The sequence below is a fragment of the Melampsora larici-populina genome (genome assembly GCF_000204055.1).
Source record: "Melampsora larici-populina 98AG31 unplaced genomic scaffold MELLAscaffold_42, whole genome shotgun sequence".
Classification (NCBI taxonomy): Eukaryota; Fungi; Basidiomycota; class Pucciniomycetes; order Pucciniales; family Melampsoraceae; genus Melampsora; species Melampsora laricis-populina.
In genome coordinates, this window is record NW_006768806.1 from 564,338 (window position 1) to 617,947 (window position 53,610).

At 39.0% G+C, this 53,610-nt stretch overlaps 11 protein-coding genes across 11 annotated transcripts; 3 read left to right on the forward strand and 8 right to left on the reverse strand.

Annotated features, from left to right (window-relative positions):
• Positions 1–3,250: 3,250 nt before the first annotated feature.
• MELLADRAFT_66407 (uncharacterized protein) lies at positions 3,251–4,044 on the reverse strand (the record flags this gene model as incomplete). Its single annotated transcript, XM_007414318.1, has 3 exons — positions 3,251–3,631; positions 3,691–3,770; positions 3,972–4,044. 3 exons carry the CDS (start codon positions 4,042–4,044, stop codon positions 3,251–3,253), a joined length of 534 nt encoding a protein of 177 aa, XP_007414380.1.
• Positions 4,045–8,036: 3,992 nt separating this feature from the next.
• Positions 8,037–11,195, reverse strand: MELLADRAFT_110225 (uncharacterized protein; the record flags this gene model as incomplete). Its single annotated transcript, XM_007414317.1, has 7 exons — positions 8,037–8,261; positions 8,337–8,588; positions 8,683–8,765; positions 8,831–9,327; positions 9,401–9,639; positions 9,709–10,320; positions 11,052–11,195. The coding sequence occupies 7 exons, from the start codon at positions 11,193–11,195 to the stop codon at positions 8,037–8,039; spliced, it is 2,052 nt and encodes a 683-aa protein (XP_007414379.1).
• A 1,310-nt stretch (positions 11,196–12,505) lies between these two features.
• MELLADRAFT_91445 (uncharacterized protein) lies at positions 12,506–12,800 on the forward strand (the record flags this gene model as incomplete). Its single annotated transcript, XM_007414269.1, has 2 exons — positions 12,506–12,564; positions 12,656–12,800. 2 exons carry the CDS (start codon positions 12,506–12,508, stop codon positions 12,798–12,800), a joined length of 204 nt encoding a protein of 67 aa, XP_007414331.1.
• Positions 12,801–13,493: 693 nt separating this feature from the next.
• MELLADRAFT_38648 (uncharacterized protein) lies at positions 13,494–15,260 on the reverse strand (the record flags this gene model as incomplete). The annotated part of the gene is made up of 5 exons (XM_007414316.1): positions 13,494–13,742; positions 13,838–14,257; positions 14,337–14,640; positions 14,741–14,933; positions 15,005–15,260. Coding segments are annotated over 5 exons (1,422 nt in total), but the record flags the coding sequence as incomplete, so codon positions are not given.
• Positions 15,261–15,616: 356 nt separating this feature from the next.
• Positions 15,617–18,665, reverse strand: MELLADRAFT_75483 (uncharacterized protein; the record flags this gene model as incomplete). Its single annotated transcript, XM_007414315.1, has 5 exons — positions 15,617–15,673; positions 16,600–16,604; positions 17,044–17,824; positions 17,923–18,009; positions 18,110–18,665. 5 exons carry the CDS (start codon positions 18,638–18,640, stop codon positions 15,617–15,619), a joined length of 1,461 nt encoding a protein of 486 aa, XP_007414377.1.
• A 279-nt stretch (positions 18,666–18,944) lies between these two features.
• Positions 18,945–19,720, forward strand: MELLADRAFT_110228 (uncharacterized protein; the record flags this gene model as incomplete). Its single annotated transcript, XM_007414270.1, has 6 exons — positions 18,945–18,974; positions 19,075–19,134; positions 19,245–19,330; positions 19,359–19,374; positions 19,433–19,516; positions 19,673–19,720. 6 exons carry the CDS (start codon positions 18,945–18,947, stop codon positions 19,718–19,720), a joined length of 324 nt encoding a protein of 107 aa, XP_007414332.1.
• A 3,249-nt stretch (positions 19,721–22,969) lies between these two features.
• Positions 22,970–23,712, reverse strand: MELLADRAFT_27538 (uncharacterized protein; the record flags this gene model as incomplete). The annotated part of the gene is made up of 3 exons (XM_007414314.1): positions 22,970–23,354; positions 23,430–23,559; positions 23,646–23,712. Coding segments are annotated over 3 exons (582 nt in total), but the record flags the coding sequence as incomplete, so codon positions are not given.
• An 847-nt stretch (positions 23,713–24,559) lies between these two features.
• On the reverse strand, positions 24,560–24,877 carry MELLADRAFT_38607 (uncharacterized protein; the record flags this gene model as incomplete). Its single annotated transcript, XM_007414313.1, has 1 exon — positions 24,560–24,877. One exon carries the CDS (start codon positions 24,875–24,877, stop codon positions 24,560–24,562), a length of 318 nt encoding a protein of 105 aa, XP_007414375.1.
• Positions 24,878–37,878: 13,001 nt separating this feature from the next.
• MELLADRAFT_44896 (uncharacterized protein) lies at positions 37,879–40,109 on the reverse strand (the record flags this gene model as incomplete). Its single annotated transcript, XM_007414312.1, has 9 exons — positions 37,879–38,326; positions 38,404–38,582; positions 38,676–38,876; positions 38,936–39,067; positions 39,238–39,409; positions 39,503–39,571; positions 39,674–39,774; positions 39,836–39,853; positions 39,935–40,109. 9 exons carry the CDS (start codon positions 39,969–39,971, stop codon positions 38,144–38,146), a joined length of 1,092 nt encoding a protein of 363 aa, XP_007414374.1.
• Positions 40,110–40,716: 607 nt separating this feature from the next.
• MELLADRAFT_117589 (uncharacterized protein) lies at positions 40,717–42,542 on the reverse strand (the record flags this gene model as incomplete). The annotated part of the gene is made up of 2 exons (XM_007414311.1): positions 40,717–41,821; positions 41,902–42,542. The coding sequence occupies 2 exons, from the start codon at positions 42,540–42,542 to the stop codon at positions 40,969–40,971; spliced, it is 1,494 nt and encodes a 497-aa protein (XP_007414373.1).
• Positions 42,543–43,549: 1,007 nt separating this feature from the next.
• Positions 43,550–44,345, forward strand: MELLADRAFT_110232 (uncharacterized protein; the record flags this gene model as incomplete). Its single annotated transcript, XM_007414271.1, has 5 exons — positions 43,550–43,703; positions 43,785–43,838; positions 43,961–44,080; positions 44,164–44,220; positions 44,302–44,345. The coding sequence occupies 5 exons, from the start codon at positions 43,550–43,552 to the stop codon at positions 44,343–44,345; spliced, it is 429 nt and encodes a 142-aa protein (XP_007414333.1).
• Between the last annotated feature and the right edge of the window lie 9,265 nt (positions 44,346–53,610).

Genomic DNA, 53,610 nt, shown 5'->3' on the forward strand with positions numbered 1-53,610 from the left:
TTACATTCCCAATTGAGTGGATATCGAGAGTAGCACCTCCTCCGGCGAGATTCAATTTAGCACCGGGGTCATGATTTTCCATTAATGTAGCGGATTCGAATAAGCTCGCATCATGAAACATGTGATGCGAAGCTCCGGTATCGATCAGAGCGACTGAACCACATTTATCTCCAGCACAGGTTACTTGAGGATCGGCCGAGCATGAAAACTTTCCATCAATCTCTACTCGGTAACTAACTTCTCTTTCTTCAAGTTTGAGATTTTCAAAAGCCATATCGAGTTCTTCTGAATTTGGGAAATCAGAAAGATTAGAATGATGATTTAATCCTCTGGCTAGATGAGCACCTCGGCCACCGCGACCTCTACCACGAAAACCACCACGACCTCCACCACGGCCACCACGTGGATACTCGATCCATTCTCCAGATTCTTGTTTGGATCGTTTCCATGACTCCATTTTGCTGGCATTGTTAGGGTGATGGTAACATTCCAACTGATCGTGAGGTTTTGTTGGATGGTCCTGACCTAGGCATTTAGTCTTACTGCAAGTTTGCCATCTTCCAGTCCGGCGGCTTTGACTGGCTTCGGAAGATTCTGCGATACGACTAGACTGTTGCCGATTGGAGGAAAACATTTTTCGAGTTTGGTAGGTTTTCTTCAATTCGGTTTCGAGGTTTCGGAATTTGACATGACCTGCGTCTAATAAATCACAGCCTTTTTCAGCCCAGCTTTGGTTGAGTGATCGGACAAATTGGCGAGCCTGTTCTTCTTCGGACATTTCACCGTTTGAACCTAGGTAAGCGTCAACTTTGGCTCTGAAGATATCAATATATTCTAATAAGTCTTTTGAGGAGGTTTGAGACAAATCAGTGATTTCGCTTCGTAACATGAGTTTGACCGACTCTGAATTACTGATATGATATTCGCGGATCGTCTTCCACAGTAAAGAAGGCGACGGTATCGTAATTTTAATACCGTTCTCAAATTTTGATATCATTGATATAAATCGAGTGGACTGAGTAAGATCAATACTAGATAGTAGCCAGTAAAACAAGGCTTTCTTGGTGGCTGATAAGACTTCGGGGTCCATACCCGTACCTCCAGCATCTTCTGAGTCAAGATAATGGTCATAGGACGTGGCCATTAATCCAAAACGAATCGCGTCGGACCAGGCAACATAGTTGGATGTTGATAACTTGATGTTGATGGTAATCTTATGTAAGATTGAATTCATTTTGATTGACTGACGTTGAGCGGGCGTATCGGTGTCAATTGGTGCAGTGGTAGCCATATTAGCGGATGGGACAGTAGTATGCGCTGAATGAGCTGATTCGGATGAATTTGAATTCTCTGATTGATCTTCTGTCTGAGATCCGGCGTAAGTCTCGTCGGTATCCTCTGAGTATGGAGCTGGGGTGGATGCAGGTGTTGGTAACTGGGAATCGTCAAGTGCTTCTTCTCTTCCTGACATGGATTTGCGTTTCGAATGAAATAACTAAGAGCTGAACCAAGCTCCCGCTACCGTGAAAAGCGACAAATCTCCTTTGTCGAGATACCTGAATTCCCGTGACAGTTTCTAGAAGTGAGTCTCAATCACTTCTCGTCACAATACCTGAAACACTAACCTGAATTCCCGTGACAGTTTCTAGAAGTGAGTCTCAATCACTTCTCGTCACAATACCTGAAACACTAACCTATAAGGTTTGTTCAGGTCACAATATAAAATAAGGAAAAGGGTCGACGCGATGAGTTCAGTAAGATTCTTTTCCTTTCCGTAAGAAGACGGATCAATTTCACCTGAATTCCCGTGACAGTTTCTAGAAGTGAGTCTCAATCACTTCTCGTCACAATACCTGAAACACTAACCTATATAGAACAAAAGATAGAAATAGACAAGTACAAAAAGGACACTACTTGTTAGATGAAGAGAATAGAAAGAATAGACCAGTTGACTATGTATCTGACCTATAAGGTTTGTTCAGGTCACAATATAAAATAAGGAAAAGGGTCGACACGATGAGTTCAGTAAGATCTAGCGTTGACAATGATTCAGATGAAAAAGAAAAAGATAACATCACAGTATGATAATTAGTAACAGTCATATTGAAGATCAAACTAATGGAGAGTAGAGACTATTGATGATAATGTAGTGAAGGGGTTGAACTTACTCTTTTCCTTTCCGTAAGAAGACGGATAAAGGAAAAGAGTATTAGCGCGAAAAGGGGGAGGCGCAATTTAAATAGGGATCATTTAAGTTTGAGTCTGACATCTTAAGTTTGAATAAAACTACTGTATTTTAGTATGTAAAGTGATTTGATACTTAGAGTCTTATTCACCTTTCACCACGGCTGAAACCTAGGTACGAGAGACTGAGGTGTCTCTCAACAACAAGATCTCTTATCTGGCTCTCATGGTCTATTACTATGATCCAGGAGCAGTTGTATTGACGTCGTATCAACATGGAGTTTCACATCGTCTCACCTTTTCCCTCTGTGAATGTGCTAATGTGCACTACGTATTTCCAAAAACTTCGGCTCATGATCTCAAAGACCTGGAAGGTGAGAATGGTGCAATCTTTTTACCTCTCAATGTGCGACCAATGCTCACCATTATGGGCAAATCTGAATACACTGCTCATGTTGAAGCTGATTTGGCTACACAAAAAACTAAAAAATGATTTGAACTGTGTGAAATATTATTTTGTCTCTTTTTTTCCTTCAAGAAGAACTCAATCAAGTTGAAATACACATTGTATGGTTTGGATTGAGCAATTAAAGATGTCATTTTTTCCAAATTTTTCAAAAGAAAACAAATCCCCCAAAACGCTCAAAACCAAGTTTTTGAATGTTAGGGTCCTGAAGGAATAAATCTCATGGAAACTTGAGAACTTTTTTTTAAGGTTAGGGACCAAAAAGGAATTAGTGGGTCCAAAAACCCGAAAAAACAGGAATGAATTAGGTGATTTTGGCCGATTTCTCGTCCCTATCATCTATAGGAGCTAGCCGGGGTCCTATTGGGCCCTTGTAAGATTTGGCTTACACCATGGTCCAAAAGATTGAAACATGCATGGACAGAGTAACCCAGGTCAGCGCAAAGGCTGACACCAAGTGAGCCAAAAAAAAACCTGCCACCAGTATAATTTTGACTGTAAAAGAAAACAGAATCAAGTAGGTCTGAATTCTTCCCATCTCTATGGGTTGAAACTTGCATATTGTAATTTATCTGTTGTCCTATCAAATCCATGTGGGTGTCAGCTTTCCAGCTTTTGTAAAGCACAAAACATATGAATGAATACACAAATATTCTGACCTTGTACTACCTTGTTGTGCAAAGCCTTGATCCGCTCAGCAAGCAACAGGCCGGCGGTTTTTTGAATGAAGCTTGTGACTCTTTCCGCTGCCGCATATGTCTTGGGGTTTACAGCTGCATTGAGAGCTCTCAATATTTCATAGGGCCAAAGGATTTCTGACCGGATGCAAGCATTCTTGATTCTTTGGAATACATGATTCTCCCCAAGACCTGAAATTTGTGGCAGGTACTGATCGTCCATAGGACCCTCTCCAATATCATCCATAGTATATCCTTGGTGTTCCATGCCCAATTGCATCTCAGTGTTGGCCCTAGAAAGGTTCTAAAGGGGAAAACTAATCAGCCACACTTTTGATTGAATAACTCTCTGAAATGACATACCCATTGTGTTGGGTAACCAAATGACTCGCAAGGAAGCAATCCATACACAGCACCCCAACATTGTACAGGCTTGTTCTTTGCTCAACAAAGATTTGGCTGATTCAAATGGCTAGAGGGCACATCTTCACTTGTAGGACCATTGAAGAAGGGAAGAGCATAAACTTGTGCAGCGCCTTCAAAGGCTTTCAGTGCTCTATCCTAAGTGATGGAAGAAAACTTTGTGAAATCTTGTACACATCATAAGCTAGAAAACCAAGATGGATGTACGTAACCAGACATACTGTGACTACTGCTCTTTTTAGGTTTGCTTATGTTTTGATCCAAGTTTTTCACAGGTTGAGGAGGTAAAGCCATGACAAGCATTCAACCAGCCAAATCAACAAGAACCGCAGCCTTATTGAAAGGTAGTGCACGCAGGGACAGGGACCGTTCAGAGATGAGGAGATTCAAAGCTTTGAGGGTTGGATACCAAAGAGCCAAAGGTCTATCTTGGGTAGTGTTTGGGGTGTAGGAACCAATTGTGGATTTGATGTGTAAAGCACATATCTTGAGATCATTTTGTCTACCTGTGAGGGATTGGAGATTATCAAAATCAAAGAGTATCTTGTCAACAGATTGAGGAATGCACCCAATTGGCAGATGATCAGTCTCTTCTAGAAAATATACAACTGAAATGTCATAACCAATCACTTCAGGTGTGATATTGTGTGGTGTTTGGCGAAGGTATTGGTTGCAGACTGAACTTCACATGTAGTTGTTAGGATAATGGTGAGTGAGGACATTGGTTTTAAATTTTGGGTCAACATGTGGCGTCCACAGTTTTTTTCCTGTACAAGACCAAAGAGCAAAAGTCAATTATACAGATAAAAAATAAAAATCAATATACTGATGATCTTGAGGTTGGTCATATGGTCCTTTGGAATGTTTGGCATTGATTTTGTCACGCGTCCGAGATGGGCCCATTCCTAAACAATAACATGAATCAGTTCTATATAGCATGCTGAGATGAGCTTGAACCCTGTCAATCCTCGTCATCAGCCTACAATTTAATAGCAATTGAGCAGTTTAAGACCTGTCAGTGCTGCTCAGATTACAAAAATGGTGTTTTAAGAAAAATAGTGGTACATAAACTTGAACACCCAACCTGGAAACCCATGGACAAAACCCATGACAACCCAATTGTTTTGGGGGTTTTAGGTTGGGTGTTCATGTTTGTGTGCCACTAATAACTTGTATGATGGATTTTATAAGCATCAAGGGTTGATACCCTTTCATGATCATCATCACAGCACAGCACTGAGCATCTATCTATTTTCAATTTTCTCCTCAAATTCAAAATTAGAAATGACAAAAATGAAGGGAGGGAGAAAACTAAAGAGAATATTGAAAAATCAGAGATGAAAGCACATAATGGGCTGAGATGAGCTTGAAATCTGTCAATCCTCATCATCAGCCCTGCAACAAGAGGTAGCAATGGAGCAACCTGAGACCTGTCAGTGCTGTCCAAATTGCTCTAGTAAACAAAAAACATATAAAGAGAAGAAGAGCAACAAAAGTAATAAGACAATTGGGTAAATATCACAAACCAGCAAGATTGAAGTTTGGGGAGGGGATGGTCAAAGGCAAGGTGTTCAAAGGTAAAGTTTTTATTCAAAAAGAAGAAAGGGCTTTTATTGGTCTCCCAAAAATTGGTAGTCCGAGGTAGCTTCTTTACGCACTTCTACGCATATTGCCAACTTCTATGTGTTGTCCAAACATACCGGGCTGAACTCTGACACCCTTGCCTGAGCAGACTGAGAAAATGTTACCTACCTTCAAACCTTGCAAACCTGTTATGAGATAGGAGTCTGTGGTTTCCGTCGCCATTGATCATGAAGCGAGAAAGTATCAACCAAAGAATGTACAGCTGTTTGCATAAAAAATGCCGTCACCCTTTTTTATTTTTTTATTTTTTTTAAGTTGCACTAAAAATTACCCAGGTAGAGTCTACATAAGAGCTGTAGTAGGCTCTCAACTTTTTCAAGGGTGCAAAGTTTGCAAAAGATCCTCATCCACTATTGTTGCTGTAAATGGTCTTGGTATTGTATATTTGACTGAAATTTACAGTGCCAAGCCTCAAAATCACCAATTGTGTGCAAAGTACACATTGGCACGTACCTTTTCAGTAAAGAATCAGTAGAGATCCAGTAAATCTACAGGACCTATACCAAATTGGTATTTGAAAAATCTACCAAACATACCAAGCCAAATCCATCTCCACCTTTCCCAAAACCGTACTATGCCACATGCATATGTATTTATTTCCTGTTTTCATCACCTGCAATTTTGATTCATCCGTTCATCAATTCAAACTTCAAATGTTTCCTTCTTCATCTCTTAAATCATATCAAAATGAATGCAACTACAATGAAACCATCAGATTCAAACCAACAACAAATCACTCTGCAAAAAATTGATGATCCTTTTGAAAATATGTTTCTCCACATTTTTGTCCCCTAAAGCCTCCCTGTATGGGTAGGATTTCTACATATAATTCCTGAATGGGTCTGCAAGTTTGATTTCCTGAAGTTCTTTGCCCCAAGACAAATTTTGAGGGAACATATTGCCAAAATCACTCTGAATTTGATTGATATACATGTAAATGGTATTTTACAAAAATTTCTGCCATAAACTGTGCCATATTCTGCCTAGAATCAAAGAATCAATCAAAATGTTGACTGCTCATGTACACACCACAATTACATATAGAGATACTGCCCATACAGGAAGGCTTTAGGGGACAAAAATGTGGAGAAACATATTTTCAAAAGGAATATCAATTTTTTTGTGTATGTATATTGATGAAGCTGGAAGATATTCCAGAATCAATTCTCAGGTATAGTACAAAAATAGTATCTTTTGTCGGTGATTTTTTTTCAAACTTCAATGACTCAGTCAATTTATGTCACAAAGGTTAATAAGCTATATATTCTTGGGGGGAAATGCAGGAGCAGGTTTGTACAGATTTATGATGCTGTATGACATCATCTCACTTTTGGTGGTATCCCAACCACTTCTCAACAAATTCTCAATTGATGGATGTTATCCACTTGATATCCATTTCACAACTTTCTCATGACTTTCTCATAACTTGCTAGGCTCAGTGGGATGCACTGCCCTGCCAGTGACTTGTGAGTGGGGGCTGTGTATGCAACCTTTAAAATTCAGCACATCATGATCAACGCAGCTGCTCTTTATGTAGAATTTACATCGGTAATTTTTAGTGCAACTAAAAAAAATCAAAAATGAAAAAGGGCGACAGCATTTTTTATGCAAACAGCTGTATTTCAAATTGTTCCAGAAACAATTTGAATGAACGCTGCAATGCCAATGGCTGAGCAAGTTAAGCGCAGCATAAAACTCACTTCACTGGCCAGCTGCGTTGGCGACAATTCAACTGTGGGTGCTACCATGAAAATCGTGTGCTAAGGTGATTTTCATGGTAGCACTTCAGTGAAATCATCTTCCACCCACCTCTCCACAATGGAGCCTACAACAGCTAAAACAAATAAAAAAACAATCACCAAAAATGTTTGCTTTAGTGTATTGTTTAGGTGAATCTGGGTGATTTTCATAGAACAAAAAGCGTCCTCGGCCAATATGTAAGAATACAATGTTTTTGGAAAAACCAGAGATATATTGCACAACAAGGGGTAAGAAGCTTCCTTGGGTGCGGTCAAATCATGGAGTACCCAAACCAGATTCAACAACTGTCTTTTGATGATATCCATCTTGTACCAATTTCTTCTCCTTTTAATCTCCCAATTCCATTTGATGATCAAGAGGACCATTCCAACCTTTTTCCGAGTTCACACCAAAAGAGTCACGAAAAATCTTGTTGTCTACGTTATACACTTGGAATTGTGGTTAATGGCTTTTTATGATTTTTTCAGTTTTCTACATATACTACAAATATCTACAACATCAGCTAACAACATCTACAACATCTCATGATTTCATAACCAGAAAGGTGATCACTATTCCAAGATTTTTCCTTTGATCAGTAACCATGAAGTTCTACAAAACTCAAGTTCTGTCGATTTTTTGATCTCAATCAACTGCCACAAATAAATAACCGTATCCCTTGACCCAAAAACAATCTACTACAAAATTTACAAAATAGATTTCCATACATCAATGATTCTAATGATCACCACATCTGATTTACCGGCATAAGAGTTTTACTTGAGTTTGAATCCAATTTCTTGACTTTGAACGCTACCACCGTTCAATGGAAATGAGAATAAATAAATAAAGCTCCAATATGTTCAGTAAGACCTTGAAGAATCTCAACAGATCTGCAAAAATCATTTTGATGGATTCCAGCAGTATCTTTGAAAGCATTGATTACAGAGACCTTCACGTGGAATTTTTTGTCGCTCTCGAGACCTATCAACTACAGCGCAGGCGAGACAAGCAGACCAATGTGGATCACGAAACACTCGGTTTTTGATATTTTCTTCTGAAGGGAATCCTCGATAACCAATCTCGGAAGCTGCGCCAAGGAAAGATTCGACTTGTTTACGTGGATACTAAGAATAGAAAATCATCATAAGTTTCGATTTCTATGATTCTCTCTGATGATGACAAAATAGAGTTTGATTTACCTGAAGTTGATCAACTGATGTGTTCGTGATACCAGCTGATCCATCCAAAGGAGCTGAATTAGGTAGCCATACGATCAATGGAACCTCAGGCTCGTTGCACCCGAAGAAATTCGGATGTGATCTTATTTTCTCGTACTCGGCTTCCGAACTTGGAACTCGGGGAAAACTATAGGCGCCTTCTGAAAGCTGAGCTCTATGAGATGCAGCTCGTAAAGAATCTCCAGTGGCATACTCATTTCCCACTGCTCCATCCTACGTCATAGGTAAAGAAAGTTACATTAGAAGCTAACCAAGAAGGACTAGGTGGGAACAAATGTAAGGTAATCATTGATAAAGAGATACTGACCTTGGCTAAGCTCACTGCATCAATACCAATGATGATATCCACCTTTCGGGCTGGTTGTAGCATTGGTAGATAGGGCGTCATACCTGTAATAAATAGGACATTGAAATTAGAATGATGGTATGATCGTTGGCTAAGATGGTAGACGTACTGCCGTCGTAACCTCCGTCTAGGAGGCGAAGATCAGCTGATGTCTTATCCAAATAAGTGTTAGTCCCCTCCTGAAAAAAAGGATTAGGGACTGAGGCTGTATCGAGAGGAATACCGGGCTGGAAGCTTCCAAAAGTAGTGTTGATGAGAGTCATGACCTTGAAAACTGGACTCTGTTTAGAGAGGTAAGCCGGGCTCGTGACAACCTTTGGAAAGATATTACTAGAGACAGCAGCAAGATAACTAGCTTGATCAAAACCTTGAGCACATTTTTGAGTTTCTGATTTTCCACCTTTCAAGCGTGTACCTAAATATTCTGTTGGTATAAAGCTAGCCAAGTTGGTGTCCCAACTTCCGGACTCTATTGGTGTGAATTCGTAAGCGGTGTTCGTCAATGGGACAAAGGCTGAAGGTTGTTTCTTTGTTTCATCTTGACGCGGTGAGAGCGAGGTAGCTGTGATGATAGGAAAAGGTTGTTCAAAACGCTGGAACGTAGGGCTGAAGCCGTAGAATTACAAATAAGCCATCAAACTGGACTTGAACCTTTTGTTTTTGCAAAAAAACGACTTACGCATTTCGAATGCCCGAGAAAGTGACATCTATCCCGTGTGGTAGAGATTGATCAAAGAAGTTACTTTCCGTGGTTCCAGTGATGATATGATAACGCAGCATTAAAGACCAAAAGTCTACTATGGTGACATGAAATCCCGCCTTGACCTTTTCACCCATTCTTGCCGCAATGTCGGCCAAATATTTTGCATTCTTCTCTTCAATTCCCTTACCATCAGGAACTGTTTGATTATCAGCAGGCTAATGGTTGATAAAAAGTTTACATCAATTTTCAATCAGAGTAATTCATAATAATTCAACTTGACTCACACTGAACAAATCATATTGTAATAAAAGACTTCCAAACTGGCTAGCCGTGTTTTTGCCCTTGGGAGAACGTCCTGAAAGAGCTAAATCATAAAGTGTTGGGAAATTCGCCTGAGCGAGAGCAGTGACCACCCAAGCACCTCCACTAAGACCAACAACATAATCACTAGCTTGTAAAAGTCCACCCGTACCAACCTGAGCTGAGGTTTTGTTTCTTCCATCAAACGCATTCAAAACACCACTCGCATACAATGAAGCACGGAATCCTCCGCCAGAGGTGGCTAAAGCTGTACGAGGTAGAATGTTGAGATCTTTTGAGGCGAGGATGGTTTCGAGGTATTTAGGTAATACACTGTTACTAGACGTAGTACTGTTAGAATCGCGTCGAGACTGAGTAGAGGTATTGGCTTCGGGGCGATTCTTCTTTCCAGCCGCTGCAGCTTTCAAGCTTTGCTGGACGTTACGCAGGAAAGTCACATATGCTGGACCAGCTATTTGTTGACGACGACGCTGTAAGTAATGAAGTTCAGATGGATTCAATTGTTGAGAGCTCTTGGTACCTGCCTTTCGAAGTGAAAAGTTGGCAGGACACTGAATGTAACCGATAGAAGATACCTGATCAAGCAGGGTTGAAGTATATACAATGAAGAGGAAAAGGTTGAATGCGAAAAAGGTGGAATGGTTGAAGAGTTGATACATTTCGAAAAAGGATAGCTAAGATAAGAAGCAGACAAGACAGATAAGGAAGGCTTACGACTACGATGCAAATCAAACTAAAGGACTGAAAAACAACACAAGATGAACTATTTATAATGAGATATGACTATACTATAGACAAGAAACTGAGACTGATGTAAACAAAGACAAAAAAAACATCAGAGAAGAAAGTTGAAGCGGGTGAAGCGAGGTGAAGACTGAGATTTCATAAGATAAATCCTGATTTCAATCAACACCGTAAAATCAAGGGACCTCATTCGAGGCTCTATTCACTCCAATCAGAAGCATTGTTATCTAACCAATCAATTTTAAGCCTATATACCCTGACTACAGTCTATATTTCAATCCTTCAGGTGTTTTTTCATTCAGGTTGAATCTATCTCAGGATCTTGATTGGTAGGAAAAACAAAACTACACCCTCAAATAACCTTACTTGAGCCTACCCTACCCACTCATTCACCGAGGCAGGCTGATGAGAAATATTTATGACTGACACATATATGGCTTCAGGGAATGTGCACTCAGAGTATCGCATGGCACCCTTGCTGATAGACAAATCCACAGTGATCAGAAATCTGTGTGATCATGTACAGTCAAGGGACTAAATCTCTTGCTCTCAATTGTCTTACCCTCCAATTGTCAGCCCATACCATTGCAGAGGAAAATCCAACATAGGCCTTCCAAAAATCGTCGGCAGGTTTCGTGTCTACTCTCACGTATCGCCGCCGGAACCAAGCCAGAACAGAAACCTTAAGCATAAGAGGTGGTTCCATTAGATTTTGTGATGAAGACCGATTAGTAGATCTAATGTCAGTGCAATGAGAGGTTGGATTTTCCCCACTCCAGAAGAAATCAAGAGACACAAAAGACATTGAGAGCAAAGCAATCCTGGCACTGCAAAAGACTTTTACTCGTTGGGTTCTGTGTCTATAGCTTTTCTTAGTCTTCTTCCATAACATTAATATAGACCTGAAATATACAGCACTCTTCACTGAGATAATTCGGATACTTTGTGCAGAAGATCCAAACGTGCCTCCAATGCAATCATTGAAGTCTCAAAGATGATCTCCAGACTCTAGACGAGTCAGTATTGAGTTCAGTACCTCTTTATAGCCATGATGACATATGACCATGTTCTATAGTCTTGACCATAGCTTTAACTACTTAATGACCAAAACGCGAAAAGATTTAACCAACCAGTTTCTTTCGAAAAAGAAAAAAAGCAAATTCACGTCTCCAAAAGCAAACACTCGAATTCGTACCTCAATCAAAACCAACTTACTCATTTAAACCAAACTTCAAGGTATTTTTCAGGAACGAATCAAGAAAACTTAACGAAAATGGATGAAGATAGAGAAGTTTCAAGATTACATCGAGTGAATCGTACAATCAAAGAATTAGTTAGAGATCGAGTCAGTCTTGATTACATTTCTTCCGAAGAAAAAAAACAAAAATCATTCAGAACTCAACTTGAACTGATCATATTCTCAAATTAATCAAAATCTAAAGGGATACGAAGTTACTGAAGATGAAATTAAAATCTCATTAAACGATTTCAGAATGCAAAAACTTTCAAGTGGAATAGTAGAGTAATCTCCCCTTCCCCAAGAAAAACTACAAATCAAAACAAAACAAACACAAATTTCTATAATCTTAAACTGATCTCTGATTAACTTTTCTTTTTCAAATTAATCATTCAAACAGTCGATCAGTCCTAAATTTCGTTGCACAAAAACCTGATACAGATGAAAGGATTTATATATTTTATACCGATGAAAAATCAGTAGGAATCAAAACCATGAGAAAGTAAGTTCTTGTTCATTCACAATACCCCTTTGAAACAAAAATCACCCCCCCTGCAAAAACCACCTTTCAACCACCACCAATTGATCAAACTCAACTTTTTCTATTTTTATTTAGGTTTATCGGTGTCTTAGACGAACGTAAAATTGAAACCGGTATCCTAATCTACGCATCAGCCATGACTCCATCAGCCAACAAAGTCATCGTTTCAATGGCCCAACAATTCACCTTAGAAGCTTTTCAAGAAGCCGAATTATTAGTCAACATCACTCATCATATCATGGTACCTAAGCATGAAGTGATGAAACCAGCTGAAAAAGCCGCTTTATTAGCTAGATAGTCAGTTCTCCTTTTTTCCATCTTCTTTCATCATCATCATCCTCTTAATTTTTTACTCACTTTTGGGTTTGGTTTGGGTTTCTTTTTGAAGTCGTCTTCATGATACTCAACTTCCTAGAATTCAACTTAATGATCCAATAGCAAGATACTATGGTTTAAAAAGAGGTCAAGTCGTAAGAATCATTAGACCATCAGAAACAGCTGGTCGTTATGTCAGTTATCGTTTAGCAATGTAACCCAATCAACAAAAACAAAACGTGACCTTTTCTTTTTCTCATCCAATGATCTCTTTGTCTTTCCAGTCTAAATTTCTCCAAATATATATATCTCTTTCTAAAAACTTTTATTATCATCACGGATTCTGTTGGCAGAAATACCTTTACTTACTTACTCTCTTGATCCCAAAAAGAAAATTGTGACTTGGAACAAAACCAAAAAAAAAAAAACTTTTCAAATCTGTAACTAGCATGTTGTATGAATGACATCTTCCAATTGATTTTCTTCATAAACCAACCTATCATCATAATTCTTACTTTGTTCCCCTCAGTGCTGTGCAGTAATCTAATCTTGGTTTTAAACTTCGAATTGAGAAAGTCTTCAACTTTTCCCAAACTTTAAAGAAGACAATCAAATCTCATTTGAACGACTTTTTGTTTTCCTTCTCCAAAATTTCATATTCCGACTACAAAATTCAATTTAAAGAATTTTACAATTTTCCTTTTGAGGTTTGTTTCATCACTTGAGTCACTTGTATCTTATAATCTTTTTAAAATCAAAATAAATACAAAAACTTAAAAAGAATCATCACCAAGATCCAAAACAAATGAGCTTGACAAAACAACCAGTTTTCTTCCAAATACACTTTCAATGTATGATGAGACTATATATATATATAGATATATATAATTCTTTTTTCTTCTACAACACAATCAAAACCTAAACTTTTCTTTTTCTTTACCATTCGAATGTTTCCCAACTCCAGCGTCTCTTTTATTCCTCTTAGCCGATTCTTCTGCCACCAAATCAGATAAATCTTCTCTACCACCTTGTTGATTTCCAATCGATCCATTCAAATTCACTCTCTGTTTAGATTCTTCATACCTTTGTCTTAATTCTTCTTCTGAAAGTCCTTCTAATTCAGATGGATCTAATGTGACTTCTACTCCAGTTTGTTTACGCTATATATCAAAGAAAAATCCAAAATCATCAAAGTTTCATTCAGTTCAATACTTCTCAAATTTAAATCCAAAGGAAAAACTCTTTCATTCCTTACCTTATTCCCTCGATCTTCTTGTCCCAACATCGCAACATTATGACCTTGTTGAGAAATCCCCCTAACATCATAAACTCTCTCACTCCCCATAAAACCTGTGACTTTACTTTCTTTTTCTGGTATCACTTGATACAAACTCTTAGGAGCTCCATTCTCCATTCCATCTGATTCATTCATTCCAGTACCTTCTCTTCTCTTACGTAATTCCAAGAAATCAGGTGTTTCCAATCCACCCGGTACCGTCGAAGTAATCGAGGCTAATCCAGATGGGGTTTCTAATCCAGTAGGGGTTTGAAGTCCTTCTGGTTGATGACTTGCTCCTCCTGTTTCTTCATCTGATTCTTCTTCGGATTCTTCTTCTGATTCCTCTTCATCTGATAACAATTCTCCCCAGAATTCTTTCGAAACCGGTTCTCCGTACTAGATAGATTCGCATCAATAAATCCAATTCATGAGCTTCGAATCAATACACTTCGAATCAGTTCAGTTCATCACCTACCGCGTTATCATACTTTGGTACCTGCCCAAACACATCACCATACAATGGACGTCCATATTCATCTGTAGGAGGTTTACCCCATCCACCCGGATGATAACCCCACTGAGCACCTTCAGGTATAGGAGCATTCAAACCTGGAATCTTCAAATTAGGATAACTCGGAGGTGGACCATATCTTTGCATGGCAATCAACCAAGGAGGTGGAGCCAATGGAGGGATCGATAAAGCTTCTTTTAAATCTTCTGATAAATCTCCTGGTCGTTTTTCTTTTAATTTCGTTTCAAACTCTTTACCTTCGTAATACCTTTTCTTAAACAAATTCATCATAAGTTCAATACATGAAAACCTCTTAATTCAAATCAAGAGTTGGGTAAGAAAGAAGACGAAAAAAAACCTAATCTTACATTTCACCAAAAGTTGTCATCGGGGGTGGGATTTGATATTTAAAGAATGCGTCATGAAGCTTTTGATAATCGATATCAATCTTTCCCATCTTAGGTTGAACTCTTTCTCTTGTCTTTTGTCTTAAAGATTGTTCTGATTCTTTTTCCTTAATAGCATCTCTCTGAGTAGCAATTCCAGTATCGGCAATATAACCTTGTCAAAAAACCAACAAGATTCGTCAAAAAAAAAAGAATTCACCAACAACCATGAATGTTTAGACTAACTTGGTAATTGAAACGCAGGTTTTTCAATCCCACGTTTACCCTGTAAATAATCCCTCTTTTGACTCCAATGTGCCGGAATAGGTACCGTGTTTCGATAACTCTTAAGTTGGACTAATAACTTTGGATCTTGTGCTGCTACATCTACCCATTCTACTACTTCTGGTTTTTTAACTAATCGTTTTAATTCGGCTACTGATAATCTTGCCATCTTTCTTTGTTTTCGTTTGGAGATATCTGGTTTAGGTGTATCTGAATCTCCACTAAATTCGATTCGATTCGATTCGTTGTAATTAGATTATGTCTTGGTAATTTTGAGAAAATGATCAGTTACTTACTCTGATGGCATTTCATCATCCGAATAAATCACTTGTCCTTTTCCAAGATCTTCAGCTTTACCACCATTCACATCGGTCTAAACCAAAAAAACCAAAACAAAATCCATCAATCTCTGCCAACCCTTGCTTCAGATCTTCGTTTCTTCGATCAATCAATCGATTCTAAACTCAACTCTTTGATCCTCTTCACTTAACTCAGGCTGAAATTTTGCAAACACGTCGGCAAAGAGTTCAAATGTGGTAGGATCTTGTTGATCGATCTTTATGATCTCATCCACTAACTCTGATGAAGAATCCATCTCACTTCGATCACCATTTTGATCTTGCTCGGTTTCTGACTATCAAACGAAATCAAAGAAAGAGAAAGAAAGTTAGTAAGAAGAATGTAGTCATGAGGTTTTTTGATGATGAATGGATATGAACCTTTGAAATCGAATGAACCTGATGAGTTTCTTCTTGAATCGATAGTTTCTTTGGTTTTTGTTTTTGTTTTAATCTTTTTAATTGACCTCTAGTTAAACCTTTGGTGAGATTAGATGAAAGACTTGATGTTGTTGTTGTTTCGATAGTTCCATTTGATTGGTTAGTCATTTTTGATAAACTTGATTGATAAACTGAACAAGTTACTCTTGAACTGTTTTGGTGCTCAAGCTTCCTTGTCAAATCTAATTTCAAATTAATCTCTAAAATTAAACTCATCCTAGGTACATAAATCAAAATTAAAACCCTAGTACTTGAGTTTATCGGTGGTACCTTAAGTCCCTCTTCTTAACCACTTTCATTTCTCTCTTCAGAGATCTTGCATTTCATCAACTCTGAGCCACTTCTCATTCTTATCAATTTTGTTTATATATACATACATTTTTCTTGATGTTCTAACTTGGGTTGAGATGTGCTCACTATAGCTTTACTTTCTTGCTCAAAACAAGACATTCAAGATCATTATTCATGTTATGTTTTCCTATGAGATATTTGACAAGATGTTGATAAAGCTATATGTATTGTACACTCAAAAGTAAGTGTGCCCTTTGTTATTGATCAAGGGAATACTGAAATCTCATCATAAGTTGAGCAACAAGGAAGTTTGTCTGTATCCTCAATCTCACTGCCCTACATCACCTTGACCTCCTCCACTACATCCTTGAAGTAATATTCTCATACCCTACATATCCGAAAGATTTCCACACTACCATCCAAACAGCTAGTCAACACGCCACCTCTTGACATCAAAGTCATCATACTATCCTCAAGAAAACTTACCATCTCTCAACCAATTCATTTACAAAAACATCAAATTTCAAATCCAATCTGACTCTCTCAGTCAACACAAAACTCCTTAAATTAAAGATCCTGAATTCCAAACGACACGATTCCATCGACCATTAACCATTATTCTATGCTTTATATTTCAAACCATCTTTAATCAAACTATGTAAATGATCCTAAAACTTCACCATAAATTCATCAAATTCAATAAAAACTTCATTCATCTATACTATAAAAAACGTAATGAATTCCAAGTGAAAGATAAAATAAATCTGTAACGATCTTTAATCACTCAAACATAATCAAAAACCAAAACCATAAAATAATCCATTTTGTTATCTCATTTCCTTCCACGTTTTTGTTTTGTTTTTTTAAAATTACTACCACCATGAATTTCATCTTGATCTTGATGATCATGATCTGTACCGATCCCATCACCACCACTCTTCCTTTTCCTATTAAACTTATTTCCATTCCTTTCAATCTCTCTCATTTCCCTTGCCACTTCTCTCGCCGCTTCTCCCACTCTTTCTCCCAAAACCATCACCTGTTCCTTTTGATGTTCAAACTCGTTCATCTTCTTTCCAATCACTCCTTCAATCCTCTGTAACAATTCAACATCATACTGAGTGACCAAAGTGATCGATTTACCTGATCTACCAGCCCTTGCAGTTCGTCCAACTCGATGAATATAATCTTTTGAATTCGTTGGTAAATCGAAATTGATCACACAATCTACTGCTGGAATATCTAATCCACGTGAAGCCACATCTGTAGCAACGAGTAGAGACTGATCACCCGATTTGAATTTATTCAACGCTCCTAGTCTAGCAGATTGAGATAATTGACCATGTAACGGAACAGCAGGAAAGCCTAGAGTCCTTAGTATAAGTGATAATCTAGAAGCATCATGAACCGTTCTCGTAAACACAATCAAACTTTTCCCACTCAATTCGTTGGCCAAATAAACTAAATAAGTATCTTTATGTTTGAAAGGTAAGAAAAGATACGTTTGAACTAAAGCTGAGACTGTATCATACTTGGCTGAGACTTCAACTTTTACTGGATTGTTTAATGATGCTCTTTGAAGTTTGGCGACTTTTGTTGTCATGGTTGCACTGAAGAGGTACGTTTTACGTTCTTTTGGTATCACTTTTAGGATCTTATCTATCACTGGTCCGAAATCCATATCTAATAATCGATCAGCTTCGTCCATAATCTTTAAAAATCATTATATAAATTCAAAATTTAAGATCAGATATTGAACTGTTTTGTGATGATCAGTTTATTGTGAAAAATTCTCAAAGATTGACTTACCAAGAATTGTAAGTTCCTAAGACTAAACCCCTTGGTATGTTCAAGATGATCATGTAATCTACCAGGAGTAGCCACAATCACATGAGGCTATTTTCCAAGAATTGATAATAATGTTAACAACAATCAGGATCAACTTGAAAAAAATCATTTCAAATTTTGTTTATATAAGAAAATCAGATCAACAAACCCTTTTAGACAAAGCAATAGCCTGACTCATCATATCCATCCCACCCACAATAACCACAGTCTTAACCCCAATAGTCGATCCAAGCGCATCAAACTGTTGACTGATCTGATAAGCCAATTCACGAGTAGGAGCCAACACACAAGCAAAGAAAGCACTAGGCGAATCCCAAAGAGATTGTAAGACAGGCAAAGCAAAGGCAGCTGTCTTACCTGAACCGGTTTGTGCTAGTCCAATGATATCTTTGTTTTGTAGGGCGTAGGGAATTGATTCGGTTTGGATTGGGGTGGGCGTTTTGAAGTTTAAGGATTCACAGGCTTTACAGAGTGGTTCGATTAATCCTAGTGAGGCGAAGGTGATGGGTTCGGTCTCTTTGGTTTCTTTTTCTTCTTCTTCTTCTTCTTCTTCTTCTTCTTGGTCATCTTGCTTGAGTTCTTCGTTGTCTGAATGTGAATTTGATGAAGAACTTGAAGATGATGCTAATGGTTTTCCATCTTGAGTTGATATTTGAGTTTGATTTTTTGTTGATAACATCTTTGATATGATATGATACGGTTTGGTTGGTTGGTTGGTTGGTGTTTTGATTGGTTAAAGTGAGTTCAAATGAAAAAAAATAGAGACTGAGTACACCTATAAGCATACTATGGTCTGACTCTAATTTCCAATGAAAGATGCTAATAAGTGAGCATGAGACTGTATGGTTATATGCGCCATTGAAATCCATTCCGAGCTGATTATCATCTTCGGAGATTTTCATTGAACAGACTTCAACAATCCTCAAGAACTCAATCAACTTTCAAACTATCAAATCTATCAACTTCACTCTTACAAACCAAAGATGCCAGGACGAGAGGCCGGAAAAGCTAAAGTCTTTCATTCTTTCTAATCCAATCCAAACTCCATATCTCATCACAAAATACTGATGATCTCCGAACTTGATTTCCTTTAATTTCATTACAATCTATTAGCCTTTAAAAGCTGCCAAGAAGGCTCCCAAGGAAGAAGACGAAGATGATAAAGCATTCAAGGTAACTTTCCACTTCTCAATCTCTTCATCCCTTAATCTAGATATATACGAGAAGTATATTGACGATTCCTTTTACTTTTCCTTCTGACTTGATGATAAATTCCTTTCTAGGCTAAACAAAAAGCAGATGCAGAGGCATTAAAAGCTTTACAAGTCAAGGCTGGTAAAGGATCACTTGTGACTAGTGGAATTAAGAAGTCAGTCATCTTTTTGATAATTTTCAAGATCTTTAGACTATTGGGTTCATCTTAATCCCGTTCCAAGTACTGAACGGCTCTTCTCTTTGACTTTGGTTCTAGGTCTGGAAAGAAGTAGTGATCTATATCCCAAGTCTTAATCATCACGATCTCATAACCTTTCTTGACCAATCCACTAAACACACGGTACGTAAATGAAAAGTCGAGGTTGTATTGTATAGGTCCATAACCATCTAACCACTTATACATTGGCCAACGATCATCCAAACCATCATTCCTCCAATCATAGTTTTCCAAATCCAAACAATTCTAAATCATTTCATTTCTGTAGTACTCTCGTAGTGTTTTTTTGTACATACGCTTGGTTTTCCACCCGAGAATGATGTGTAGTTAAACAAATAAATAGTAGGATCAGTTGAATCATCATCATCAATGGAATCATGAATCAAATCGAATTATCAAACCTAACATAATTCCTCACCTTTATTCATTTGATGACTCATGAGATCATGAGCTTGAAGAAAAACTTTGACCATTTTGCTTGACATATGGACTACCTTGAGGGTCTCAATTTGTGCTGACGAGATGATGAAAATAACAAAGAATAACTGGCATGACAGAGGCAGTGGCACCTCTTGAGCTTCTCCTCTCCATACATATATCACACAGGAAGTCAACTTTTTGAAACGTCCTGGTTGGTAAAGTTGATGTATGTACATCTTATACATTTCTTTTGTGAAAAGGTATATCAGCTACATAGTACCTACCCAATGAACTTCTGAGTCCCCCCTTTGATGCAAGATAAGAAACTCTTGACTGATCCGCCAGCTTTCGTTGATGTAATCCTCCACAAGTTGCAGTCCTCTTCAAGAAGTATTCCAAATACCTAGAGAATAGTTCATTCTGATGCCAGCTTATTAGGCAATATGATCCACGAAAACTGATTCAATATAGGATATAAATATCAAAGTCTTTGAGTCATCACCCCGCTGTTCCCTTAGACCTTTCATAATCATAATACCAAACAAAAGTTTCATTAAAAACCAGAACTACTCAACAAACACCAAAACTTCAAACTTAAAGCAAAACAAAAGACTAAAACTTCGATACACTGTTTTTTTCAAATTTGTTGAGTTTTGGAAATTTATTAATTTTCTGCTTGACTGTTCACTGCACTGAAAACAACAATACAGGTTTAAAAAATTCATCATCATATGTAAAAAGAAATCAAAAAAGAAATTACGAAAACAAAAAAAAGTTAAATACAAATTTAAATTCGAAATGAAAAATTAAAATTAAAATTAAAAAAAAAAAAAAAGTAAACCGTTTTGAATATATAGAAACACATCAATCGAAAGAAAAAAAAAACACACAAATCGATCCATTTTAAATTAATATACATCTGACTAAAAAAAACACACAAACTTTTCTCATCTAACTTATGATCAGATTAAACCCTTTGAGGTTCTAAAGTTGACCAGATTATCAAAAAAAAAAACCCACTTTGAAAAAACCTCATGTATGAAACCTAGGATCAATCAGATCAGTAGGTGTATGAGACTGATGAGTGAGCAAAGGTTCAATATGAGCCGTCGAAAGGTTTGCTAACAACCTAAGTTTTTGATCATCAAAAAAATCAAGTGAACCCACAAGAGTGGTTGTAGAACAAGTCGGGATCGGAAACCCAGTGGGTTGATTAAGTCCATGAGTTTGAAACTGAGGATCCCATGAACCAAGAGCTTCTGGTGGATGTTTGGCTTCTGGTGGTGATGGTAAATGTCCTGCTAAACTTGATCTTGATGAAGATGCACTGGCCGCTTGACTTATGGCTTGAGGATCAAATCCAGTTCGATGAACCAGATCAGGTTCAAAACCCACAGAGGAAGGCTGGTAGTACGATGTTTGCGCGTAAAGTTCGGGGTTGATCGCAGGGTTCATGACCATCGGCGGGGCGATTTTACACTTCTTCGGTGCTCGCGCATTAGCCGTCGATCCATCTAAAAACACAACTACATCAGAAACCAAAAGCATCGACTACGAGATAGTTTCAAATCCGTACTGACCTGAAAGCTTAGACTTCTTAGTGACCTTGGCATCCGCTTTAGGTTTGCTCTCTTTGCCCGATTCACGAGGTTTAGGATCAAAGCAAACTCTCGCATAAGGCATATCAGATGCATTCCCATCTTCAAAAGTGACTCGCAACGTTCGCTTCTCTGGATCCCGACTATGATAGAAGACTTGATAAACTCCCTTATTGGTTTTGACTTTGATTAATTGACCAGGAAGGAAAGCCGCGATTTTCTCTGCTAACTCTCTTGATTTTCGTTCCGCTTCTGCTCGTTGATATTGCGGATTATGTTGTTTACACAATACCACAAGCTGTGGCTCTTGCTGTTGGTCAAGTTCGGCTGGGTATCCGGTTGTTGGTGGATCAAGAAGGCTATAAGCTTGACCTTCATGAACCAGTTGTGCATCGAGAAGGAAGAATCCTGTCTTCAAACCACAAGTCACGTGACACGCCTTAGTGCATTTCTGCTTCGTGCATTGAACTTTGGCGCCCATCTTTTCATCGCAGAGCTGACATTTCTACAAAACCGACATAGATGGGATAAGTTCACCAAAAAGCGGAAGATGTACAGCCGGAGAATGTGACTTACCAAAGCCCAACGAGCCTTTTCGATTTGGCCAACTCCCATGGCCACCTCCTCACCTGTGGGTAATTGCTCGATCCATGTACTTGGAGTGAACAGGCAGCAAACCTATAGAGATCAACCAAATAGTTTAGTGGTTAGCTGCTACAGAACAACCAAAGGAATCGAGTGGTACTGACCTTGTGAGCTCGGCGAATCGGCTTAGGCTTCATCGTGATATTGGACTTGACAGGGGGTGCGACATTGTTTTCCTGAGAAGGTACCATGGCGACACTTGTGGTGGTAATGGCTGGTATCGAGATGGTGGGACTGGGCTCCACGATGGAAGTCAGATTAGACGGAAGTGGTTCACCCAAGGGTTTAGGCTCCATAAAGTTGTCATATTGTACAGGTAGACGTCCTTCAATGATAGAATCTGACGTCGTTGGAACCGGATCAACGGGCGGAGGGTTGAGGACTTGAGCAGGGACATCCAAGGGTGAGGGAAGAGGATCTTCGATTATTCGAAGAAGGCCCTCCTCAGATTGTTCAGGACACAGTGCACATGGGAAAACCTTCTTGGCTGACACTTTGGACTTTGCCAGCTTTCGAGGAGCAGTTGAAGCAGTCTCGTTCGAAGTCGATTTGGACTTCTTCGGTGGTGGTGGTAGCTTTGAAAGCTCCGATGGATTTGTTGATGTCTGGGTGCTGGCGGCATCTTGCTTGCCATCATTAAGGACGATAGACAGCTTCTTCTTTTTGTTAGCTTTTTCAGGATCGACCGGCTGCTTCGGTTTTTTTGGTTCCGAGACCCGCTTGCGTTTTTGTTCGACCCGTTCAATTTTTTCCATCTTCTTCCGCTCTGTCTCGAGATTTTGTTCTACCATTTCGTCATGCTCTCGTAGCCATGCATCGACATTGATAGTGACACTGAGAAAAATGCAAAAAGTCAGCCATCATACTCAAATTGAAATCAAATCATACTACAAGAATAAACATGAACATACGCATCATCAATGCACTTGCACGATTTAGCGACCCTGCCTTTCTCAATCCATTGTTCATTAGCAAAGTTCACACTCTCAGCGCAATTATAACCAAGATTGAATCCCGAATGATATCCATATGGGTATGTCAAAATGATTTCTCCAGGGAGATGGACCACTTTATTCAATTGTATACCGCATTGGCTCAGTACCGACGGCGAAGCTAAAAAGGCTTTGTGACGAAGAAACTGAGGGCACGCAAAACGTTCTTTTGCAAACGAAGAGGCCATGAAGCTTTCGAACCGATCATTGTGTTCTTGAGGGATTGAATACCAAAATTTAGGGGCACCGAAATGGATATAGTTGATCGAATACAAGTCAGCGTCTTCGACGTGCCAAGCAAAAGTTCTACATAGTGGGTGACAGAGATGTGAGTCAGAAAGCGGCCAGAATGTTGAAAATAACAGGGCAGAAGCGACTGACGCTCTCCATGCTCCGAAATACAGGTAGGGTGTGTTCACGCCAGGTATCTTCTGCTTCAATTTTAGTCTATTGAGCAAGTTGTCCAGGTTCGCCACATTCCAATGCTTGGTTCGCTCATCAAACAAGGAGCCTGAATCCAAAATGAGGTTCGAAGCATATGGTCAAAAATCAGGATCAAAGTCCAAAAGATCGCCGTAAGATGTATATATAACAAACCAGTGGTATCAGCACCATACATCGGTTCACCACCATTCCCGATAGTTCTCCAGTACTCCTGTTCAATGATTTGACATGCTTTGACAGTGTAATCAGATCGTTGCGCTCCATATGGTAACTTATCATAGCAAGTCACAAATTTGGCCCATTCTTCGTCCGAGGGTGGAAGTGGTCCGGCCCGCTTTGGTTGCTTCGGGACTCTAGATTCTTGATCGGGGGTTTGATTGACAGGGACTTCCAAGGAAGATGAGATCGAAGTATCTGCCAAGTCAGGCCCCGCTCGCGAAACGCTGTGATCCATGTCCCCAGCTTGTTCAACATTATCGACGGTCGCGTGTGAATCGTGTTGAGATATGTCCTCAGCACTCGGTACTCGAGACAATGCTTTGATAGAGTCGGGTGGAGGAGTCGTTTCTACAATTGAAGCCACGTCTAGGCTGTGTGATGGCTGCTGCGAGGAAGCCTGACGTGGTTCGACATTTTCCAAGTTGGCGGATGCCGATGAAGCGTGAATCTCGCCCAAGTTTGTCAACTCAGAGTTTGTAGGTTGCGACTGGGGGAGAGCATTCGAGAGGTTGCAATCAGGGACTGCAGTTATCGGGGTGTCGATCCTGGTCGAATCGTCCATCACACTCCCGGGGGTCCCAACACTTGGGGCCAGCGTAGCAGGTTTTCGTTTTCGACTGGCAGGCTGCTTACACAAGATTGGGGTGACGGGGGTGATATTTCGACGACTGCTTCGAGTAGAACGAGTAGCACGAAGGGAGCATTCAAACTCTGCTTGAGAAGGGTCCGAGTGAGATTGCTCGGCTGAGCCGATAAAGTCAGGCGGTCGATGTTGGGCACTGTTGGCAAGGTCATACCATTCTACAGACGTAGATCAATGGTTAGATGACAGGAAGAGATCAGACTAGTCATGAAGGAAACATACCTAAAGCATTGTAATTTTTACGTTTGGTCACATTCATCACTCGGAATAAACCGCGATTGCCTTGTATGACTTGACTGATTGGAGATTTGATCCGAGCTTGCTTTAACATTTGACCTTGTCCATCTGTCCTAAGGCTCTCTTGACCTAGGTTGGGTAGCTGAGATGACCACTCCTTTGGTGGAATGATTTTGACAATGCCAGAGCGCATGCCCCAACGATCGATTTTATTGATGTACGAATAAAAGTCCTCAAATTGATCCATGCTAGGTTCGATGGAAGCACATCGTGTGTGTGTAAGCATGAAAGATTAGTTGATGAGATCACATTATGATTTCTGTAATCTTGAACTTACCGTGGTTCGAAGACTGGCACACCTCTCAAACCTTTTCTCTTGAGATGTGGTTTACCCGCACCTTTACGAAGGGCTTCTTCTTCCGCTTCTTTCTCTCCATAATAATAACTAGGTTTGATATCATCTCGTTCGGCTCGAAGACGAGCACGTTTAGCTTTTTGTTTATCTGACAAACGATACTCAAAATAAGGATCTGCTTCTTCATCAGAATCTGAAGTAAAGTAATCCGGCCCCGAGCCTTCAGAATCATCGGTCTCTGATGAACCAATGTGTGACTCAGGATCTTGTTTAGAAAGTGTAGGGTCTGATTCGTGTTGAGGAGAGATAAGGAGATGAGCGTTCGGTTTAGATTGAGGGCTAAGGATTGGGAGGGCTTCTTGAGTAGGAGACATCATATTGGTGTCGCGAAAAGTGCTTGAAGTTGAAAGTTCAGGTGGTATCTTGAGAGATGAACTTGATGAAGATGGTGCCAAAGCTGAAGGGTTGAATAAAAAGTGTAATCAAATCGTTGGAAGGTGAGCGATGATAGGACATCACAATTAACATTGATTTATACCAGTGAATGTAGAGATGGCAAGCAATCGAGAATAGAAAATAATATAACATTAGCTCATGTCCCTGATCAGGCACCAACCACGGACGGTCTTTGTCACAATTTCGAGATAAGTGTAGATGATAGCGACGTACGATGGCTGATGTCTGGATGGGCTGGAAATGTGAATTGTTGGGCCTGGGGAGAGGTCTCTGAACCGCTGGGGATAGGCTGCATTGTAAAGTTTGTTGTAAAGTACAGTGGATGATGTTTTTGAGTGAATTGAAGGATATTTCAGAAATCGATTAAGAAGACTGAGATCATGAGATTGAGTTGAGGATGATAAAGTTGAAAGTGATATCGTTTTCTTGATGATATGATATCGATTGATTACATTTTTTAATCCTAATTTGTCAAACTTCATCAATAAAGACATACTCAATCGACCTGACCATGGCATTCGATACACCCATGTGACATCTAGACATGTAACCTCAGTTCCTGTGCCTGTTTTACATACAACTCATAAACAAACAACCTGAGAAATGAGAGATCCAGACTCCAGTGAAAAGATTACTGAGCTTCAGAGTAAGCAAAAGAATTAACTTGAGAATCAATTTCTACTCATGATCAAATAAGATCTCATGTAAAACAAATTTATTTAAATTTCTTAAAACCAAATCATCTTGAGCTGCTGTGGAAGCATCATCAAAGCAAGAGTATAGATCAGGAGCTTTAAAAGTCTGGGTATATATCAGAAATCAGAAATCATTTCTTTTTACATAGTCATTTTAGGAGCTTTGGATGGCAAACTCTTTGGATCTTCATTCCCGGATAATTCACAATTCACAAATGGTGTCTATTCACGTGACATTCTTTATTTCAAGTCATGATTACTTGAAGTGTCTATGGACTAAGAAACCCTATCAACCAGTGTATCTAAAGTAATGTGCAGCACAATGTCTCTAATTAAGACTTCACAAATAAGATACATAGCCAAACTGTTGTGCAAAAGCCTATACTGTTACATGTTGGCTCTGGCTGTTTAAGTTCCACTGCAAACCAACAAATGACCATGTCTTTAACCAGTGTCTTAAGAAATTTAAACACTTTAGCAAAAATAAAGTTGAAAGCTCTGATCCAAGATCACATATGTACCATACATAATACAAACATTTACAATCCTATGCTGATGATGATGAAATCTTATTTGATAACATAACTAAACCCATGTTACCCAACAAATAAACAAAATCAAGACCTAGGCTTAGCTACCTACACTTCCAGAATTAAACACTCTCCTGGCAAATAGAATATTTTTTTGGCAATAATTAATTGACATTTATAATATGATGACAATAATAATCAATTATTCCAAAAAAAAAAGTGAAAAATGTATCCTAATTGGGGGGTAGAGTGTTTAATCCTGAGGCTGACAGAGTGAATTGCTACATGTATATTCATGATGATCTTGCTGAGCTCTCAATCTCAGAAGCTTTCCATTCATAACTTTTCTCAACCTCTGTTTCTGTTGATCTTACATACATACACCACGGGGCAACTTTGAACTGGGACCACGTGAAATGTAAGTTGGGTATGACCACGCCGAGTGGTTGTGTAGAACAGGTGAAGGCAGTGTGAGTGCGGCTACGTGGCCCTCACCCGATGCTTGTCACTTGCTCTACACATCGAGAGGAAGACCATGTCGGCATGACGTGGCTTACCAGCCTATCAGTTGGTGAGCTGGTTGGTACGCGCGCGACCTGCCAGCAAGGTGCTCAGCACGTGATTCAGCTTGCGTGCCGGTAGTATAAGCTGATTTGCCTTCTGAGCACCTCGCTGGCAGGTGAGCTAACCAGCCAGGTGCTCAGCGGGCAATTGAATTTGGATCAGGTGCTCAGCACGTGAACAATCCTCCCTCATGTGAGTCATTATGGCTCAGGTTCACTCGCAACAGGGCAGCTCATGCATCTTGAAGACATCTTTTAGAACATTTTTTTTTCATTTCAATTCATTTCCATCCACATGTATATACCAAATTAAGTATTACACATTCATAGTCGAAAATGGCCAAGGTAATAAACTAAACAGGATTGAAAAAAACAATTGAAAAAGAAGAAAATCAAGTAAATAGAAATAAAATGAATAAAAAACATGTAGCCCTAGTAAAGCAGAAGGAAAATATATAGAAAAATAAAGAGAAGAATTGTTAGTAAAGAAAGTAATTAGAACAAAAAGAGAGAGATAGGAATCAAGGTACATACTTACAATTAAAACATATAATTTTGAACAAGACCAATTGGATATAAGAAATGCAATTGAAAGAATTTATCAAAATTAAATCAAAAGAAATCAGTATCAAGTAAAAGAATAATAAGACATAAAAATAGGAAGAACTCCCGTTTATCAGTTAGAGATTGATTGGGTGACGAGATCTTGATAACCAAAGCAATGAATCAATGACAAATTAAAAAAAATTGTACTCAATAGATAAACCGAAGTGATAGAAGATGAGTTGGAGCAATTTGCAAGCTAAATGATGCAGACTGGTGATGATAGCTTTGACACCCTAGAAAACAATCGAAAGACATGACTAGTTGTAAACATCATAATACAAGGCTCTTAGTATCAAGTTGGCAATATTGGATGACAAAGAAGAAGAAAAGACTTACGTGATGGGCTAGCTCAATATAAGCAAAGAGTGATCAAGAAGAGCTGTTGGCCAAAGTGATTTTGAAATTTGAAGGTCGCGTTTCCAGGCTGTGTAAATATGTACTAAATGTCATGCCTGGTGACATTTTCATAACCGGGCTTATGGACAATGAAGTATGACGTCACAGGTACATGTCACAAATCTCACTACACTTTGTCCGCTGCCCCAGTCTAGCCCATTCTACGCTCGAGTTCTTCATCACACATGGGTCAGTGATCACATCACATCGATCACCTTTGTCTTGGAGCCACTCATTCATTTGACTTCTATTGCATCATGATTCTGATAGGTATCAGTTGGCTGGATCCAACTCTTTCTTTTCTTTCCAACCACTCTTTCAAATTTCATTCATTCAGATTCATATTTGCTGACTCTGGTCCTCTTCCATTCATATTGAAGTCCTTTGATCGATTGTTTCATTTGTCAGCCTTTACTTCTTTCATATTTATCTCATTCAAGTTACTGTGAAGCTTGATGTCATGATTTGCTCCTGTTTGAAGTGTTAATTTCAAACCCTTTGATTGTTTGTTTCATTTGTAAGTTCTCTTTTCCCCTTGCTTGAACGATTTTCTGATGTATCAATGAAGTTGAAGACTGACCTTTTGGTACTTTTCTGTCAATTTGTTCATATATTCATCATCATTCCTCTCTACCAGATATCAATGTTCTCCTTCCTTTTTGTTCATATGGTTCTTATTGTCCCGTACACCTGGATCGATCTCGTAGATTGTAGGTCTTTCTTTGTCCCAATTTTTTTTATCTCTCACTGATCAATTCATTGGTTTACTGCTTAATCAATAGAACCAATTGATCAAATCTATCAAGCACTACAATCAATAATCAAAAATTTCACTCGCAGACTATTTCTATTTCTGTTACCTTACTGTTTTCAATGTTGTTTGTGTTTCTATCATCACCGTAACTAGTTTTTGTCCATGCAAAGATCAGATTAGTTGGTATACTATGCACTGTGTGAGCAAAAATTGAGAACCTCCCAGCCTGATTCAACTGTTGTGGCTATTCAGCCATCATGAGGCTGGATGAGCCAACGCTCACCAGCTCAATACAACTTCCGTACAGTACAAGCGTGTGAGCTTTCACACCTGGTCGTCACAAAGCTTGCCTCATACCCTAACAAGGCGAGTCAGCTCACCCGTTCATTTATGATATGAGTTGACTCACCCGCTCATCAGGTGAGTTATCACGCTTTAGCAAGGTGATCAGATTGGGTGAAGGCCACACTGGCTGGCACGTGTAACTCACGTTGGGTATGACAATGTAGACAGCACATATTTCAATGGCTCACGTGAGCATCACGTGCCATCCGCCCCGTGGTGTACCATCATGAACTTTCATCAAGAAATAACCACTCATCAAAAAGACTTCAATTCATGATCCAAGTCTTAATATTATCACAAGCTTATTTAAAGAATGTACAATCATCTTCAATTCAATCTTCAAAACACACAATCCAAAAAGATTGAATCTTTCATCAACATACATCATACAATCTCAATGTTTCATCAAGTTCAGATGTATGTATGTACTAGATAACTAGTCAACATGAATTCTACAAGTTGTACCCGTGTACTACCCTTACAATCTCAGAATCAAGCTGGGCTCCGAAACCGAAGATCCGTCGGATACTCGACGGAGCATCCGACGGTTCCGGATATCGGATGGGACCTTGGAGCTAACCGATAGCCGGTTAATCCGGCCGGTTTGGTTAGCGGATGGGGAGGTCAAAAAATAGGATATCCGGCGGATATCCGGAGGATATCCTTATATCATTGCAGTCACAGGCTGGCGTGTATTTATATAAGTTGATCAATACTAAGACATATATATTGATTGAAAAAGAAACAAAAAAAACTTTAAAAAACTAGAAAAAAACACTAGTCACTATTATCCTCAGCATCACGGCTAGGAAGTTTCAAGGGTCCAAACACCCGATGCCAATCTTTCACACACAAAAGAGCCTCAACGTGTAGACACGAAAGACTAGTACGCTGGGGCCCCAGGATCCTTTTAGTCTTGTTAAAAACGCCCTCCGACGGACAGCTAGTCGCCGGAATTCCAAGGACACACATTGCCATATTTGCCAATCCGGGATAGACATCGCCTCTTTTTTTCCAAAACTCTAGGACCTTGGTATCACGAGGTGCAAGTTTGTCATTGAGGTATTGTGTGATTTCGTTGTTGATTGAACGGTCCTGTGGAGCGTCTGGGGCACCAAAGATGGCGTCTTCAAAGTACTGGGAAGTAGATGTAGTGGTCGACTTTTTGGTGTTAGTTGGAGTGGGGATTGGTACATCGACTTCGTATTTTAAGGCCTCTAATTCAAACATGAGCCTGATGTCTGAAGGAAAGAGGTCATACTCGGAAAGCATCGTTGATCTTTCCTGTTGGGAAATGAGACATATTCATCAGTACAACGATGAAGTATGATGAGTATCAATAAACTTACTTGAAAATAGTGCATCTTGAGGCGTGGATCCAGGATGGTAGCACAGACCGGTGCAGGTTTTGTAAGAACTTTCTTGAAGTAGTCTTCAAGTTTAGATATCATGCTTTTTGAAGCGGGGATGAGTTGGTCATGATCATATTTTTGAGCGACCTACATTCTCATCCATTCACATTAGCAATCTATTATCCAATTGAATTCAAATCTTCAGTAGAAATTGAAAACTTACTGATTTTAGTCCTTGCAAGACTACAACATACATTGGCACTACTTGATGCATCGTAGGGTATTTCGACTTGCAAAGGATCTCAGTGGCCTCGCTGAGAGGTTCCAAAAAATCACACATCTGTTTGATGTATCCCCACTCAAGGTCTAAGAGCGCATACTTTTTGTACTCTTTTTCCTTGCAAAAGTCGTCGCATGCTTCTCGTAGTCGCAAGAGTCTTCGGAACATGTGATATGATGAGTTCCATCTGGTGGGAACATCAACAATGAGGCGAGTAGCAGTTCCAGCCATCTTTTGTTCCTGGGGTGGTGGAACGTTATCAATAGTAGGATCTTCCATTAGATATTGGAGAGCATCAGATTCGACAGGATCCGTGGAATTCGTATCGGCATCAGTGTTGGTTGGGGTAGGCGGATGATTCGCAGATGAAGATACGGGTCTTGAAGCCTGATTATTCTTAGCAGCGGCGATGCAACGTCTGAGCTTGACAATTTCAGCAAAATGCTGACCACGTTGAGGGCTGGACCAAGTACAAGTAACTAGACCGTGACATCGATTGTAAATGGTCTTGAGGTTTACTTGAGTCACGTCAGGTGGGTCGACAAGGTTCTGAATGTCCATTGAATTGCTTGAATCTTGATCTTCTGAATCGATAATTTGACCAAATACCTTGAGTCCCTCTTTCGCGGCTAAATTGATCACGTGCGCTACACAACCATGTACTTGTTTTTGATGATCGAAGGTGATTCCATCTGCACTCGAAAGGACTCGACCTATAGCACCGTTTGTTCCGACGTTGTCAGCGGTCATCGCAACCAACTTGTTGGTTAGCTCGTATCTGTTCAGATATTCAATGATTAAGGCGGCAAAATTATCAGCGTTGTGTGCACCTGGAAATCTTTGTGTCAGTTATTCAAATAGATTAACATGAAATAGAATTATACATAAACTCACCTTTGATTTCAGCGATGCCAAGGGTAAGGTCCATTAGATCCCAGTTTTCGGTTATAAAGTGGCCAGTGAGGGACATAAAAGGCTTGTTGTTTGGCGAGGTCCATGCATCTTGAGTAATAGCTATAGCTTTGCAAGGATTCAAGTAAAGTCTCTTGACGTGATCTTCATAATGATAATATACTCTGCGCATTTGTTTCGCAATTGCATGTCGGCCAACAATCATTCCGCTGACTTGAGGGTTGCAAAGCTTCAGTAATTGTCGGAAAGAAGATTTTTCCACAATCGAGAAAGCAAGATCGTTATTGGCGATGAAATAACATATGCTAGTCTTGATGGTGGCAACATCAAGTTTATTCTAACCAATGATACAATGAAAAAAAACATCAGATCGATGTGATTGGCAGTCAGAAGAGAACACTCACCAGATGACCCGTTTTGATCTTCTTGAAAGCTGAAACGACGGATCCTTGATTGAAATCGGGTGTTTCGCCATTGCGGACACCATGCTTGAAAGTAAGGTGATTCTTCATTGAAGTCGTACTTCCTTTAGAATCACGTTTCAACTCTGTCCCACAGTGGTTTCCATCCGCCATTACAAAACGACACAGATTGATATCTTTATTTTTTAATCTTTCAAAATATTTCCATACATAGCTAGTTGGACGAGTGGAAGTTGATGTTGACTGAGACTCGGTAAGATCGGACTGATCGTCTTGGGACAAATCAATATGATTTGCAGTGGAACTTGGGGCTTCAGGCATATCAATTGAACTTTGATTATGTATCGAAAGGATGATTAGGTGGCGATATATTCATTAATGTATCGTTGTATGACTTGGATGGGTTTAGGTGGGATGATATTGAACTGAGAGTGTGAAGACGTGGGAAGGGGAATGAGAATCGAGAGTTGGTATTACCTTTGCTAGAAAGGTTGACACCTTTGAGCCGTTTTTTTTTTTTACATGACCTGCCCACCGCAGCACTGTGCCGCAGCTGTACCCTGAAGCATGAATTTGGTCACACTGACTGAAATTCATATCGCTGTGCTCGCTTCAGCGCACCATCTCCATCTTCAGGTGCTGTAATTTGCCTATTCATTTATTTACTCAAGCATGAGTTCACGTCAGCATTCCAACCCAATTTTTCTCGACTGGGATTCAGGACCTGAACAACCCCAAACACCAGTGGATTCTCAATCTAACAATGTATGTGTCCCCTCTACTTTGCATCATTATGCATATTGATCTTTCTCTCTCTTTTTTTCCAGAAACAGCAACAATCTGAGAGCCCTCACCCAGAAGATCAGGACGATCCAACCTTCACCTTCCTTTTCAACTGCGAGTTCTATGCCCCTGACAAGGAACAGAAAACAGGATTTCTTCAAGTCAAATGCTCCGACTGTCCAGTTCAATGGAATTCAACCTGCTTTGACTTAGACCTTTTGAAAGAAAAATGTATTGAAGCCGCTATATGTGACAAGACTAAGGAATCTATGACGGATTTGCTCAACGAGTCACTCCTTGACAAGAAGAATTTAGGTGTCTGGACTGCCTACATTACATCCAATAAGAGCTTCCCCAAGCTCTTAAAAAATCGTAAGGCGTTAATTCCGGAAAAGTTTCAGGACTGGGTGGAAGAAGCTCATGCCGAATACCCAAAAGAGTCTGGATTCTCTTATATTGTACCCAGTCCAGTCAAGATCAAGGCCAATGCAGAACAAGTGGGTTCTCTCTCTTGACTTTCTCTCAGTCCTGGTTCTGGGTGACCGCTCATACCATCTTGCCTGTAGGCCGCCCGAACCAAGGTTATTGCTGCCGAGGCTAAGCGGAAACAAATGCTTTGCGCTTCGGCAAAAACTTCACAAACACATACCAACATAACAGATGATTTGGAACTTGATAAAGTAAGTGCAGGCTGTTTGGGTTTGAAGTTGATCTCATGCTGACTATTACGGCTTATGGTAGTGCGAGGATGCAAGATCCGATATCTCAAGCAAATCAGAAAAGACTGCCCAGAAAGAGTTCATCGCATTACTTTATAAGACTTACCCGACCAATGGCACCTATAACAACCAGTATCCTGCTGTCATTGACCCTTTAGATTCAACAAAGTATTTTGCTTTGACCTTTGGCAAAGCCAAGGAGTGGGCTCAATTACGAGTCAGTCACCAATAATCTGGTCAATCTCACTCAATTCTCTTCTCATGAATTGTTTTTTTATACATAGCACGAAGACAAAGTAGAATTTGACAGCCCTCCTGCTCATTTCAAGTATGACTTGATCAAGCGCGACCTGGAAGATACCCCGGCTGCTAGCACAACTCCGATTCCTACCAGCACCACGACTGCCCTGACCCCAGCGTTATTCAGTGAGATGGTAGTGGGGGTTGTCACTGCCATTGAGGCGAGGCAAACACCACAGAGGCCAGCAATCGAGGCCAGAGAATCACCACAGAGAACATCACCCGGTTATCAAAATCGAACTCCTTCTCGCAGCTCTCGCAAGCGCCTGGTCAGTCCTGAGCTATCTCCGCCACGGTCATCATCCCCCATTTGGGCTTAAGACCCGTCAGACTCAAACGGTATCAATGGATTCCTCAAGTTTTGTGCATACTCTGAAGACAAAACCATCAAGATCCGCAAAATATTGGAGGACGCTGATGTTACCGACTATCGAATGATTAACCATTTATCCGAGAAGGATCTGATGAAGGACGGCTTATCCAAGATGAACATCTTGAAGCTTTTCCAAACCACCAAGAAGTATAAGAGCCGTCTAGCGCGTGACGCAAGTAAACCTGGAAATAACCCGTCCTCATCGTAATTTACGATGACTTTTGTAAGAAACCAATCTCATGTTTGTCTCTTCAAACAACTAAACTGCCCTGCCAATGATACCTCCACTAACACGTTATGTACCTCTTTCAAAACAGCTTGTGATGTATCTCCCCATAAAAACCGTCTTGATAGGACTTCCAATAACACAGTGAATCTCTCAAACCGTCTTGATAGGACTTCCAATAACACAGTGAATCCCCCCCAAATGTACATTATGATTGTTTTCATAATGTACATTTGGTGATAGAAAGGCTTGGGCGCTATGGATCTGTCTCTCATGTCAACTGTCTTTAAGAACAATGCAATTCAAACTTATACTTGCCAATTATGACAAGTCATGAATCTCATCATTTAGGACTCGGACAAATGAAAAAGCCAATCAAGACTTCCTTGTTCTTGAAAAGTAGTACGAGTGACTCGTTCTCTCACAAGTAACCCAAAGTCCAGATGTTTGGATCACATGAGTTGGAATTTTCATTGTTTAGGACTTGTGCAAATGCAATAAGCCGATCGAGACTTCCTTGTTCCAGAAAAGGAAGTCTTGATCGGCTTATTTATGAGTGACTCGTTCTCTCTAACAAGGAACCCAAAGTCCAGATGTTAGGATTACATGAGTTGAACTTGGAATACTCATTGTTTAGGACTTGTGCGAATGAAATAAGCCGATTGAGACCTTATTCCTGAAAAGGGGTACAAAGTTTTTGAATTGGTCTCTATCATAAGGAACACAACGTCCAGACTATTTGGGATGAAAAATGAAGTTGTTCATTCTTTCTCACGAGTACTCTAAAGTCTAGTTTTCTGATCATTTTCACAATGATCGTTTTCGCAAGGCACTCAAAGTCAAATGAATTTCAATCAAATGATTGGTCACTACAACAAAAGGATACAACCACTCAATGAGATTGTTTCAACAAGCGATCAGTTGATCGCGTAAACAAGTCGCTTGTACATCTGTACAAGCTCAAACTCAAACATGATGAAGAAGCGAAATGAAAAATTGATAGTATTGATAAGGTGTAAGATCATTTACGGTCTCTAATGTAATCAAAAAGTTGAATCGATGATGTTCAAGATCATCCACAGTTTGTAATCTAATCAAAAGGTTTATACCCACATTGGGCATACAGTCGATGTAATAGTCCTTGTTGGAACGTCTTGCAGGCTGCGTCTTCGATGTGTTCAACAGGGTCACAGATACCAGCCAGCACTTGAGACCGTATAAGATCGGATTTTAAACAGTTGAAGCCCAGTTCAATCGGGTTCAACTCTGGGCAATATGCAGGTAGGTATTTGAGAAGGATTCCTAAAGAGTAGACATACATATCAGACAAATGCAGTATAACTCGATGTCAAACAGGAAGAGATCGTATTTACCTTTTTCATCACATAGTTTTTCAATCTCACCACCATGATGTATGGATGCGTTGTCCAGCACAAGCACGCTGTTAGGACCTGGGTACTGATTCATTCGCGGAAGCTAAGGTAGTATATCAGGATTCGGCATGCTGAAATTAAGAGCAGAGAAAACCAAACTTACCAGGCTATATTTGAGGAAGCGTTCGAATCGCTTTCGATTGACAGGGCCCTCCAGCACTGAGAGAGCAAGTAAATCGTGATATCCAATTGCAGGAAGGATGGAAAATCGTCCTCGGTGTAATCTGGGCACGTTGCGGGTGGTCCGCCTGCCTTTCTTCGATCGCTGTCGTTTCCGAAGGAGATCTCGGCCACAGATGCTGCTTTCATCTAGGTGTTGAGGACGGACAAGATTGATAAAGAAGAAAGTTAGTAAATGAAACAGACAGAGCTATGATGTAGATATTTGATGATTGGACAAACAAACTGACCCGTGAACACCAAAAAACTTGCCGGAAATCCCATCATCATTTCCATCCACTCGAATTTAGCCACTAAGTCTTTCCGAACATTGCTAACCCCAGCTTTCTTCAAAGTGATCATCAAGCAGGTTTGAAGCTCGAGTTGAATTGTGCTGATAGACAGCATCTTGCCCTGAGTGTCATAAACTTGTGCTTGAATTTCATCCAGAAACAGGGATGGATGTTCGTCTATTATAGTTTCCATAAACTGCCGGTCGCCTGCATTCAATTTGGTGTGTCGACCACGGGGCTGGTAATGGTGAGGATCTCGAATGACAGATCGAGTATGACGGTATAGATCAATCCATCGAGAAAACGAGCTTTTTGAAATCAGGCGTCGAAGGCGCTGGCGGATTGTTGATCGAGGGAGTCCTGCAAGTCGCCAGCGAACCGCCAGGACCTTGATATCGGGAGAGTATTTGCGAAAAGCCATGAAGAAAGGTGGGTCGAGAGTGCTACAGTGAGATTCCTTTATAAGCATGGTGATGGTTGCATCAAATCCCATGCTAATATAAAAAATGCTTCTTATCGGAACAGACCTAATAGCCTATAGGAGCATAAAACATGCTCAAAATTATGCTATGCTTGAATGTCAGGCTTGGCACTTGCAACTATTGAAAAATATGTACTACAGAAACCTAGAAGCAAAAATTGACAGACAGTTTTTCAATTGATCTTCGCTTTTCTACTCAATGCAGCCTAATTTACTCCACTTCACCTACCTTTCTTCTCCTTTCTTGCATCACATAGAAGCATAAACACGTGAAAGAATCATGTTATGCTTCTTTTTTCATGCTTCACATGAAATTATACAAGCATATCAGTCAAAACCTGAAGCATATGCTTAAAATGCTTATAAATCCAAATTTACTGCCCACCAAAAATGGTCACATCATTTTTGATGCTTATCAAAAAATATGCTTGTAAAGGCAATGCTTAAAAAGGAATCCCACTGTAATGATTGAAGGAGATCAAAAGCCCGATTGCAAATGCTTCAGGGTACAGCTGCGGCGCAGTCCTGCGGTGGGCAGGTCATGTAAAAAAAAAAAAACGGCTCAAAGGTGTCAACCTTTCTAGCAAAGGTAATAAAAGCCCTTGCTCCTTTTTTTATTTTTTTTATTTTTTTTAAATTTTTTTACGCTGCCCTCCGGATACCGGATATCCGCCGGATAGCCGCCGGATAGCCAGTATCCGGAGGGTGTTCGGTTCGAGTCTCGGATGGAAGGTTCTGTAAAAAAAAACCGATCGGTTACTATCCGATCGGTCCGGATGCTCAAAATTAACCGTCGGTCCGGTTGTCGGATGGAGGTCGACATGCCGGATATCGACCGGAGCACAGCTTGATCTCAGAACAAGCAAATGATATGATATATATTCAGCACCCAATCTCAAGACATTTGTAGTTTTTTCTCATCAATGTCCATGGTACAACTACAAACTAGCCAACATCCTAATCAATCAAGAACCCATCCATTCAATCAATCAAACACAAACTCAAACCCAACCCACTTCCTCAAACCCATTCCCATCCAATCTTCTTCTTCTTCCAACAAATCTCAATCAACCACATCTCTCATTCTCATTCACTGATTTCTTTAATTTCTTCATTCACTCATTTCTCACTCTGAGACAATACTTCTTGAACCGATTCAGATTCAGCAGCCGCTTCTGATTTACCCACTTGTACCTGTCTCATCAACTCTTCTACATCTCCCGAAGAAGCAGCTCCAGGTAAACCAGTTCCTTGTCTAAACCTATTAGATGCACGAATCGTAGCAATAGCTTTTCGAAATGTCTAAAAAAACACCACACAGACAGACAGAGAGATTCAGATCAGCAGAAAAAAAGGCACAAAAGATGATTGAATCTTACTTTTTTCGCATCAAAGTGTCGTTGAAGGTGTGGAAGTAAGTTTTGGGTCTCTCCTCTTTCAGAACTTGGATCTACTACTCCAGGTTCATCAGACGAAAGCCATCGATGAGCCAAAGCGCTCTGAGAGGTCATTCTAGCCTCAGGAGAAACCGTCAAACACTGAGCAATAAATTCACGTGCTTGAACCGCCCCGAAGAAAAAAAGCCCATCCAATTCAAACATCAGATAAATGTCAAATCCAAAAAAAAAAGATCACTAATAGATTCATTTACCTGTATCCGAAACGTTTCTCCAATACTCAACCGGTTCGAATTTATAATCTGCACTACAGATAGCTTGGATCTCTGCAATACTATTATCTTTATCAAATGGAGTATAACCACACAACAAGAAATAAGTAATAACTCCTACTGCCCAAATATCCACGGGTTTTCCATGACCCGATTTCTTAAAGATTTCAGGTGCCATATAACCTACAAAGAAAGATCAATAAGTTGTTTGAAATCTTGGATAGCAAATCATCTGCCCTTGCCTGGTGTGCCACATGTGGTGGTGAGGGCGTTGAACTTTGTGTCGTCGATTACTTTCGAAAGTCCGAAGTCTGCAATCATTAAATCTGAATCATCTTCTGGTCCACGAAACAGTAGGTTTTCTGGTTTCAAATCTAACAAAAAAGTAAGCCGGAAAAAAGAAAGAAGGGAAAGAAAAGAAGGTTAAGTTGTGATCCAAATTATCCAAAGATCACATCAAGTGAAGTAGATCAGCAAGATGTGTGTGAAAGTATGCTGCTTGGATCCAAGGTCTTTGGACTCATGAATGATCTGATCAGCTTACCTCTATGAACGATCCCATGATCGTGTAAATAATCTACTCCACCCAAAACAGTTCTGACTAAATGACGAGCATCTCGTTCGTAGTATTGTCCTTTAGCACAGATCCGATCAAAGAGTTCACCACCTTGGCAAAGATCGGTGACTAGGTAAAGGTTGTTCATGGTTTCGAAATACTGGAGTTGAACGTAGGAATCGGTTAAGTATTGATCGGACAGATGATCGAAGTGAAGTGAGAAAGGCTTCAAGGAGGGTAAAGAGAGACGTACGTCGTGAAGGGTGACGATGTTCGGATGACCAGCTGAGATCTTTTTGAGCACATTGATCTCATTTCTTACCTATACGATCCAGCCCAAAAAAGTAGAGAACAGTTAGCTTTGGGATGACAAATGAGCCAGATGAAATCCGAGAGATTGTTTCAAGAGAGAAAGTTCACAGACCATGTGCTCTCGACCTTCCATGAGTCGTTTATTGATAACCTTACAAGCATAATACTTACCGGTATGAATATGAACAGCTTCTTTAACGACGGCATAGGTACCTATTCGAATAACGATCAATACTGAACAGTTGTAGTTGAATCTGAACGAAGCCTTCCTAACCTTGACCAAGTGTTCGACCTGAACAAAAAATATATCAATCAAGATTTGATTTGAGATGTTTGGAAAACTAGATGAAAGATTTCAAGAATCAAAACTGACCAGTTTTGTATTGACAAGGAACTGTTTGAGGTGCCATGATTGAACTTGAAGTTTAAGATGAAGAAGAAGTTGATCAGGTTAAAAAGTGGATTTACACCAAGATTCAGAACTATCACAATCTCTACTGAATCACAGTATTTGTAAATTGATAATTTGTGAAATTGGTAAAATTGGTTCAACTTTTTCAAGAATTTCTTTTTGTTTATCCTTCAACCCATCTTACTTAATCCATTTTTATAACCTCATCACAATTCACAGCTTCATCTCATCACGCTACATACATATGTGGAACATCTCAACTTTCTCGGTCTTTCCCAGCGCTTTACATCCGATCGGTATTTGATTTCAAGCTAAACTTTAAAATTGGTTTTCAACTATACCTTTCTAAACCCATAGATTTTCAAGCAAAGATATCTGAACATCACAAGCAGAAAACCATGAATCATGGCGACTACATCTTAACCATCATTTGAAATTTCATTGCCTCTTTTCCTGTGATGTACCCGCAAGACATTTCAGTTTGACCAGCTCATGCTATGTATGTTGCCCAAGGAAAGTGGAAAGACCTTCACAGCATTTGAAGGTCTATCCTGCTTTACTCAAGGTTCACACGCAGGATCATCCCAAAGCTTTGCGGTGTTGGTAAGTCACAGCAAAGCCCTGCTTGGCATGCAATCTTTCCAGTGTCGCAAAACCTCAAAAGTATGTAGTACACAAAGATTTCAAGAAACCTCAGTGAAGAAAATCAAGTCATGATCATCATGTATGTAGCGAAATAATTTATCATTTCAATTAATCTAATCATATTTCAAATCAATAAAATCAATAAAACAAGACAAAAAAACATTCTAAATATTTCATAAAGATAAGGGAAAAACAGTTAAATGCTTATTACAGAAACTAAAGATAACAGTTAAGATATAAATTAATGCTTTTTAAAAAAAGAAATCTCCCCCTTAGCCTTCTCAAGAAAAAGACCATACAAAGTTGTAAAATTAAGAATAAAAATTAAAAGATAAAAGACAACAGTTTGCTTAAGAAGGAATAATTGCCTCCGAAGTTCTTTCCCTACACCTTTTCAAAAACCTAGCCAAGTCCGTTCCACCTGTACCAAGTTGAACAGATCGTTTCTTAAGCTCCCTAGATTTTTCCCATTGTTTTAAAAAAGGACTATTAAGTGGTGGTTCGATTCTACTTTGTGATAAAACATACCACAATGCAATCTTTGAATGAGTAGCTCTTAGTTTCAAAAGTGATTGAACAGATTGATTGTATGCTGAAAATAACGAGGAATCAGGTGAAGCGATTGATGCTAAACTTCTGACTGAATGAGTGATTTGGTTAGGTAGTTGTGGAAAGATTGTTAAGTGTGAGTTTGGGCTTAAGGTTTGTGATAGGTGTTGAAGAAAGTTTCGATGGTGGTGTGGCATGTAGGCGGCCATACGTTCCATAAAGGTAGATTCGTGTGAAGTGCTATGACCTTCAGTGGGTCTAGGACGATGGTCTATTCCAAGGAAAACGTCAAGTGAATGGATCAGAGTCGATTGACCTGCACTCGGTCCTCCCCACTTCACCACCACACCATCCGAACCCATCTGACGTGTACCTCCATTCATCCAAGGTCGTATAAGCCAATAAAAACAAGCAGGTTGACAATCGTCTCGAACCTTTTCAAGTAGAACTGTGATTTGATCGATAATAGATGCTAGTAAGGAAAGATTGGCTGAGATTCTTGCAAATGATAGTTGATCTGCTAGTAAGGCTTCGTCTAGTAAAGATCTCATTAATGATAAACACATCGGACCAAGTGATTCGATCAAAACAGAGGTCTTGTAGAAATGTTCTTCGTCTTTGGTTCCTGTGAAAGTGGTCAAGATTTTAACATTCCTATAGAATTACATTCAAAACCATATTAATCAGTTTTCCAAAGTATTAAAGGTCAGTTTTTAAAGCCAAAAAAAACTCACTCAGATGTGAACCCATTGGCAGGATTGATCAAAGTCCAATTATAAAGTACAGTATCTGAATAAGTCAAGACAGGAGGAATATCAAGTAATTGACTAACAGCACAAAAAGGTAAAGCTAAAGAAGAAGGAACTAGAACAGTTTTCGTCGATCCTTCTTCTTCTTCATCATCATTAACTTGATCACTATGAAGATAAAAATGTACCAAGAAAGCTAATACAAGATGAGCTCTACGTAGTAATGGTAACTGGTTTGCGAGTGGATCATCAGCTTGAACTGAAAGGATTGGTAAGCCTTCACGAATATGTTTTCGCCAAGTAGCAGTATGAGCGTTACGAGATTCGCCTAGACCGAGTTGAAGACCTTTGGCTTGGTCTAGAGCTTCTTCCCATTGAGACCAAGGATGTAGTTCGATTCGATGAATGGGAGGTAAACGTGGTAAGAAACCAGATCGAATGTCAATATGAGGATGATTAGATTGAGATTGAGATTGGTTTTGATTTGATGATGTAGTATGTGGAATGGGTGAGAAAGGAATAGGATCTATTGAAGAGTTTGAAGTGGGATGATGATGATGATGATGATGATTTGAAGAATTAGGATATTGAAGATGAAATGCTGAAGTTGAAGTAGTGACACCCATTTTTGAAAATGATGAGTAGATGAAATTACAAAAGAAAAGGTTTTTTTAAAAATGTTGATGATGAATTAAAAATGGTTTGGGGTGGGTATTTTGGTTAATTAATTTTGAAAACTTAACTTCAGGTTGGGTGACGGTCACTGGTTCAAAGAAATCAAAGAGTAGATCATTTGAAATTCACTTTGTCACGAATCCACGATTGGATTTGATCCATGATGATGAAGATTACCTTTGATTTGATTCCCCACATCCGCTTCATTCTCTACATGGTTTCATTTACAACACAATCAATCGGTGTAAGTAGTTTCATTTTTAACGGAATCACCGAAACAGATCGACCAAAATCAAAATCAAATCAAAGCTCGGATTTACAATCAATATCACTTTCATGTAAATCTACTGAAATCTAAGACTATGGGTCCTTTCTTTGCGTCTTCTTCTTCTTCTTCATGACCGTTCAGTGATGATTTGGATGATAACTTGAAGATGACTCATCAGAAAAAATCATTCAACGGGTGATTCGAATCATACCATTGAATTTGTGTGTGAGTGTGTGTGTCTTAAGAGTTAAATGGGGTTTCTCTTCAAACCTGTTAGAGAGTTTGATGGAAGATCCTTGAAATACTCTACAACTTTCAAACAAGTCGGATCAAGAATTATATTCAATGAAAGACTGTTCCAGAGCTTAAATAGTGATTTTACTGTCTCTGAAGCTTTGAAGTATCAATTTGGTTAAAGATTCTAGTTAGATTTCTTTTCTGCTGAGACTGAGACTGAGACTGAGACATTCGCAGTTTAACCCATCATCATGAAACTCATCCATACGAATCATAGATGGTTTCGATTCCAAGTGGGATCACAAGAAGAACTTGAAGTTTAAGAAATCAAAATACACTCTCTTGCACAAACCTCAACCTCAACATCCATCGATCTTTCCTAATCATTCATTCTTTTCTAGCATATATACGTTCATTAAACTCTTCATCGATCATCACTCATTAACGTTCATCATGTTCAAAGCCATCAAACCATTCTTAGTCTTGATGACCTTCTTAGTCTTGATCATCGCATACACACTGGCTCATAAACATAAACCGATAGGTCTAGAAGTCACATGTGAATCAAGTTGGAATACCACTCAACTCAATACTACTTCTGCTTATAGTCAGTCTCTTTCTCTTTTGTTTCGAAATTCTTGGGTCTTTCTCCACAAACTCTGATTTCCATCTTGGGTGTTTTCTTTAGCTTGCTCTGATCGTGGTGTGAATTATAATTGTACAATTTGTCATGGAACTCTACGTAAGTTTACATGAATGTTTAGAAAACCCATTACCAGATTCATAAGCAAGAAGCTTATACTGAAGAAAACAAATCTATTTCATCATCCTCTTCTTGTTTGTGTTGATGTTTGGGAAAGATAGTGGGAAAAGATTGTTATAAAAAACTAGGTGAAGATCATTTTGATATAAACCCATCAGGTGATATCCAATGTACCAAATCCTATAACCGTACAGCCTACGAAGAAGGTGGTGGATTAACTAGTAAGTCATCCAATCTTTTTTTCTTTGATGCTTTGATCATTTAACCGATTTATATCTTTTGGTTTTTTGTTTTTTTTTGGCAGTTTGTATTGATAATTCTAATACGGTTTATCAATGTTCACATAACGAAAAACCTACTGGTAAATCCTCTCTCTCTCTGTCTCTTATCTATTCAAGTCTTACTGATAAATTGGTTGATGGGTTTTTTTTGGGAATCGTAGTATGTGAATCTTGTGAACGGGTTGGGGTAACAAGTAATCCATGAAATCCGATTTCATCTTTTTTTTTAGTTTGATTGTTCATGTTTTCCTTTACGAGTTTGGGTTTTGAGAAATCAATTGAAAAGCTTTTGATTAAAAAAAAAGCTTTTTGAGTTATACAAAATCAAATTCCAAGAAAAAAAATGATTTATTTGTAGGAGTTTCGAGGGCAAGGAATTTTTTGGATGAGTGAATTGATTAGTTGTAAGACAGTTTATGGTAGTTGAATTTTGATTATTATTTGGTAAATAGTATGACTGGTTGAGAACAAATGATTTAGACGAGACTTACACTACACAAAATGTCATCTTTACCGGGCGGTAAAGAAAACTACTGACATAGAAAAGTCCTGAGGCAACAGGAAGAGAGCTAAAAATCTGAAAAAATATGCACCTTGTTCCTAGATGTTGGGGCGTCATGACGAGTATTTTTTTGTATTTTACACACAGATATTGGTTAATGTACTAACAATAAAGGCTGAGAATCATCAAAAACCCACCTGTAACAATACCTGAAATTTGGCCCTTGACTTTGAAGACAGGATTTTGGAATCTTCAAACATCAATAACTTTTGCATTTCTGAATAAAATCACTCAATTTGAAGTACATTAAAAAGGCGAGCCTTTCCTCTACATTTTTCATTCAGACATCACATCTGTAGCTGGTCTAAAAAAGATCCTACAGAGCTATTCATGCAGAACTGTTTGAACATATGTAGAGTGTTTAAATGACTAGATAGCACCTTACTAACATTATGAAGTGTGAAGGAGAATAGTTCAGCTTTTGAATGAACCAAAAATCGAGTTCTTTGGAGCAGAATTGCAAAAGTTATTGAAGTTTTTAGACCACAAAATATTGTCTTCATACTCATGACCCAAATTTCAGGTATTGTTACATGTGAGTTTTTGTTGATTGTCAGCGTTTATTGTTAGTACATAAACCAATATCTGCGTGTAAAATACAAAAAAATACTCATCATGACGCTCCAACATCTAGGAACAAGGCACATATTTTTCCAGATTTTTAGCTCTCTTCCTGTTCCCTCAGGACTTTTCTATGTCAGTAGTTTTCTTTACTGCCCGGTAAAGATGACATTTGGTGTAGTGTTAAAAGGTTTAGCTTGGATACATACCAAAAGACTTTCTTCACTTTTGAAAGGAAAGTGCACCTGATCAGCTTATTTGAGGTACATCATGAGTGGGGGAAAATGATCAAGAGAATTTCCTTACAAACCATTATGTTTCCTCATTTCCATATAGAACATATCCAAACCAAACTTATCAAACTCCTCCCGCCCGAGTTAAACTTGTCACCCTTTTAACTCACAACAGCACGATTTTTGGCAATTGTTGGTTTATCACTCATTATGAGGGTCCTAGACCTCATCAAATCTTGCTTCCAGCCGCTAGGACCTTCATTTTCACCTTGTACATGTTCTTGTGGATTTTTATCAACCATTTTATTCATCAAACTCACTTCAGAAGAGTTGTAAAAAGTTGTTGCTGGAACACCAAATTTGATACAGGACCCCTAAGGTGTACAGATGTCTCCAAAAACACGGTGTCCAATAATTGCAATAGCAGCATATCTATGTATCCACAATGAAGGTCTGAAACCGGCACCAGGAGACCCACAAGATGTCAAGGAAGCTGTGTGTAGTTTGAAGGAAGATTTTATGAGGTGTGGGACCCTCATGATGGGCAAAGACAAAAAAAATGGCCGAAAATCTTCCTGTTGTGAGTTGAAAACCAAGACATTAGCCATAAGTCCTTCCCTCAACTACTTGGACAGGGTGACTTTGATAAGTTTATATCCAAACCCACCTCTGATGTGAACAAAAACTCCTCATGTTGGCCTATATACAACCAAAATCTTCTTGTTACACAGATACCACTTGATGGATTTTGTACTTTATCTTAGCCTTGTATTAGTAAGCCTCCATGATCATCAAATTGAAAACTTTTAGTGCTCAAGCTCTCTATTCTTTGTTGGTTAAAATGTACTACCTAAACAATTCTTTATGATTTTCTTTTTGATGAATTGAACTTTCAGCTTGAATGATCAAGAAGTTCAAACTTGAAAAGGTCCAATGAAATACACACAGTCATCCAAAGACCAAAGCGATTACAACATATACCAAAGGGCCAACATACAAATCTAGTGATGTGTCCGACCACTATGTATAGAATTGATACCTGTTATTATTGCCTGAGCAGCTACAGAATTATATGTAGTGAATTTTTGGGACATTTCTTTCAAATTCAAAAAAGTTACATGTGGTATGGGCAAAAAACCGAAACAAGAATGTTATAATGAAGTTTAATTTGATAATTTAATTTAATTTTGAATGAATCTATTTTGATGAAGATTATTGAATACTTTGAATTCTGAGGTGGATCGTCCTATCATTGTCAAGGGTATACATTCAGAAGTTCCTGTCAATAAGCTTGATTGTAAGAAAGTCTTGATGAGTTGGATATTGGATTTCAATTTGGTAAGTTGAAATTGAATCAACTTTTTGGAATTTGATTTTAATATAAACCAAGCCAATCAGAAAAACTCAGAGTTGGAAAGAGATATTGCAAAGAGAGGGAAAATACCAAACATGAAATGATGAACCAAACAGACAGCCTCACCAAAACAGAAGTTACTATCTGGATCAATTAGAGGTAAAATAATTAAGACATTGAAAAGTCTGAGTGAAGAGCCTGTGGATGACACTGTAAACATCATTCAACTTCCCCAAGTTGGAAGAGAAAAAGGATTAATAGTACAGTTTGTCATAAAATGATCCAATACTGCACACCTGAGCCATAAAACCCACACTACATATGTACAGCAAGCTAAGTAATTAGTTGTCTATCATGTACATACAGGTCTGCTCAGTTTTTGCCCATCAGAGTAAATAAATCACTTGTTATATTACATTTGCTAGAAATGTTGTCACCTCTGGCACATTTGCATCACAGCTTCAGGAGCAAATTTTGCCGCAGCTGCTGCGCACAGCGGCGGCTGATGACAAGGCCTGCTTGATCTGGCTGGCTGTCATCCTGCTGTTCCAAGCCCAGCACCATCCACCAACCCACCAATTCAACACCACCACAAACATCACCAATCAACATACCCTTCTCGACAACAAATACCAATCTTAAAATACCTGGTTTCAAATCACATCCAAAATCAATGTTACAGAAGATTGAACTTTATGTGCACCATCACCAATGTTTTCAAAATTCAGTCACTTTCATGGTTTATGAACAGTTGTTTTTTCACTTCAAAAGAGTTCATTTTGGTTTGACCTTTTCTAGGCTACTAATTATTGATTGAAATGAGCATTTCTATTGTGGGAGAAAAAGAGTGTATTCAATGATATTTGAGACAAGGGAATCAGTTTGGCTAGGTGGCACGAGGTTGTTGTGGTTACTCAGAGCATGTGACCTGGGGCCTGAGTTTCATGTGATAAAAGCACACAGAGTACTTGCGGGTGGCCAAGACTAGGCGCTGGGCGCTCCACTGGAGTGCCCCCCTACTTCTGATCTAGAGGAAGTGATAACGGCAGCCTGAAACTTAACCCCAGTCTGACTAGAGGGTGGTGGGCGGGAAAAAAACAAAAGAGCTAAACAACAAAAAAAATAAACTGATAAAATAATTAGGTTGGTGGAGATAGTTTTAAGAGATGTGAAGAAAGATTTGAAAATAGATAGTATAATTTTTTGTGTGTAGAGACTACGAATTTTGTTTTTATGAAGTTAGAGATATGAAAATTTTTCTACACAACTTTTTCTGAGACAACTCTGGAATACAAACAGAAAGGACGATAGAGGAAAAATCTTTGGAGTTGGGTTTGGCGCGAGTCATCCATTGGGGTGAATGTCGCAGTGCCAATTTTCTTGCCACTCTTTTGAGAGTGTTTCCGCCAACAACCTTTGCTTGTGACCGTCGCCTTTCACAGATTCCACTCTGATAATACTGTGTACCATCCCCGAATCTCATGATACATGATATCTGATTGAGTGTCCTTCCAAAATATAAGACAAGAGTTCATGTGAGGATGATTGAACACTATTCATATATTTCTTATGAGACTCGGCGGATTGTTCTTCAGAGAAAAACAAGAATAATCGACAACTGCAATGAGTGTGTAAACAAAAGGAAGACAAAAAATTCGAACTCAAGTCTTCAATTCTGGTTGATCATGTTATCATACAAGACCATATCCTTTCTTTCATCCTTATCAAACTTCTTTTTCTCTCGGTCAGTTCTTATCAATCACTCACAGGTTTGGATTATATTCAGTTTACATACTAGCTCTCTCATTCTCTATCTGGCACATTTGAAAGCATGACATTCTCAGAATGAAATGAAGGTATTAATTTGAACATGTCTTGTGGAAATGTATTACTCAAGTGCTAATCAAGTGAATGCTCAGTAAAAGATATTTCTAGATGAAGTTTTCAGATCAAACCGTTAAAAGATGAAAGTGACCACAGGATTCGAGCAAATCAGATCCTAAACATTTCAAAAAGGACCATGTAAAAATGTGATTTGGGGATGTTGCTGGAGACAATTTTCTGAGCAAGATGGGATTGATGTTTGTTGTCGAGAAGGGTCAATGTTGATTGGTGATGTTCGTGGTGGTGTTGAATTGGTGGGTTGGTGGATGGAGCTGGGTTTGGAACAGCAGGATGACAGCCAGCCAGATCAAGCAGGCCTTGTCATCAGCCGCTGCGGCGAAATTTGCTCCTGAAGCTGTGATGCAAACGTGCCAGAGGTGACAACATTTCTAGCAAATGTAATACCACATGTAACTTTTTTGACTGCAAAATAATTGTCCAAAAAATTCACTACATATAATTCTGTAGCTGCTCAGGCAATATTGTTGAAGCTATTTCTTAGTAACAGAAAGGGTGTTATATGCAGTTGAGTTGATGAGATGACACCAAAACATTGAGTCACTGTATGTAGTCTATTGTCTGAATGCTTTTGTCAATGTGAAAGATGTAAATGGCTAAGAAGACCGTAAGACCTATAAATGTAGTGCAGCGTATTAGCACTCTTCTCCAACAAGCTAAGGTATGCAGACCTTTGCTAACCTAAAGGTTTGGGAGGTAAAGATAAAATGAGAAACAAATAAGTAAACTCGAGAGTTTATAAGAGTTGATCTAAAGGAAGTTTCTCTTTCCAACAGATATCATATTATTTATTACTAATCAACTAACCTATAAATGTAGTGCAGCGTATTAGCACTCTTCTCCAACAAGCTCAGGTATGCAGAACTTTGCTAACCTAGAATAGATAAAGATAGAGATAATGAAAAGAAAGACAAGTTAGACTAATGAAACGTAACAGAAAAACGAGATGAATTTATACCTAAAGGTTTGGGAGGTAAAGATAAAATGAGAAACAAATAAGTAAACTCAAGAGTTTATAAGAGTTGATCTAAAGGAAGTTCTACATCGAATGATATCAGTATTATGATGAAATACAAAAATTCAAGTGAAAGACTTACTCTCTTTCCAACAGATAAGGAAAGAGAGACAAAGTCGAGAAACACAGTCAACTACATATAAGAGAGAATTATTGAGAAAACATATTGGGATTGATGTTCATCAAACTTGTTGAGAAATAAAAAAGTAATCTGAGAATGAAAAACATATCTAAAGCACTTTGCATCTAACCAAACTACATTTCAAAACTACAGTCTTGATTGTCTTTTAACACACCCCCTCAATCAAGACACGCTAAGAACACTTCTTCAAACCTATACCCTTCATATGCTCCCAGAAGGGTCCAGCATGTAATGGTTTTGTCAATAAATCCGCCGTCATATCTTCAGACTTGCAATAAGTTAATGTAATTCTGTCTTGCTTCACCTGTTCTCTTATCCAATGATGTTCAATGTCAATGTGCTTAGTCCTTCCGTGATTTACCACATTCGAAGACAGGTCAATTGCACCAAGATTGTCGCAGTTGATGCTAACTGGTCCATCCCACTCAAAACCAACATCCCTAAGCAAGTTTCGTAACCATTGAACTTCTTGTCCAGCTTCAGTTGTTGCCCGATACTCAGCCTCCGTCAATGATAAAGCAACCGTCTGTTGTAGTCTTGATCGCCAAGAGATTGCCCCTCCGAACAAAGTGGTAAGATAACCCGTAGTTGATCGCCGAGTATCTTTGCACCCCGCCCAATCAGAATCGACGTTGGTGAAAGGCACATTCCAACTAGACTTCATTTGAAACAGACGATTATCTTCAGATTGATAGTGAATGCCAAGGTGGATTGTTCCACGTAAGTATTTCAAAACATGGCGAAAAGCGTCCCAATGACGTTGGCCGGGGGTGTCGAGGTGCTGTGACAATACCCCTACTGCATAAGCGATATCCGGCCTTGTGCACTGGGAAATGTACATCAGGCTTCCAACCCCTGATTGGTAAGGTAAGTTTAGTTTTTGAAATTCAGCTATCTCTTCATCGGTTGATTTCAATAGTTTTAATCCTCCTTGAACCGGCGTTGAAACTGGCTTGCAGTCTGACAATTTTAATTGTAGAAGGAGAGATTTGGTCATTGATCTTTGGTGAATTGCGTAATGATGCTTTGAAAACCGGATCATTTCAATTCCCACAACACAGGTTGCGACACCTAAGTCATCCATTTCCCAAAACTTGCTGATTTCCTGTTTAACGATGAGAATGCAGTCAATAGGGCCGGTGATTGCCATATCGTCCACGTGGAGATAAAAGATGATGATATCGACTTTGGATTGTTGTCGGATGTAGACGCATTCGTCGCCTTCTGCTTGTAGGAATCCTGCTTTGATAAGTTTTTCTCTGAATTCCTCATTCCACTCATGAGCAGATTGCTTTAAACCATACAAGGCTTGCAACAATAGACAAACTTTATCGTCATCAAGTGAAGCATACCCTTTGGGTTGCTCCATGTAGACAGTTTCCTTGAGAGGTGAGTTAAGGAAAGCTGCGACAGCATCCATGGAGTGGATTTCCCACCCAAAATAGGCGGCTATTGCAACCAAGATGCAATAAGATGCTGGCTTTCCAGTGGGAGCGTTGTGGTGATCAATTTATGGGATCAATTAAAAAATTCACAATTACCAGTTTACCAGTTTATTAGCAGGATTCAGCAGGAAAGAAAATTTGAAATGGAGGTTTTTGATCAATTGAAGCTCTTGTAGGCTTATGTATTGGTCATTAGGTCAACATTACATCATTTTTATTTCACATTATACATAAGATTATTATAGTTTACTTAAAAACTTATTACAAAAAGAAAGAAAGAAAAACATAAGAAAAATTCAAAAATATAGGTATAAAAGTTGGAAAATGGTTTTTAGGTTAGTAAAAATAAAGTTATGGGTATTATGAGGTTAGAATATGAAAGAACAACATTATATTATACTATGACAATTTTAATCTTTAAGGTTGATAAGCAGAAACAAAAGTTATTAGGGAAAAGGTACTTTTTCGAAGTTGGTAAACAAGAGGTACACGTGTAGTTTTGATGTGTAATAGTGGTAGTGATGGAATTTAAGGTTGCCAAGAGGATTTTCCGGGATTTTTAAGGTTATAGAGAATGATGTCATATTACATGAGCAAGAAAAAGAGAGTAGTAGCTGTGAAAAGTGAAGAAAATGGGTGAAATTCGTGGAAAATGGAGGTTTCCAGCTAATTACATATGTCAAATGACGTCAGAATAGGTTGGTAGATGGCTCATTCAACGCAGAAGAGTGGATTACATAATGTACAAACTTTAAATCATTAGTAACGGAGGTGTGTGTAAAAAGGTATAAGGTAAATAAAGAATTGGTGTGAATCTCGAATTTACAGTCACAAGTCACATGTAACACCAAAAACCTTAACTTCACAACTCAATATCTTACTCATCACTCATCAGAAGTAGGTCATGTAGGTGTCAGAAATGATCAGTAACACGTGGGCTACAAGATGCACTTTAGTAATCAAAAATTGGAGCACATCTGAAAAAATTTGTAATCTCAAAAATTGGTTTTCAGCTAGTTTACAAGGAAAAAATCACCTGTATTCATCATAAGAAGTGCTGTACATCATATTATTCCGTCATTGATCACTTTTATCTGTGAAAATTACATCATTTATTAGTAACAAAATCATTACATTGCGTCATCATAGGGTTTTTAGGGAATTTTGGGCGGATTTGATTGGCTTGGAGGCTGTTGACCATTGTAAAAGTTCTAGTACATTGTTATATATACTTTGAGAGGGTTTTGGGACTGTTGTTCCCCTTTTTTCTTTATCATTTACGCCATTATCATTTTGTTTATCATCATAAACTTATTTTAATAGCACCTGGTCACTTAAATACGCCCTTTATTACAATTATAAAGAGAAATTTACTTTAGTATTATAGTCATAAAGACTTATTGGGAATAATATCAATCAGATATTGCTTATTTCTTTTAGTTATCAATTGGGAATAACACTATAGCAGTGTTGATAGTAATACAAAGTGTGTTTTTGAAGTTAAATTACGTGTGAAGATATATTTCTCTGGTGCCTTATCAGTACTCAATACAACAGAGCTCTTTCTGATTGTGTTGTTTTAGAAGAGCAGTCCTTAGACAACTTCTACTAGTCATTTTGTTAGTGGATTATCCTCTTCCAGCTCTGTATAACCCTTGTTGGGTTATAAGTTCTACAGCGTACGTTTGTTCATAATCAACTCCGAAGGTTTGAGTGAAGCCTTTAGCAACTATTCTTGCTTTGTGTTTTCGTACCGAGCCATCAGAGTGATACTTAACCTTGAAATGCCATTGCGATCCTACCACAGGTGCATCCTTAGGTCGATCGACAAGTTTCCATACCCCTTTTCAAGACATGTTATCCATTTCTTTGGTGCAAGCTTTTAACCAATCTTCACGATTTGCACTTTTCATTGCCTGTTTATAGCTTCCAGGTTCTGTGACTAATCTAACTGTTGATTCTGCGGCGAAAGCATAAGCACATACGTCCCCTCGTTCAACAAAACCATCACCTTCCCAAAAAGCCATGTTTGAATTTGGCACAAAACGATCCGGCAGTCTAACTGTCCTACCCGAATGTCGTGGTTGAGTTGAAGGTTCCTCCTCGTGCTGATCCACTTGATGTTGAATGGTTACAATTTGTTGTTGAGGCATAGGATCATCATCAATAGGAGCGATAACTGGCGTTGGATTGATTTGTAAATGGGTGACTTCTTCCTCATCCGCCGTCAGATGTGATATGTCAAAGGTAGGAAGG